Raw genomic sequence first — 60,948 nt, forward strand, 5'->3', positions numbered from 1 at the left:
TAAAAATCAAAGCACAAGACTGAATTTCAGCCTTGGAAGGTTAATCATAGAAAACTCATCTGCATGAAACACACTGCCTGGTTTACTGCTGCCTTTTTTTTTTCATAAAATAGTTTAAAGCTAGTTTTTCATTTCATTGAACTTTTCATGGGGCTGTTCATCACATTTTTACCATCGTGGCAAGTGACTAATGACCTTGAAAAAAACAAAAAGTAGCCATATGAGCATTAGCAGAATAATATATACTCCAGATAAAGGAGGGAATGTTCAGCTTTTGCTCAGTGAGGTATGCAGCTTGTTCGACAAAAAATGATTTATAGGGAAAGCAACAGAAAATCTCCTGATAGTTTTGAGATGCACAGCAGGCACAAGCAAAGCTGTGACTCAATGCAAGCAGAATCCCACCATGGAAACACAGGTAATTAATATGTGCCCCTGACTGAGCTCACCTAACCTGTACCCCCCTTATTTAATTCCTTGAACTCAAGGCCATCATGAATAAGACTCTGCTGTGTCTTCTTCCCAGGGACTGGGGAGGAATGGGAACAGTCACAGCTACACAGGACAGAACTAGAGCCTGCTATTTTCCTTCCAAATGAAGGAGGAATTATTCCACAGGGTGTAGCTGAATGTGCAAGATTCAGTGCTGCACAGACACTGGCACAGAACTCCCACTATTTAGCAATTTTTCCCCCTGGATAAGGAATATCCCAACGAGTGAGGGAGTAATCTCCCAATCTCTTTAAAAGATTCAATGCTTCTAATGCTGGTTATTTCATTCCAGGTATTCTTATTCACAAGAAGAACAATGTTCCCTTCCTGAAATCCTTGTGGTGTGCAAAGGGGGTTCTAGTAAAGGGTTCCTACAAAGATATGAGAGCTGCAAGCAGAAAAGGGAGAAAAAAGGAGGTGTGAAACCACAAAAAACCCACCAAAAGCAATGGCAGAATTGTCCTGTTTTCATTCTGTCAAGCTTCATCTCGACCACGCTTTAAATCAATTTAGGTGTTGCCCAATTTGATTCCCTATGCAGCCCCAGCAGATGATAACAAGAAAACCTGAGACACCACATGCAGCTGAAAGTGCCTGAGCACTGCCCAGACAGACCCTGGTCAGGAGAACCCAATGGTGGATTCAGGAGGGGGAAACAGACTGAAACAGAAAGAAATAGAATTTTTAAGGATGTCTCTTCTAATCTCGTTTCTATTCACTTCAATATAGGAGCAAGAACAACTTTCTCTTTTAATTTTACAAGATCTCATAGGCAGATTAAAGTTTCTCTGTAGTTATTTCCTCTGCATTTGATCTGGCTTATTTATTTTAATATCAACGGAGTTAAAAGAGGATACATGTTATCTATTTTATTGTGTTTAGTTTTTCCCAGTGCAACTTTTTACAAGAGCAATCAGCTCAAAGATAAAAGGCAACACTACAGTTCTGACCTGGGAGAATTTCCCATTTACTTAGCAATCCTAGAGGTTATTTCAGTTGCAGACTTCAGCTTCAGCCAAACTCTTGCTTTTTGGTTGCAGTCACAAAAAGGCCACATGCAAGAGGAGTCTTTCCAGGTAAAAGTGTTTTGGTGGACACACATGTAACCAGTGCACCCTGAAACACCTCTGGAAATGCAGGACACCATGCCAAGGGGTTGGGCACATATAGATTACTGAGCTGGAAAATTATTTTGGACCCAAAGTCTCTGTACTTCAATTTTATGGGTAATTAAACCTAATGTGTTGTCATTCAGAAAGCAATTAAGTCCAATATCCAGCATGCAGTGTCCCCTTCCAGTGAGTGATGGGGAGGAAGTGACAGGATTCACTGTGCTGATGGATCATTTCTGGGAACCCCCCATGACCTTCGGTCCTCTCCTGAAAGGGAAACTGAGCAAAACAGGCAGGTGGGGCAGGAGGATGCTCCTGGGGCTACACCCAGCACCCATTATCAGCTGCACACCCAGGGAAGTGCAGTGGGAGAGCCTGGAAAGGAGATTTCCCAAGCAATTAGACAGCTTTATCTGGATATTGCTCTGCTAAAGAGACAGAAATGGCCAGAGATAAGAGAGATCAGGGATGCACAACTATCTTCATTCTTTGGGAATTTCACATCAAACACACTGGGCACACTAGGGTCTTTTCACTTTTCCTGCTGGCAGGAGACACCAATTCAACTCACCAAAACCATCAATGGGAGTAACTCAGATTGCAAAATCCCTTGGCTGAGAGCCATGCTCAGCTCAGCTCTGAATTCTTACCCACCACCGATGCCCTGGGCAGCAGCACAGCCCTGCTGGTGGGGCAGGGAGCAGGTCCCAGCCCATGGCCACAGCCCCAGGTGGATGTAAACCCCAGCAGGGAGCCCCTGGACCCAGACACCCTGCTCACCCTGCTCACTGATGCTGCAGGAGCTGAACTGTCCTCTCCAAGCAGAGGTGCTCCTCCTGACCCCATAAATTGCACATGACCTGCAGTCCTTGGCCATACAAAATGCCAGCTGTCCCCAAGCTCTGAAAACCCTGAGCTGAGATCTTCAGGGGAAAAAAAAAAAAAAAAAAAGCAGGCTTATGTCAGAGTAACCATTAATACCACAACATTTGTTTTAAATTCTGTGTTTAAGTATCATTAGGTTTAATAACAATGGTGGGCTGAGATATAATTGTGATCAAAAGGTTCACCCAAGGTTAGAAAGAAAGTTGGTTGCAAAGTCACAAAACCAATCTAATCTCCTGCTGTGCAGACCTGTACTTTGGGAGGAAGATAATTGTTACTAAAGCTCACCAGTGGGTACTCGCCATAAAGAAAAACTTAATAATTTAGAGTGTGCCTAATGCCTATTTTTTCAGTGTAACTATGGAATGGGGAATTAGATTGGTAGGGAAAAACTAAAATAAATTTAGCAAACAATACCTTCACAAATCACATCTCAGAGATGCTGTTACAGTCATGCTGACCCAGCCAAAACATTGGTCTTTTTACAGGAAAAGCTAACACCACAGTGGGATTTCTTAAAACATTTTTCTCTTCCTCTGTTATTTTTTACACTATTATTTGAATGCACCAGCTTTCTGCTTCTTTCATGACTGAGCAGCTTAGTGATAAGCCAGAGTATTACAAATGTTTTCTCCATCTTTGAGAGCAGTGTGTAACATCATTAGATTTACACGGTTTGCTTTGGCAGTGACATGCTCAGTGGACAGACTGGTCCCCTCCACAGAGACAGGGTCAGCTCTGAGTAAGCAAGATAGAAGAGCAGCATTAGCAGAAACCTATTATCTCTGTTCAATTTTCCCAAAGAGCAACCAAGGCCTCTTCTGCAACACAGAATAAATGAAAATATTTATTGTCTGATAAAAATTAGTAAGCTGTTCTAACACATGCCTGTTCTGGCACATTTTCTCACTGATGACAGTACAAGGGAGCTTCAGGTGATGAGCAGAGAAGGGCTGGTGACAGCTCAGCAACACACTCCCAACACCCAAGGAGCTGGCTGGAAGAAAAAGAGGGCAAAGCTACAAACCCTGGCACTGCTACTGAAGGATTCAATAGTTAGTGTGCAACTCACATTTCCACAAACAAAACAGAAAAGCACCAGTCCTGTTCCTCTGCCTGCCTACAAGCTCACCTCCCCCTTTCGAGCTGGCAATGCCACATTGTCCCTGCCCCAATTGTTTCTGAAACACAAAGGCAGCACATCCAAAGCAACACCACCCCATCCTGGGCACTTCTGGAAGGTGAACTTTCCTGAAATGCCAGGCTTGCAGTCTGCTGTACTGCCTGGCTAATTTTATACCCTGGCCCATCCACGAGGATATGGAGAACATATGAAGTCTGTTAATGGCTCATATTTCTGCATCACATCCTCCTGAGCTGCTCCACAGGCTGGCAGTGATGTGTGACACATCAGGAATTTCCCAATTTGTTGACTGTCACAGGTTTGCTTTCACCTCCCTGGAAAATCAGTCCCAGGAGTCGAGAGCCAGATTTTCACTCTGTACTTCAATGCCTGTGTTCAGCATGTGCAGGTTAATGACGGGGTGTGATAATCAATAAACACTCCTGGCTTTCAGCTGATGGTGCATTACTGCCAGGGCGGAACAGGAAGGTGATTCTGCAATTGCTGCTCGCTGGGGAAGGCTCTCTGGGGCAAACACAACCCCTCAGAGCTCCCTTGCTTGTGCTGCTGGTGTCACTACAGCTCTGCTCAGCCTGTGCTGTCAGCACGTGTCTGTGCTCTGGAATTGGCAGGCTGACAGTGATGGCTTTAATGACGTGCAAACAGGCAGCATCTCGATGATTTCCAATAAGTGCCAGTGTAAAAGCTGCAACTTCTAACTCAGGGAGGCAGAGCCCAGCTTTGTAAGCTTTATGCTCACAAAACCCAGTGTCCACATGAATTTGGGCCAGGACCAAGCTGAGCCTGTGGCAGGAGAGCACTGCTTCACCCAGCACAGGTCTGTGGTGCTCATGCTGCAGGGTTCAGAGGTTGCTTTCTGCTTGTGGCCTGCCAACCTCATTTGACCTGCTAATAACAAAGGTTAGGAGTGAAGGAGAAATGCTTTTTGGTAAAAGAAGGAACCTCACATCAAAATAAAGCATCCTTCCATCCTCAGAAGACAGCCAAGGAAATTACTTAAGATTTCATTATGCTTTTCTTGGCCATTTCATATCTGCTCCTGATAGCAAGTGACATCTATCCACACTGTCAGACTACTTTCCATCATGCAGAAGGACAGGAGAAATCACTCACTGACACCTTGAGATTGTAAGGACAGAAAGCAAAGGGGCATCAAGGGGTTTAGCATTGAATGAGCCAAGTACCTGAACCCATTTAACTCACAACTTCCAAATGACTTCCACTTGACTCAAGCAGGGAAGCAGGGACACATTGGGTATCAAAACAAAGAGCAAAAAACTTTCAGGCTTTAGCTCTTCAAGACAGATCATCACTCAGTACCTACATAATCCATCTCATCTAGTTTATTTCCACCAGCTGTGCTCTAGAGGTGGCATGGGCACCCAACAGAGAAACCATCTGAAAAGAGCTCCCTACAAGGACAGAAGGCAGAGCCTGAGCATCCTTTGCATGAGTCAGAGATCCACCCAGACAAAGCAGCCACACCATGCTCCAGGGGTGGGTTCCAGCTCTGAAACAGGCAGGATCCTGCAGCCCCTCTTCATGAGGGCAGCCAGCAACAGCCCCCTTCAGGTGGGAGAGCAGCTCCCATCTCCTGGAAGGGGATAAGCAGCTGGGGCAGTGGAGTTTGGTTTTATTTTACACCCTCAGCCACTGAGAAGGGGTCCAGGCACCGCCAAGACTGACCAACCATTTCAGTAAGAGCAGGTGGAGCAGCAGGGTCTGCAAACCCCTCTGGATGGAACAACAGCACAAGGTCTGTGCCTGAGGATGCAGCTCCAAGACAGGCAGAGGAAACACCAGCCCACATCTGCTACTTATTTGCTTTGCATCCCAGACATTTCTACTCTTGCTGAGAATGCTTGGTCTTACTTGAAGAGCAGCACCATACTTGAAATCAGCCCTCTGCTATAAGTCAAATTGTCAATACTCAGTATGTCAGTGGGCTGAGCAGTTTTCCTTTTTTCCTTCCCTGTATCCCTTTTAATGAAAACAAATAAAAACAAACAAACCAACCAACCAAACCCAAACAGACAAACCCCACAGCACTCTGAAATCCCTGTACAAATTTACAGCTTCTGCCAAGCTTTGCAGAGCAGATGATGTGATGCAACCAGAGAAGGTGAGGGAACACAGAGGATTCCCATAGTGTTTACTCTCACACTATAAGGAACAATCACAGCAACTCAGTAGCTTAGATAAAATGAATTTCACACCTCAGGTCAGCATGGAGTGAATGGCTGCTCCCAGGTCTCTTGTGCCAGTGCCATGAACCTGGGATGAAGAGGCATTGCTGAGATACACTGAGACAAGGAGAATTTTTGTTGCAGCTTCTGCTAAAAAAAATTAGCAGAAATAGCCTGTGAACTCTACAGAATAAGGCCAACACTTCCTGCATTTATTTTACCCTCAGAAAAAATAAAAATACAATAAGTAAACAAAACAACAGCTCAACTGAAATGCATCTCAACATTTCCTCTCTTACTAAGGGAGGACTTTCTTCTCCAAACTAGATTCAGCAACTGGCATTAAGCTCATTGCAGAGCAGATAACTAATAAACCATTAACCATTAAATCAATAACAAACCATTACCCTGGAGGTGAGAAAAGCCATAGTCCATCCCAATGGGCTGTTGGATGTCCTATGCTGAACAGTCCCACAGCCATTAAAGTATGGAACACACAATATTCTCCTACAAGAGTTATGCCATGTCACGTTTCTTTAAAATACCACAGAAAGACACACCAAAAAAAAAAAAAAAAAAATGCAGACTTCATCCTTGGAGGGTAAAACAGTCAGACTGAGTCCAGGGGAGAAGCAGAGAAAGCTGCAAGCCACCTTCCTCATCTCTAATTCTTAATTAAACTTCTGTCTGTCATTTGTGGGTGTGGCTCTCCAATCCATCCAACCACCACCACTACCAGCTGCTTTTAAACAAAATGAAGAATTCAGGGGAAATATTAAATTTGTTTTAAAAAACAAGAATATGCATAGCAAGGGCTGAACTGCCCCCAGCTCCCTCAGCAGCCCCAGGGACCAGCCCTTACTCTGTACCTGCCAGGTGAGAGGGGGGCCTGGTGACTTCACTGGCTCAGCCACCAGGATCCCTTCACCCTGTGGAATTCCCCAAGCCTTTGCTGCAGCCAGAACGACCTTCCTTGGAGCCCCAGGACATGGGATTACTCAGTTTTAGGGTTCATGATTCCAGACTCAGCTCAGGAGATCCACAAGGTCTGTGTGCAGAGGGATCATGTAGTGATGTGCTGGGTAGAGAGGATTTGAATGTGACAGGACAGATGCAAGCCCTGACCTATTAATGGAGCTAAAGGGATCAACACAGGGCTCTGCAGCCCCCACTCCATGGAAAGGCTGCTCTCCAAAGGGCTTGCTGCATCCTGTGCTTTCTCCATCAGCAGAAATCCCTCCTAGCAAAGCTTCCATCTGAGGAAGACTTCTGAAAGATGGAAATGGGTCATCTTCTCTCCCAAGCACTCACATCTTCCCTGCCCTGGGGAGCCACTTAAAAGCATTAGGTGACAAATGTTTTGTTGCCAAGCACTGCAGAGGCCCCGTGGAACTTGTGTTCTGACACCTCTGCTGGTAAACCAGAGAGTGGTATAACAACATGACAAGGGATTTAAAAAATTAAGTCTCCCCAGACACTCCCTGGGGATGCTTTTCCTACAACATGCAGGCTGCCAGAACTGCTGCTTGTGAGATGCCATGTTCCTACATTTCCTTGTTTTACAAGAAATGGTTTTCTCCTCTTAGTGAAACTTTAATGTGACAAAAGGAAGGGGCGCTGCAGTAATGCTGGGATGCTTTTTTCTGGATGCCACCATGACTGTGGTAAAGCATTCACCCTTCTCCTGGACTTGCCTTTGCACAACCAATCATTCAGACCAGAAATAAAATCCCTTTCAGAAGGAATGGACAGAGTGTGAAGGTTTTGGCTGTGAATTTTTCACACTAGAAGGGGAAACAAAGTTAGAGTGGGTGGACAAGACAGGACATAGGAGCAGAATGGGACAGAACACATTTCAAACACCTGGTCTCTTCCCTCCAGGGGTTTGAGACATGGCAAGGCTGCCCAAGACATGCAGGAGCCTTCAGTGACAGCCCTCAGCTGGTCCCAGCCTGCCCCAGCCAAAGCTGTGTTATCAATGGCTGTCTCCTCACTTCCAGTACCTGCTGCTGTAAATCATAGCCCAGAGCCAGGCTTAAGAGAAAGCATCTAAATCACAAAATAAAACAGGTCAGAGCTGCAATTATGATCAGTGAAGCAGGCATCAGTATGTTGTGCATAATTAAAATGACTGTAGGACTTCTCTATAAATATCAGCCAGAAAAGTGTCTCTTTGTGTGTGGGCATAAAAATGAGATGCAGGAAACAGCCTGCTCTGATGTGACAACACGACCTTGGAACAACTTTGTTGCCTCCACAGCAGAGTAATTACACTGTTGAAACGTCTGATTGTGTCCCTCTTGCCATCAGCAGCAACCAAGCCTTTGCAGCAATAAAGTGGAGCAAGTAGCAGTTCAATAAAGATCCACAGATAGACTCGTCTTGCAGGGGCTGCTGCTCCTTGAAGCTCTCTGAAGCTGCAGTTCCAAGAGCAGAGGCTCTGGTTTTCTCCTTTAAAATCTGAACTCAGCTTGGAGATGAAATCTACTCAAGATGATAAATGGATACCATGCAAAGCTTGTCTTACACACGTCTTTAAATATTTTACTTACTGCTCATCAATCTTCCCCATCTATGCAGCATTCTTAACTACTTTGCAGTAAGAAATCCCATCCCTCCGGGGAATTTGGGAAGCAAAATACATTCCCAATCTTCTCAATGCTCTGATGACAGGAAATATGGAAATGTTAAATGGAGAGTGGTGCTAAAGCAGAGGGTTGCTCCAGACAACTTTGCTGTCACCAGACTGAGCCGTGGGGAAGGGCTGGCCCTGGCTGGACACATGGATCAGGGCAAATCCACACGGTGCATTTTGGACCTTGTGAGTCCCAATATTCACAGTTTCACTGGCAACAACTCAGAACCACAAATCAAGTGTGAAACACTGCACAGGGCAGGCTCCACAACAGAGCAGGGGAATAACATCACTGGTAATGAGCAGCACAAAAGGACTCCTTCCATTAGCGCAGAGAAAAACCAGAAGTTTGGCAAGTGACAACACACGAGGTATGTTTTTATTCAGAGCTATTTCAAAACACAGATACTTCAATCAATAATCACTCACCTCCCATTCAATACCCCAGTAATCCCCTTTTGTCCAGCATAATGCCTAGACACAATTTTATTGACCCAGCAGTATTCTCCTAGGACACACCATTCTTTGACTGCTAATGACCAAGTGGGTACATGTCTCCTGCAGCCAAGTATTTATCAGGCAGAAGGCAAATATGGGATTCATTGATGCATAAAACATTGCAGATAAATAATAATGAAAGACCTATGCATCATTCTTGTCAATGTGCTGAGATTTGCTGAATGCACGAAGGTTGGGGGGAAGAAAAAGAAATAATCAAAAGTGTTCATCTGGGAGAACAAATATTGAGGCAAAAGCTCATTCAGGGGCTGAAGGGACTCTTCCACCTAGACCAGACTATTAGCACTGGAAAATACAAAGCCTGATGTAACATCACCACATGCTCCATAAGAAATGCTCTAAACCATCTCACAACCCAAGGAATGGTTATAAAATGGATATTGAATTCGGGGGAAAATGATAGAATTTAATAAATTAATTTTTTTGGTGAAAATTTCACAAGCTGAATGAGTAAAAGAGTACTGGATAAATTAATTAATATAAATTATTTTCCATATGAAATATTAATATGCTGGACTGCAATCAAAAGTCACAAATTAAACAAAATAAAAGCCTGCAACAAAATGAACTGGAACACCGTGAAAAGCAAGGGAAATAAGCAAGGAGGAAACAGCTGTCATTGTCAAATCCCTCAAATATAGATCTTCTTTATAAAGAATAATGGTGGCTCCAAAATGGTCATTTCCTTAAAATAACCTATATAAAGTACTAAAGGAGAGGCACATAATACATGACACTGTTGCAGCTCTGTCAGGTCACCATTTCCTTTTTAAGGTGTTATACTGCTTGAGCTTCTTCTGGGTATTCTCCCTAATAAATTTCCTTTATATGTCACTTTTCAGGACTGGGATTTGAGGGATGCTTTGAAAACATTTGGAGATCCTCTGGAATAACTGCTGGTAATATTGAGCAGGCAGGAGCACACTGGGAGATCCCCACTTACAGATCTGGGCTTTTGGGGCTCATGAGCCATGGGGACACAAATGAACTGCAGGTTCAGAGGGACAGGCAGCCAGTTCCAGCACAGCCTGTGTGCAGCATCTCCACCCCACTCATGTGGGGACAGACAGAGGGGAAAACCCCCTTGCAAAGCACCAGGCCAAACCCCTGTAACCCAGTGCTGTGCTAAATAAGGTGGAACAAGTGCTCTGAAATCCCAGCCTTGGCACAGTCCACAGAGCAGTCTGGTCCAGCCTGGCAGAATTTCTGCACTTTACCAGGTCACCCACATCCTATTGTTCAAACTCAGAGAAAACTGGCACCTGTCCATTAACACTTTCCCCTGTCAGAGCCTGTTAAATGCTCATCTGCCCTTCTCCATATCCCTCACCCTTGCAGGAGACAAACTCCATTCAAGGCAAGTAACATAAAGCTCATTTCCTTTGAACTTATTTACAAGTTTTACCATTAAACTTGCCCACATTATGCAAGCAGCTTGCAATCTTCCCTAATTCTCTGACTTTAATTATATAATTGAACAACCTAAAAACTCATTTTTTCCAGGAAACATTAAACATTACCATCTTAATGAAATTCTTAATGAAACCATCCTCCCTGCATGCAAATGACTGGCACTGGATTTGCTTATCACACTGATAGACAAAAGGACAAATGCCCTTCCTTTTGTCAATCACCAGGAGTGACAGCCCTGCCTAAGGACACTCCCCCTCGATGGATGGATGGATGGATGGATGGATGGATGGATGGATGGATGGATGGATGGATGGATGGATGGATGGGGCTGACACAACCACAGACAGGAGGAAGGCATCACAGGGAAGGGTGAGGAAGCAGCCAGGAAAGGTCAGTAAGGGGGAATAAAACAACAGCAGATACAAAGACAAGGCAAACTTTATTCCTTAAGCCCAGCTGATTTCTGAGGGGCTCTGCATCAGCTGGGCTGTAACACACAGGGTGGGAAGAGCTGTAGAGGTGAGTCAGGGGTCTCAGCAGGGTCCTGTTGCAGCCATGTACTGTCCATAAGGAAAAAACTGTGGGCATTTTAGATGTTTGACTATTATAATCTGTTTCAAGACACTTGGCTCAGCCTTCCCAACCTCAAACACCCTCCTTGTGTTGCCATTGTTTCAGAGAGACTCTTGGCTCCAGCTCCAGACACAGCACACTCACCAAAAAGCAAGAACCCACCTGGGGAAGAGCCCTGCCAGTGGGGTGGCTGTGCTGGGAGCTCTTGTCCTCCCCTTGCAGCTGGGCATGTCACAGCACAGAGGGATGCTGCTGCACCAAGCACTGCAGGGACCCAAGGTACCTGCAGGGTGAAACCCCCAGGAAAAACTGCAAGAGAGCAGGAGGGAATAGAAACCAGCACTGAACTCTCATTGCCTCTCTCGCCTCACCCAACAACTTGCCAGCCCTTTTACCAAACCAGCTGCAGAGGAAAGGAGCATCTGCCCCTGCCAAGGCTGTGGAGGTGCCTTTTTGGACCCAGGTCCTCTTTTGGTGCCTGGCTGCTGCTGCTCTCCACAGCAGACTTCCCAGGCACTGGCTCAGCCATCACTCCAAACAATTTGATTTACAGGCTACAGCACTGTTTTCCCGAAGCAGACCCATTCTGCTCCCTCCCAGCCTTTTCTTGCAGGGTATTTTTACACAGCCAAGTTCCTGTGCAGTACCAAGCTCTACCCAGCTGAAGAAATTTTTGTCACGAATATTTCGGGTTCATCCTCTCCTTCACTGTCACTTTGCGACCTCCAGTTCTTGTTTTTGATACCAGTTCAAAGACACCACAAATATCTTTCATTTTTATTCCCATCAAAAACATGTGTAGTTCAAAGACACGACCTTGGTGTCTGCTTCTGCAAACAGCACTGGCCTCGGTGCTACACCCAAATCCATGTCACTGAATCAGCTTGCTCGAGCCTCCCCCAAATCTAATTCTTTCTGAATCTAATTCCCACAGATGAAGAGCAGAATAGATTTATTCAATAAGCATTAATTAGTCCTTTTTTCCTCCACTCTCCTGCCTCACTGCATTTACAGTGTTCTACCCCTCTGGCCCACAGGTACAGCTCACCCTGCTGCAGCTCCCAGATTGTCCTGATGATTTATTGACAATAAAACTCAAGCCCCAGGTGCCTTTCCCAATTTACACTCAGATCTGCAATTATGTGGTAGGTGGTCATAGCAAACTTTCAAATGAACAGAGATAGCTGCAATTAGTAATTTAGAGGGAAAGAAACAAAAAGCAATGAGGTGTCATTGTCTTGGTACTACCCAAACCAGAAGGTCTGGGAAGGAATATTGCAAGAGTTAAAGATCAAGCAGAGCTTTGGAGATGGGATCTGAACCTGACACCTGGCCTCCACTAAGGGCATTCTGCTCCTCAGATTCCTGCTGCTGTCAGCTGAATGCCTGACAGTTTTAAAGACATTAGGACAAAACCATCTTTTCCATTTCAAGTCTAAAAAATATAAATATTTTTGAGTCAGCTACAAGTATCTGACAAGCTAATTGCTTGGCATCATTAGGGGATTAAAGAATTATTTTTACTTAGGTCATGCATCTAATCCAGGTGAATTTCTTATGCTGGTTTGAAGAAAATAGTTAGAGAGCCTTGATTTGCCAAGCTCCTACCACCAGTCTTGATTTCTCAGCTAAAAAAATCTGCCAAGTTCTCCCCATAGTTGCAAATAAGTTCTATTTTCTAGCTCTTGATCTTTCCTTAAAGTACTACAGCCCTGCCAGCACCAGAACATTATCTGTGTCCAGAGCAGAAATGCATTTTAAAGCTCTGGTAGGCAAAGGGGTTCTTGATCCCATGACAGCTCATGATCCTAAACAACAACAGGAATAACCTAACTCACAATTAACTGTTGGTGCTCCAACAGTCCAGCTGAAACCAGCTCATATATCTGTCCAGCAGAGTAAGAAAACATCCACAAAGCACAGGGGATCAAAACATGGCCATTGAGGCCCAAATGAACTCATTAAAAAAAAATAAATGGGAGCAATTCTACTGGCCTCAGTGGGAATTCAATCTGGTGTACAGCTTGTAAAGCACTTTCACCAAGAGCCTTTCATTCAAGGCTCTTTACAGCAGAGGTGCATCATTATTTGCTATAACCCCAAAACCTTCCCCTGTCTGGTTTGTTTTTCACTCTGTGATTCATTCTAGTATCTCAGAGTATTCCCTAGCTGTACATTTTTGTCCCTGCCATTGTTTTTTGTCCTTAGCATCCTGAGTGCTGTATTCCTCAGCAATTATTTATAGGAGGGACTCATCCAGCCCCAGATCTGTGCCCCCAGCCTTGTGTCAGTGCAGCTCCAGCTGTTTGTCTCCCAGGAATTCAATCACCTTTCTGCTCCCAGGCTGCAGCTCAACATTCCTGACAGCTCATCCTCTCTGCAGGAGCAGAGCTCCATCTTCCCACATGGAAGATTTCCATTTAACTTCCACAACAGCCATTTGCACATGGAAGCACGAGTTATAAGTCAGAGGTCCTCAAAAATCAACTTTTTCAGCTTTTTTTGGATTTCAAGTTCAAATTGAAATCCTATTTTTACTCTGATATGAAATTTGGCTCTTAATTCATTCCAATAGAAAGCCCTCTTTTTTTTTTTATTTTTATTTTTATTTTTTTTATTTTATTTTATTTCTATATCATGGTAGCATTTGTGATGACAAAAAGAAACTCAAAGTGTTCAGATCACACATGCTTGGACATAGGAGGCCAAAACCAAAACTCTATCCCATTTGCTACACACACTTCTGTCTGAATTGGTTTTCTCTCTCACCTTTTCTCCTTCCTTTCCTTTCTTCTCTCATCTTTTTCCTTTCCTTCCCTCTCTCACCTTTTCTATTTGTAAAAGAAGAAATACTTTTGCCTTTCCAAGTGAGAAATCTGGAGTGACAGGGTGGGGGAAGGAACCCTTCAGCAGTGGGAAGGGAGGATGGCCAAGGATGCCCCAGAAGTGCTGACTCTGCTCCTGAAAATCAGGATCAGCTTCCTGGCTGTGTGCTCAGACCAGGAAGGATGCCCTTTGCACAGGAGGGATATTGATTGCAAGGAGCCATCCCACCAGCACCCCCTGGCAAAAGGTCACTGCAAAACTTCCCCTCCTCTCACTCACATCCATCTTGTTGACTCTGTGGAGATTCTGCAGATTAAAGCAGAGCAACTGAATTATTCCAGCTAATGAGAACGTAATGTTTCATCGCCGACTTCCACAGTCACTTAAATCTATCCTTATCTAATTAATTTTGCAAAACAAAAAGTGACTAGGCAAATAAACTCCACAATGTGACAGCTGTAGTGTTATGAGTTACTGTTCAGTCAGCAAACAGACCAAGAGAGTGTAAGGGGGCCAAAGAGAAAAGGAGGAAGAAATTACTCAGTGAATGATTTAAACCAGTGCAAAATTTGAGGAGGGCACAAAACCCCACAACTGACCCACTTTAGTTCTGTAGAAGTGTCACCACTGCCATCCTGCTATTGAAAGGCAGAGAGGCTTATGAGTGGCAATTGGAGCTACACAGAGCTGAGGCAGCCACAGCCCATCTCAGAAAAGCAAAATTAAACAACATTAGCAATGACCCATTTCCTCACTCAGCAGGGGCCAGCTGAGCTAATCTGGCACTGGAGGAAACACGCTGAGGGTTTGCCATGCAGAGATTGCTCTCTGCCAACACTTCCACTAATCCACCTTGCCCCAAAATGGTTGACCATTTCTGTTTAAAGAAATAAGTGGGGATTAAGAGGAGGAAGCCTGAAATCCAGCTGTATTGAAATTAAACTGGCAGGGAAGGCAAACTGCTGAGAAAGAGGGATTTGCTCTGGAAAGACATACAGAGCTGCTGTGGGATGGGGGTTGTGTCACACCCCACAGATACCCTCAATAGCACCAGGGGGAGATGTTCATTTCTGGGGGTTTATACTTGCTTTTTTCTTTTTTAAGTACTAAAAGGAATTCCCTGCCTGTTCACCTCCAAGGGAACAGGCTCAAACATAACTTTAGCCACACAGACAGACCTTTCACTTGTGCTGCAGGTAAATGTTTTCACTTAAATAATCTAAACTGCAGTGACAGCAAGGTTGGACTCAGTGATCTTAAAGGTCATTTGCAGCCTAAAAAATTTTATGATTCTATGACAGCTGCTTCCAGTGTTTGCTCCCATCATCTCCCCCTCACTCCCCCGCCACACTTTTAGTTACTTTGCTGTATCTACAGACATCTGCGTCCTCTTTGCTACCAGTTCCATTTGCCCACTTTTTCCCTTAAAAACAAAGAAGGCAGCACCTCTGTCTGGCAGAGATATCAGAGCAATCCTCATTTATTCCAGCTGAGGATCTGACCCCAGGACTTCCAGTGCTTGAGCCGCAATAAAAGGAGAATCAGACCAGGCCATTACATGTTTGGGAGAAGTCCAAGACATTTTAAGGTGCTGCAGAAAGCAGTGCCAGCAATTCTGCATTTTGTAAGGATGTTTTTTTCCTCATCTGAATCAAATAAGGATGTTCAGTGCAATGGTAGGGCTCACAGAGATCTCACCCAGGCACTCTTTTGATTATCAAACATGCCAAGATCTGCCACAAGGTTTAGTTGTAGTTTGAGGAGTCCAGGGACTGCACCAGCCCATTTTATAATCCAAGGCTTACTTACACTCCTGTTTTTTTGTTTTCAGTCCAAAAAGCAAGAGAGACCCCATAAGTCAGACAGTCTGATGTGGTAGTGCTGCAAGGGCCATGACCCCCAGTATGTGCCACTTCTGGCAAACAGAGCCATCTTCACACCCATATTGGGACAATTTAGTTACATTTGAAAGGAAGTTCAACCTACACAAAAATTCCAATCAAAACAAACAACTAGCACAAGAGACTGGTCATGTTTTATACCCAAGCATCCAAAGAGAAGTAGATTTTCATTCTCCCTTTCTTCTTTCAGATTGAATGATTTTCTCATGGCTTTTCCTGCTTCTCCACAGGAAAGATAGCCCAAGATGAGACAAAGGACAGACACCAGACACTACCAGGTCATAGCTTGAACCACCACATTTTCAACAAGACCCTGAAGGGCTGCTTTCCTCACTACACATGGTCCAGTCCACAGGAGACTACTGTACAAATCTTGGAGGAAAAAAATTAAAATCTTCCCCCATTATGCGTGGATAAGGGACAGGGCACATTCTGCTTAACCTGGAATACTAAAACACAACTACCAGCTCCTCTCTTCCTGGTGACTCTCACTAGAACAGGCCACTACTGTTTGCTTCATAAAGTGTTTTGCAAGACAAACCAAGAGCATCACAAGGTGACAGTGACACAAAACCCACCCTAAGCTGTATCAATATCACTGCACACACAGACCAGCAAAGAGCCTGACCCTGCACACACCTGCAGCACTTCTGCCTTGCAGGAGCAGAGCTCAGCCAAAGCCTGACAAATGCAATTAACAGGTGAGGAAAGACAGGTCCAAGAACAAACATGTTTATTTGTGCAGTTATTTTTACACTAGGGTGATGCATCCTGGCACAACTTGCTGTGCCCTCCATTTCTGTCCCTCTAGCACTCTGCCAGTCTCCCAGGAAGGCCAGGAATAGGAATATGGCTTTTTTTGTTGTTTTTTCTAAGCAATCTCATTTCTTTCCTGGTTTGTCTCTCTCTACTAATGTCTTGGGTTAACTAATTGAATTCAAGTCGCTTAATTGAAACATCCTGGGTTAACTAATTGAATTCAAGTTGAGACATGTTAAATGCAGTTCTTGTTTCTGATGCAGCAGGAAAGGGAAAAAATCCCAGTGTCAGAGCCCTCTGCATTTGTTGGCAGCATAGTTTTTTTTTTTACTTTGACATGGATTAGGATCATCAGAACAATATTATGGAGACTATTCAAATTTCTAGCCAAGAAGATATTCCTTTTGTACAACAACATTTCTGTAAATTTTGTTTAGCTTGCGTGGGATACAGTTAATTACAGTAATCTATCAAACTGGCACAAGGTAGTATTCACACACAAAGTTTTTCCTGCAGTCAGAATCCTTAGTTTTATATGAGACTGGTTTGTGCTAATTGAATTTTCACTTGGGTAGATAAAATCTTTAACAACTCTGGAATAACTAAGTGCTCTTTGTTCAATGATGTGGATCAGAATGATTTACAGCACCTTTCACATAATCATGCTAATTTTGCTTTCATATGATTAATTAAAACAATATGTTCTTTCTTTGTAAAATAGAATTAGTGCACCCAAGGAGACAGGTTTCATTGCAAACTTCTTTTTCTGGTAATAAAAGCAATTCTCACACACCACCTTTTTGGCAAAGCTAAATAAACATGCTTAAGTGGGCAAGGAAACTGCAGCTGGGGTCAGATCCCTCTGTGGAGTGCCACAGCAGGATTTGCAGATTGCACCAGTTCAGCCCCAGTGCTGGGAGGCAGAGCATGGCCAGCAGGAAGATTTTGGGGTCTCCAGGCCAAAGCCCCTTCCCACTGCCAGCTCCCTGTAGACCTTCTCTCTCTCATCACAGCTAGAGCCAAACTGAAGGACACTCCTGGAACAGCACAAAAACTCAAATGCTGGAATGGATGGTGCTTGTGGTCCAAGCTCTGGATCCAGCACATCCCCCTGGAACTGGATACCTGGCTGTGATGGTCACAGGGAGCCTGAACCCTGGGAAGGGTGAGAGGGAACTTTGCTCTGTGTGTTGGGTGCCAGTTTTCACTGTCCCTTCCAGGTTTTGTTACTGGCCTTGGCAGGATTGTTTAGATCTTCTCTAAATACCCCAGATGAAATACCCCAGATAATGAGAGCTGCTAGAGGAGAATAGTGAAGTGGATCCCATGGAGGACTCTGGAGGGGAGGCAGGTGCTCTGGCTGATGGCAAAAAGTGAAGAGTGAACCTCAAGAGATGCTCTAATGGCACCAAAGGGCTAATTGTGCAACCTGATCCATGAGAATGTAGATTCACAACCATCATTATAATTAATAGCAACCATGTGGGTGGCTGAACTCCCCACACAGAGCACTCAGGATTTACCTCCAAGGGCTCCCTCCTGCCTTTTTTCACTTCAAGTCTGGATCAAAGCTGGACCAGAAACATTACCCAACCCAAAGTTTCAAACACACTAAGCTCTCACAACTTTGACTGCATGCCTGGGCCTAAGCATTCTTTGCTGCATGAAATTGTGAAGGAAATCATGTAGTGCTGGGTTTTATAAACACAATAAGAAGTTTATTTTCATCTGTCAATCCAAGATCTCAAGTCACTTTGCCTGAAGCATCCATGTATACCAGCAAAAAGAAACCCCTCAACTGTCAAATGTCACATTTCAAGTAGTTAACCCACCAACCAAACCATACAGAGAAACCAGCTTAGAGGCTTATATACAAGGAGCATGAAGATCAGTCAAGGTAATCACTTGTGTACAAAAAAAAAAAAAAAATCAACACTGTACAGATCAAAATAGAATATAACCAGTACTTGAATCTAATCCCAATGCTAAAATGTGCTGGGCAGAAAGCAGAATACCTTTAGGAAAGCAAGTGTGAAAAATTTAGGTACCAAATAGAGACAACCCATCAGCAGGTAAAGGAACTCTAGAAATCAATCAAGTTTAGGACAAGCTGAGTGTAGATGCAACAAGCACATCCACTGGAGCAAGGAAAAATGAGCACTCCAAAGAGCCTAGAACAGGCACCTCTCAGAAGAGCAGTGCAGTTGATAGGGACTGAAATGGAGATACTTAAACCCAGCCCTGACTCCTAGAAAAGACTGATTCAGAACAAGCCAGGAAAAAGAAATAAAAGGAAAAAAATTTGCATCTATGTTTTTCTGATCCTATCAAAGAGTTTCTAAGGGCTGTCTGATTAAAGGACCTTCACTACACCCTCTGCTCTTTCTCCAGCAGGCTGGAAGGTGTGTGGTTGTTGGGAAAATTCCTGCTGCTGCAAATATCTCCTTGTGCACACACTCCTCCAGGGCAGGGGATGAGCAAACCAGCAAACTGCATGTGACAGGCCACTTACTGCACTTCATGGCAATGCCCAGGATGTGGTTTGACTGCAGTCCTACCAGGCTCTAATTTAGGTGTCATGACTGCTTCTCTTCAGTGCCTGATGCACAAAGAGGAGCCCTGGCTTGCTCCTGGTCTGACCTCTCCCTGCAACTTATGGGATACAGCAGCTGTGGCAGCCAAGGGAGCTGCCCTTTGGTCATGTATCGTCAGTGCTGGTGTAGAAAATAAAAATTCCATCTAGAAAAGCAAGGAGAGAACAGACTAAGGGGTACTCCTGGCTCAGGGTGGTCTGGACACCACAGTGGTCAGTGTGGTCAGTCTGTCCATCCTCTCACTGCATCCATCAGTCCTGCTGGAGCCTGAGCAGGTGGGAGCCACACTCTGCTGCCTCCTTCTCTGGTGATTGGCATTGCCTGCTTCTGTAAAATTAATTTGATGGCTGAATTAAACTAATAATTGTTTCATTTACAAATACAGTCTCTGAGTGCTTTTGACTTAGAGCATGATTCTCTTGGGAGGTGCCAGGGAGATCCAGTTGTATTACTTATGGAATCTGGGCTAATTTAATTACTTTTTGATGGAAAGTGCATGATTTTGCAGACGGTAGCTGTCTGCAGGGCCACACACAGTTGCTGATATCTTTTCACTTTCCCCTGTGATGCAAGAGATGATAAAGGGCCCAATTAATAAAGTCACCTTGAGAAGGAGACCTTCTGTTAGTGGGAGAACCAGGAGTGATTCACCATTTGGGCAAATTCTGATTTCCTTATTTCCATCCTATCAAACACTCACCCACTCACAATATGCCTCTTGAAAACAACTGAATGCTAAGGGAGTCCATATGTCCACACTTTCACAAAGTCTTTCAAAGCAAGGTAACAATCAGAAACATATTTATCAATGACATCCTGAATTTGTGCCCTTTCCCTCTATCACCTCCAGTTCCCTGTGCTCCCACTGGACCCCGCCAGCCCCACACAAGGGTTCTCATGCCATGGCAAAAGTTCGGGAACTTGAGTGCTGACAATGCAGAAATAGCACCAGAGTAAATGATAAGAAACAGTTGTTTCAAAAGTAACCTGTGCTCTTCATGCAATTAAATCCCATTTTCCACTCATCCCCAGGGAAGGGAAGGGAAGAGTCACAGACCTCCACCCAAGAGCACCATGTGCTTCTTCTGCTGCCACCAACATCCAGAGCAGCCTCAAAGTCATTGCTAGAGCTTCCTGCAAGCTCCTAGGGAGGGCTGCTCCTCTCCACTCTCTGCCTTAAATTCCCCATGGAAAAGGGAAAATATTTTTGTTTCTTGCCCTTCATTTTGGCTGCCCAGATCACTTCTTCCTACAGGTCCAACCACTGCTCGCTGTAAGTACACACAGAATCCAGTCCTGCAAAAGGAACAGGGTCTCTGGTTCCACAGGGATTGAGATGCCAACGTGACACAAGCAAAACAAAACAGAGTCAGTCAGCATTTCATGGTAAGTGCCCTGTCAGCAGGCAGAAGAGAGGTGGAGAGTATCAACTCATCCCCAGAGCTCACAGGAAATCCTGACAGGCACCTCAGGCTGCAGAGCATGAAACACAGTGGCAAAGATGCATCTTGGAATTTGGGGTTTACTCTCAAGGGCAAAGTGTTTGAGTTCTGCTGAACCATGCCCAGCTTTAAACACAGAGAATAAGGAGCATCAGCTCAGCTGCTTTTTCCAGAAAACATTCACAAGACCTAGGTCATCATCTGTCAGCAGTGAGGAGGAAACTTCCCCAGAGAAAATTAGCCAGAAGAGGAGGGAGTTTGCAAGTGAAGGTAGAATAGTTTTGAAAAAAATGAAAAAGTAAGAAAAAGCTCTCCAGAGCTCTGAATCATACTATAGATAAAGAAAATGGTGGATTTTAGTGGTACTGAGAGATGCTGAGTGGTCTTAACCCCACTCCTAACTGTGGATCATTTCCTATCACAACTTACAAAACTATTATTTCCATTTAAATATCTATTCTACAGGGGCCAAACCACAATTTGCAAGGTTTTATCCCTCAAACTCTCTCAAAGCACTGAAGGAAGGAATAGACAGACAGCAAATGGCACACACAGAACCATGCCTTGAAAACCCAGGTGTCCTCTCCTGAGCACTGTGATCTGCCAAGGACAGCACACACCTCAGCAGAGGGAGCTGGGGACCTCTCCATGGGATTTTGTACTTTCACAGCAGAGGCTGCCACCATGAAACCCTGGAAATGACAGATTATTTTTACACACAGTTCTTTCTTATTTATTACAGAGTCACAGAATAGTTTGGGTAGGAAGGGACCTTTAAAAGCCATCCAGTTCAACCCCTCCCCACACTCAGATTCTAGAGATGAGCTTTCACTCTGGAAATTCATTTCTATTAATGAGGCTCAGAGACTGAAAAACCCAAAGCCAGCAGAGTGAACACACAGCAGCAGCCAGGCTGGCAGCTCGTGACTCCCCCTGGGACAGAGGAGGGCTCCAAAGAGAAATCCTCGATCCGGCAGCGCTGACGTTACAAGGCCTCCAGTACAATATTCAATTAGAGCCTTGGCAGCCCCTCTAGGACCACACACTTCTATTTGTAATACAGCTGAGCTACACTTAAAATGAGGACTTGTAAAAGGAATAGACTACTGTAAAAAGAATTAATTTTCTGTACTCCAGATCAGAGCTGTAGCACTGAAGTGAGGCCTTTGGAAACAAATGACCAAAAAGCAATAAACCTATTAAAAATAAACTTTTGCTACACAAAAGGGTGAAATAGGGACCTGTCAAAGGGATGGTGCAGTTTATTTTCTGTTTTGCAAATCAAAGCTAATTTCCCTGAGAAATGGATCTTTTTTGAACAAACATTTCTTTTAGGATTGGGAATGTTGAACTGCAGCTTGACTTTACAACATGGCTGTGAATTAAGCAGACTTTTACTACAGAAAAGAAGTTACGATGTAGTTAGCCAGGGGAAAATTAAAAGATGATTGTCAGAATAGTTGGGCTTTAAAGACCTTGAGAGAGACTGCCTGGCATGGAAAGTGCTGTGGAGCTGCAGCTTTCAGTGCACGGTGATGACCATGGGCACTGACCCGCTCAGAGGTGATGTCCCTCTTCCCAGTGACTCTGGCTCCAGTCTGTCCTGTGCCAGTGGCAGCTGTGGTTTGCACCTCTGGTATGTCACAGCAGGGGCACATCCAGTTTATTCCAACCTCTGACCCCATTCCCTGAATCTCATGGCACAGACCAACAGCTTCCCTCCTGTCACAGGGACCTCCACCAGGTTACATGGGTCCTGTGCATCACCTCTTCTCAGCCCTATTGCTCCAAAATATGTGTGCTTTGATAAAAGTCCTAGGGTTTAATGACAAAAAAGGTTTGGCTTTTCTCCCAGCCTGATGCACACAGGTCAGAGATTCACAATACACCTATGCAGATGATGGTGAGAGTTTTGTACCTTCGAACACAAACAAATCAGATGTTTTTAGGAGCTGCAGTTCTTCAGAAAAACATCAGGCAAGGACTTAAAATTAAAATGGCAGAACCAGCAATTGTTATGTGTACCCAAAACACATCCATAATAGTGAGGGGGAAACTGCCTCACACTCAGGCCTTGGAAAAATTCATCCAGTCCCTGCAGTTTTCCAAAGTGACAAGGTTTTATTTACCTAAAAGAGATGTATCCAGACTTTGATGAGCTCTTGCTGCTTTTTAATCTATCATTCAGGGAGCTGCTCTTGCAGGGAGCACTTGACACTGAGTGAGAGGCAGCAGTGCCTGGCAAAACCTGACTTGCCTGTTGTTTGGGAGGCTGTGTTTGAGCATCCATCAGGTGTGCTGTGCACACAGCCCAGCCAGACTCTGCTCTCTGGCAAGTTTGGCAGACATCACAGCACTGTCTCTCACTCAGAGAGAGTGTTTTTTTCTTCTCTCACTGCACAGATGAAGGAGAAACTCGAGGAGACAGTCATCCTTCCTCCTCACACTGCCTTTGCACTTCACAGTAACAGCATTGCTGAGCTCTACAAAGTCTCCATCTTTTTCTTGCTCTGAATGTGGTAAGAGGCAGCAATTTTATTCCACCTTTAATAACACAGAAACTGGCATTTAATTTTTAATGCTGGCTTAAAACCCAGGAGGTTGCTGGGCTTTACAGGAGAAATCAATCTCCTCTTGGGTCATTTAGAGAGTTCAGGAGTCCAACACCACTGCTAGCAACTAATCCCTTCTTCCTCCTCTTCCCCACCTCTCTCAAACACCCTTTGAATTTTGCTGGACTAAAGGGAGGGGTAAGGTCAGATGGCTGGCCATGCTCCTGGGGTACTGCAGGAGCCATAAAGCAACAGGAATTAAAGCAGAATATACATGCCAGATTATTGAGCCCATTTCCTGGCCAGTGCAGTTTAGTGGCCCTCAACACATTCCCTTGTGCTTTATCTGCAGTTCTTGAACAGAACTTGCTGCTGTTCCTTTCTGGTCACTTGGACTCTGCAGCTCTTAGGATGACCTGCAGGTTTGATCCTACCTTCTTGTCTAAGAAGCAAAAAAGAAAGTCCAATGTATAAAGGAACAGATAAGAACATATTCCTGCAGAGATGAGTCCCTGAGGTTTTAGGGTTTCATGAACTACCAGCAAGTTCACCAGACTTGTGACATGGGTCCATACAACCAGTGTTTTAAAACCTACTTTAGAGAACAGACTGCTTTTTCTATTCTTTGGATTTTCTAAAGGGTAAGATCAAGAGACTAGAATGGAAGAGGGGAGGGGGGAAAAAGCCACAAATAGGATCAGTTCCAAGAATATCAGCTACTTGTCAGTTCTGCAAAATAGCTGTTAATTTATAGAGGAGAAGTGTGCAGGTTCCTTCAGAGCCATACGTCAAAGCTTTCTCTCTGTGATACCTGACTTTATTTGGCCTTCATATATGGACCAAAATGGATTTCTCTGGTTCTGGATAAACTGCATAAGGGGATGTACACTGTGATTTATTGCTGCAAGTGCTTAAAACGCTTCCCACTGAATTTGTAGTGACCTTATCACACTATTAAAACCTGAAGTAAATAAGTGCACCAAGTAAAGGTTAACAACACCTCAAATAAAACAAACAGCAAACAGAGGGGATAGGAGATTCTCAATCCCATCACTGGCACAATCCAGGGAATGAAATTGCTGGATGTCCTGGCAGCACCAGGGGAGAGGCCAGGGGATGCAGGGCCATGTAGAGATAAGGAATGTGGTTTAACCCCAGCCCAGCAGCATGGCAGCTTTGCTGTGACAGGTTTTCACCTCGGGAAGCCCCTGGATGAGGATCCATAATGAGCCCAGGCTGGGCAAACACAGCAGCACAGAGGCTCACAGATCCCTCATGCAGAGAGCATCAAAGCCCAAAAACCACTGAGAAGGACAGAGCAGGAAGCAATGGCTCTGCAGCCACAAGGAGATCCTTCTGAGAAATAAAAATAAAAAATAAATTTAAAGAAATAAATAAAGCTTTACACTGTGGTCTGAAGAGAGAGATTCATCACCAAATCCATCTCAGAGTTTTAATCTAGAGCTGAGTATTTTCCTTATAGTAATTGGTTTACATTTATTTTCTAAAAGACCATGCCCAGGTCATACCTTCTTTAGTTTCTGACAAAGATTATTCAGCAGATATATGAATAAAATTAGTATCAGGGAGTAGGGGAGCACTTGGAGAAACATGAACAAAGTGAACAAATGCAGACACTGATCCAGAGAATGAAAAAGAAACTTTTAAGCCACTGATTTGAACAGATTCCTTACTGGTTTGTAGAGGCAGATATTCTCATCTCCAGGTGCTCATTGTTACAGCCAGATAACAACAAAGTTTTCTGCAGCTCAGAGCATCAGAATACACCTTGCCCACATCAGAACTCTGATAAAAAGCAAAATTTATGGAGGGAAAAGCATTTTTCACTAGCAATCCCCCCTAAAATTGTTTTAAGTCCTTAAGACAAAAGGAAAAGAAAGTGAACCAATCTCTTAATGAAAGCTGAAGCAGGTTTTGTCCATTTGGCCTCTGCAGTTGGAAATGTTATTTTGATTCCAAAATAAATATTCATTTCCCATTTCACCTAAGTGTGAAGTTCTGAAAGTTTCTCTCCAAACATTAAACTGCTTGAATATAACATTTAGTACTCCCAGCCTCATTTTCTCTCTGATACATCAGCAAAGGTGAGTCAGGTCATTAGAATCTCCTTCCTTTTCATTCCAACAGCAGTTGTGATCATAAATTCATTATTTTCATAATTGCTCCATTATAATTTAGTAATAGATTCACATTAATTTCAAAAGTTCTAGTACAAAGCATTATCCAAACAAAATAAGAAACAATTAAAATTATATTTATCTAAAATCCTATTTAGAAGGCATTATCCAAACAAAATAAGAAATACATAGCATGAAATTTATCTAACATCCCATTAAAAATGATAACTTTGAGGCCAAAGAAAATATTTCACATAAAAGCACACAAGATAATTGACTTTTTCTGCTGTGCTCTTGAAACAAGAGCTGATAGGCAGTACCAGTGCTAAACCAAAAAGAAATGCTGGGCAGCCACAGGGGTTTCACACCCCCAGAGCTGACCCCAGCAGCCCAGCCAAGACCCCTCCCCAATAATTTCCCTTTAGGAATTCAAAATTTACAACACCAGTAAGAAACTCACTTTTGCCAGGACTACTTGGGGAGCTTTTCCTGCTGCCTTCAAGTCTCCACGTTAAGGAATTCCTCCTCAGGAGCTGCAGAGCACTTCACCACCAACCCTTTTCACCTGCTTTCACCTGGGTCACTCAGGTGCAGAATGTTTCAGGGAGGAAAGGCTTTTAAACCAAAGCAGCTGCTGCTCCTGCCTGCTTTGTCCAGTGTTCCTGCATCTCCTTGCAGAAAGTCACAGCAATTATTGTTTGTCCCCTAAGGCCCCCAGATATTTGTCTCACCATCTACTATCTTGAATCATAAATTGTTTTATTGTTTGCCACTTCAGGAGCAGCACATAGCTGAGCCCTGCCTTGGGCTGCTCTTTCCAATGTCCCTCCATTGGGTTGTAGCCACTTTTAATTTAAAACCCTCATGATTTTTTTTTTTTGTTTGTTTGTTTTTTGGTTTTTTTTTTGTTTTTGTTTTTGTTTTAAGCATGTGTTGAACTGTTCTGGCTGGAGAGATGTGTTTTCTCAGCAGTAATGGAACTTGTATTGATGTAAAGCAGCCTTCTGTATAACGAATTCGTGGTAACCTTAACATGTTTCTCTGTGTCTCAATAACTAGGTCATGTTCAGCACTAAGAAAAGATGCTGCAGATCAGGTTGCTGTCTGCTATGCCCCACAAGCAGAACTCACAGCATCATTTTATAGCATTAACTTGATCTCAGTGTCCAGTTTTACATTTCAGAATGTATGTCCATGGTCAGAAACACATTAAAGCAAACACTTAACTCCACCCACCAGTTAGTTCCTGTCTCAGCCTTCCTGAAATGAGTCATTAGCTGTATTTCATCTCTTCAGTTGCAAAATCCTCAAATTCAGCTGCAAAAATGGAACCTCTTTGATCTTAGATTGCCACTAATTCATAATTGATAACCCAGACTGGAAGGAAAGGAAAAAAATTCGTCCCCATTAGTTGTTCCACTTAATATGTTCTGGTGCTTCAATTATGCAAAACCCAACTCTCAGGGCCTGACTGCTTTCCAAAATGTGAGTCAATGGGGGTAAGAGAAAAACCCAGATCGAATTATTCCAGCTGTAAATCTTTGTAATAGCATAGATGTCACAAGAGCAATACTCAACACTGAACAATCCTGTTTGTTTTCCAAGCTGCTCCTTTGTAGAATTCCCAAGGCATCCATAAATGACTCCAGAGAGCTCAGTGAAGGACTCAGGACTTGTTCTCCCTCACTTACATTTTTTTGGCCAGGCCATTAGGCTGTGAGTTGTAATGACCCTTTTTGGCCCTAGGCACTAAAAGCCTTGGAGTAATATACGACCTGGTAAGTGAATAAGTGAGGAGGAATAATTAACACAAGTCATTATGCTCTTTATTTTGAAAAAGAGAAACTGTCACTTCTTTCTGAAGACCTCTGAATTATAAATGCTCAGAATATGAGCACCGTGAAGAAAACATCACTGGGCCAAAGAGTGTTTTTCTACTAGAGACTGACAGAAGCAGGACTGCACAGCAGGGAGCTCAGCTGAAAAGGCACAGATGCCTGCAGCACCTCATGAATAACCAGCAATCAAAGATATGGATATGAATGTACCTGTGTTCTGTCACCCAGCGGGTTTTGGGCTTAAAGAAGAATCTTTGGACTTGCATTTCTCTCAGACAAAACTGTACAACCATGCAGCAGACTCCCAGGAATCAGGGGAAATTAAAGCCTGCAGTGGCACAGCTGCTGGTCAAGATCAGGAGGATCACCTGTTCAGGACATTTTGGTTCCATAATTCTCCAGAATTCACCCACATTAGTAAAAAAATAAAAAAAGAAAAAGAAAAAGAAAAAATATAGTTTGATTTTCTATTGGCTTGTGTCAAGAGACTGTTGGACTTGATGCTTTAGGAAGGTGGGAACTCCAGGTGGTGATTTTCATGAAGTAGGGCCAGGATAAGGTCTTCTCTTTTCTGGAAGTCATCACAACTTTTCTTTTTCTTGTACTTACAGGATCTCCCCTTTTCCTGTCACTGCTTTTCTGTAAACTTCAATTTCTTCCACACTTCTCCTCAAACCTGGTCAACAGTTCCTGACACTGCAGGGAGGCCTGGGAGACAGTGGGTACAAAGACAAGAGCTTCTTTCCTGGAGTAAACTGTGCTAAAGAAAAACACAATTATTTTACAACAGAAATTCACATCTGCTCTTTTTTCTTATGTACACTGAGTTTCCTAGAGTGGCAGGGTAAAGTCAAAGGCTTAAGGCAAATGGATGGAACATCTTCACATTGCATTTATTGCCAGAATGTGTCAAAGTCATCACATAAACCTCCTTGCATTTTCTGGTACATTTTAAGGGCTAAGCCATTAACCTCTTACAAGAATAAATCTATCGAGTTCTCCAGGCTTCCCTTGCTCTGTTATTACCTCCAAGTCTAAATCCTTTTGGTACTTGGAAATTGAGGTGTACACTGTGCCTTTTACAGACAGATGCCACTTGTCCTCACAGACCACCCCCTTCTCCTCCTTTCTTTGTCATGTGCTGCAACACACCTGCTGTTACCTTTGCACTTCTGCTATTCTCATTCCCACCCAAATTTCCTCTTGTTTCTCAAGAGAAATATATGCCTCAGCCTTTCCCAAGTCTATGAGAGCAGGAAACCCTCAGCTGGCTTCCCTGGGCAGTGCAGACCCTTCCCCACCCTGTCCTGCAGGTGACAGAGCTCTGCCTTTGCTGGCAGACTGGGGATGCTGTCTCATGTCCAGCAGGACTGGGACCACTGATCCAGGGCAGTTCTTGCCTTACATTTTGTCTCTCCTGCTGTGTGTTTTCCTGTTGTTTTTATTTTTCCCAGACACCTGGCAAAAGAAAAACAACCCTGCACCTCACAGACATTTTAATAATTCATATTCACCTTCAGTCACTGGAAGTTTAATAAACAAGTACTTATTAGAATACAATCACTTCTTCTTAAAGCAGGCAGTTTTTAGGAATGAAATCACAATAATTACCTGTAAGAATATGTATGAATAACAAATATTCAGTCCTCCTGTTTTCATTGTTTCGTTCATTTGCATGAAAGACTTCCCCAATGTTCCCCTTGCCTCTTTTTTAGCAAAGACTTTGCTTTTAATTGGACTGAATATTCAGCTGGGTTCAAACCCAAATTTGTATGTAAAAAAGCTACACATAGCAACCAGCTCATCCTGGAATCCATTAAAAATAACAAGAGGGATTGGAATGTGATTGTTTCAAGAGCTCTCTTGCATTCACAGGAAAACAGATTTATTGCACTTGCAGGGAAGCTCTCCCAGGCAAGGGAGATGCAGGTGATAACACTGAGTCCTCTTGGTTTTTCCTCTTTTCTTTGTCCACAAAGCAGAACCATGAGGATTTCTGAGCTAATTTCATCCCTGAAAATCAGCTTGCCATGTGCTGAGAGCCTGTTATCAACACTGCCTGTTCCTGCAGCCTCCTTCCTTCAGCCCTCCCTCGGGATGCATCGCAGGGCCCTGTGAAATTCAACCTGGCACTAAAAGGAAGCAATGGAGAATACTGTACAAAACTAAAATAAACCAGATGCTGCTAAGTGGCAACTGCAATAAAAACACCTGCAAGAGCCAGGAAAGCAGATGGAAAGCTGACTGACACCCAGGTGAGCCCAGCAGCCTCAGCATTGTGCTGAAACAGGGGAGTGAGCAAATCCTGACCACCCACCCTCAACCCAGTCACCCTCTCACAGGGCTCCAGTGAGATTTGGGCTCACCAAATAAAAACCAGCATGCTGCCCTAAGAGCAGAGCACAGTGCCAAATTGCAGCCTGCCACCTCAGCTGCCACCCCTCTGGGAGGATGCAGGCTGTGTTTTCATTCCAAGGGAGGGTTTTTATTTCTCTCACTTAAAAAATAGCTGTTTTCATAAAAAGCACCTTTCCTGCACTCCCACTCACAGCAAGAAAATGGAAAGTGATCCAGAGACTTTAGGTTTCTCCTTCTAGCTCCTGACAGGGGAGATTTTCAGGAAGAAAAAGAAACCCTGCTTTAACAAGATAATTGTTTTAGGGCACATGTGTTGTGGAACTCTTGAATGGAAGAGAATGTGGGGGTAGGAAAATTTTGACTTTCTCAACAGGAAAAATAATACCTTTGTAAATCAGAGGTACACACAGCCTGAGGCTGTAGCTGAATCTTTGAAGGGCAAGTTCTCTACTAAGACTTTCCTCACTGGCTGCCCTGCAGTGACCCCATGCAGCAGCCCCTGTAGAAGCCTTGAAGCCACCATCTCCAAAGGCACAGGCTGGGATGTGCCTCCTGAGGAGGATGCATATTTAACTCCAGGGCTACAAACAGGTGAAGGAGCAGCATGTTCTCCTGTGCCAGGTAACACATGGCCTTTCAAGCTGCTCTTCAAAGCAGAACATCTTCCTTTGGACCATAGAGCCACAGGCAGCTCCAGCTTAGGGTTCTGGGGAAAGGATTGTGATAGAGGAGCCCTGATTAGAAGCCAAGTGAAACAAGGTAAATCTGTAGAGGTTTTAAGAATGAGTTTTACTAACTGCCATGCACCCTTAATCACTGAAAGTCTGCTGATCCCAAAGGTCTGGGCTGCTAAACAAAAGTCACAGGAGGCAAAAAGGTTTTCTTTGGAGTCTTGCTTCTAGTTGCTTACAACTTTCAGTTCTCAAAGTAAATGAGCTGCAGTTTGGCTCTCTGTAGATAAAGGTGTCACATTTGCACTATACCAAAAGAGCTCCCAGAGCTCAGCCATTGCTCTGAACCTCACAGTGCAGGCTCCTGCAGTTCATCACTGTAAAGCACAGTGGAGTCTTCTGGTGAAAGGCACTAAGCCCCACTTTTCCTGCAGATCCCACATCTCAAGTTTGTTGTTTAATTGTTTTTTTCCTAAGAGCAAACTAAAATGAACTGAACATTAGTGTGGCTCAGTTCTGTAGCAGATCTTTACTGATATAAATTAACTGTGACCCATTTTCCAATTCACACTTCTTGCCAACCCAGGAATGGGAAGAAGTGAAACACAACCAGGAGGAATACAGTTAACAATAAGGGCCTTGGCTTCAACAAGGTCAGTCTTTCAACTTCATTTTGATAACCCTTATGCCAAAACCAGAAGAGGAAAGAGGCATTTATTTCATTGTCCTGGAGTTCATTCACTCTGGGTTTTATAAGAGCCTGTAACTTTGTGATTTCTGCCAAGTCATTTTCTCTTGTGCACTGGCAGAGAAGCATGCAGGGCAAACACAAACATCCCAACAGAAATACTGACCATGTTTGGATCTAACCTACTTTGGGAGTCTCTGGGATGCACAGGAGGTTGAACTGGCTACCCAGTTCCAGCTGTGTAAGAGTGCCCTGGCTTCTTTTTAAGCTTATTTATGTACAGATCAAACAAACAGACTTCCAAGCGCTTTCATTTAACTTTGATGCCAAACTTTGATGTCTTCACCATTTACAGTAATCATTTTTATATGCATTTAATATTATTTTTTTAGTCCAAAATACTATACATAAAAAGACCAACTTCATTTAAAATATGCAGCATTTTTGCTATTTGAAAAACTCTGCATTCTTAATTTGTTTCTTATCAGCAGAGTACTTCTGGGGTAAGGAGAACATCAAGTTTTTAATGCCTTTCAGTTGATTTAAATTAATATTTTATGTTTTTATTCAAAAGAGTTGGCTGATAGAAGGGTGCTGACTTTTTTTTTCTTCCACACTCTTTCTCTGGCATGCTATATGCAATGTAATGGTTAGTTCTTAAATGTTTGGTGCTTTATTCCATGATGAGTACCCAGAAGATGATATTTCCACACAGTTTAATGCACTTGGATCACTGCTTAAATGCCCAGGCTGGGTAGGAAAGGGTCCCCAGTCTCTCAAGGTTAAGATTGTATCTTAATATATCAAACATTTGTTTTAGAGGCAAACATTACCTTTGTGTGCTTAAAAGCCCCATCCCCTCAAAACAACAAAGCAGGGAAGTGTTTCCCTCCCTGGCTCTGTGTCTCTGCTGAGCTCTTTTCAAAAAACATAGAAAACCAGAGAGAAAAGAGTGAAACTTTTAGTCAAAAGGGGCCTGAATGATTTCTATTGCATTTAATAACCACTTCATCATTGTCTCTAGATGAAAGTGCTGTATTTGATTCCACAGCTGACAGGAGTGGTGAGGCAAAGAACAGTCTTCAATTGGGAAGCTGCACCCCTCTCCTTTAAAAATCCATGGAGGAGGAGTATCTGAAGTTACCTTTTCACTGCTGAATGCTTCCCCTCCCTTACCCCAGGTAGTTCAGAGCTGGTAGAAATCTGGTACCTGCAGGATAAAGCTCAGAGAAGAGTCACTGGGGATGCAAACTCAGACTATCCCTGCCACAGCTCCCACAGTCACAGACAGGATCTAGAAATGTCTGGAAAATGGGAGGAACTTAGAGGAGAGCTGTAATCACAGAGCCAAATCCCACCCAGCACAGGCTACTGCAGTATTAACACCACGTTTTTACAGAAAGAAAATATTATTGCCATTATCCATGAGGGCAAAGTACAGGGGAGAAAGTTTTCCTCTCTAGGGCAGATGGAGGAGGAGGAGAGCAGTGAGAAGAAATCATTAGTAAAATAATTGGCTGCCTGCTTTGCACAGTTGCCACAAAATGTTTATGCTGCCAGTGCCATGAGGATGTTGAGTTGCCAAAGTCAGAGTTGTGCCAAGGAACTGTCAACCACAGGGGCTGCTGTTGCTTTTCACCTTGTGGGTATATGCAGCACCCCAGGGTCATCACCTCCATTGCCCTGCTTTCCCAGGAAACATATCAGAAATATTTATTATCAGCCTCCTTCTGAAACCGAGGATTTTGGCCCCCATGATTGCTATCAGGAACAAACATAATATCTGAAAATATCTCTGAAAAATAAAGACAGGATGCTGTGTGATAAAGGATCTGAATTAAGTTTGTGGAGGATTTTTTTAAAGTGAGTAATAAGTTGGAAGCTTCTGTGTCAGAGAACAAAAGACCTGTTGTTTTTCTCTGCTGTAGATAGAAAGAAATGTTAATATCTTACATTCAGGCAAAATGATACTGAGTTTATTCCAGGACTGTGCTGGAGTGGGGCAGAAATGTCACTTTATCAATGCAATTTTGTTTGCTTCTCCACCTCATTTTCCAACTAACTTTAACAAAACACAGCTTGAAGAAGGAAGGATGTCTTTGTTTTGTATCAAAGCAGATGGATGTAAAAAAGAACTCCTAAGATACCCAAAAGTGGTTACTGAGCACAGGCAGTCATTGCAAAAAATTCCAACAAGAAGCCTTACTTATCAGCAAGAAATCATATTAAAGAAAGGCATGATCTGGGAAGGAAAGACATGCACCATACAGCAACTTATTCATATATTACATGTGTAAAGAAAGCTTCTAAGGGCAGAATCCTGAGAGCAGCTGCAGCTCCCTGCAAGTCCCTGCTGCTCTGGGGGTGGTGAGCACACTCAGCACACGGCTGGATTTACCTCTCATGGCTATCTCAGCCCAAAGCCAAACTGTTAAACGAATAAAATCCCTGCAATCTAGATCAGGACAAGAGATAATTGCCTGTGTTGCTGAGAGATTATCAAGTGAATAAATCTAGCATGTGATAGATAAAACAAATACCCATTAAAAATACAAATCTCCCAGCACAGACTCTGAAAGCCTTCAAAAAGATAGGCATATCCAGCATCAGAACAGATGGAGAAGATGAACAATAATCACTTTCCAAGCATCTATCCCCACAAAAGCAGTGAGTACAGGCCCCCTAAAGAGACAGATAATAAGAGCAAAAGAAAAATGAAGAGTATCTCTGAAACACCTTGGACTTGATGAGAACAGCTGGGAATTTTTGCTTTGAAGTGTGACATACTAGAGACAAACAGACACTTCTGGTTACTCAGCCAATAGTTCAGTTGGTATTGCCTTGATCTCAGAAATTTTTACTGACTTTTGGAAGTAAGAGAAGTGTAACTGCACCAGACTTCTGATTCTTGCTTTTGACTCCAGTCAGCCCAAAGTAAATCCAAGTTTCAAATAATTTTGCCCCTTCCCTTTGCTCACTTTGGAATCCACCTTCCCCTCCTAAGGGCATCTCTGTTCTGGTTGTTTCACACTCAAATTTCTCTAGATACACCTTGTTCTAGAAGATGAAAATTGTCTTGCCTCATTCACCTGTCAAGAGAGAGGGTAGCATAAATAATAATTATTATTAATTATTTAATCAGCCATTTGTGGGGTTTCTGGGCTCATGCCAGCTCTATGTTCAGAGGTTTTGGACAAACACAGGGTGAGGGGAAGGACTCCTGTGCACTCTCCCAATCTGTTCCATTACACTTGATTTATAGCATGACACTACTTGTTCTAGCCCATAACCTTGAGCCTGTAAACTACACAGGGGAAAATTTACTAACTACTGAGTTCATCTTAATGCACTGTTGGGAATCTTAAGTGGGGAAAAAGGAGGACAAGGAATTGGGCATCTAGAGGAGCTGGTTTTGAGCAGCACTCCTGTACTGGCCCAGTGCATCTCACTCTGCTTTCATTTAAATAAAGTTTTAATTTACACAGCCAGCATACAGTTAGGACCCATGTTTGTCTTGCTCTGAAGGTGATAATCAATAGGAGAGTTGTAGACACATTTCCCAGCTTATTAGCTGCACACATGGATGGAGCTTCCCACAACATGTACAAATGCCTTTACTCCACTCTGAGCTGGCATCAGGGTTTGATTAATAACAGAAGACAGAAAACTGGTTCCCAACTTTTCTATTAGGATAGAAAATTGTCACCCACATAGCAGACAAATTCCTAGCAGTAAAAGAGTCCTCATCAGTGTAAACAGAAAAGCACTGAGAGCTGGAACATGGGTGCCACAGGTCCTTTACCACACAAAGCTTGATGGCTGCACTGCTGTGCAATACACACAAGCACCACCCACAGATACAGCAGTTATTCTGATACTTTGCCCCACATTTTGTCATTGTTTTCAAGTGTATTACACAGACTTTAAAGGTTAATTTCCTCAGCTAATACTCTCGAGGTAAATGTCTAATTTGCCCAAGGTAGTTAGGCTCTCCTTGGCTCGTTCCCTTCAATGGCAGCCTGCCCTCTGTACTAATGTACAACTTCCTTGAAACAAGCAGAGAGTGCTGATGTTACAGAGTAAATACAAAATGAGCTCTGTATTCATTGACTATCCCCAAGAGATATCTTGCTCCTCACTTCAGCCTAAGTACTCAAAAGTCAGTCCCTGAAACTTTCACCTCGTTATTTTCACCATGTAAAGCTCCAGCAAACAGCAACTTGTGTGATTATTTCTGCCATTACAGTCTCTTATTTTATTCAGCTTTTAATTATTTTAAATTACATGGCTGAAGTGCTGCTGGATAGATGTCATTCAGCAATAAAGGCTTGTTATTTGAAGAGCCTGAACTAGGGGCCTTTTCAGCAGGACTGTGGCTCATATGCTGGGGAATGTCACACTCTGTTTCTGTGGTTCACTGAAGACATTAGGAGTAACCTTATTTCTATTCAAAGCAGAATTGTGTTTGCAAATTACTTTCCAGCATCCCAGCAGTGGATTTCCATAGGGGCTGGCAGGAAGCAGTGATTCCTATTGTTCCTTCACTCCAGTGACTGAAGGATTTCCCAAGTGAAAGCACAGTGCAGAGGAGACAGGAATGTCACACAGCTCCTATTTGTGCCAACAGGGAATCACAGGATTTGTGAAGCAGTGGCCAGAACACACCTGGCAGTGCCCAGGTACCAGCTGAGCCCTAAGGCAACCCACCTCACAGCAGCTCCCAGCACAGACCTGGCCAGAACCCAGCTGTCCTGTCACTGACTCTCACACTCTCGTTTATCTTCCATGTTTAAAAATGGGTGATGAACATTTTATAACTACAATCATGAGCCTTTCTTACTCTACCTTTGATGAACCACATCATTAATAACTGCCCAGAAATCTTAAAAAGGAAAAAACAACCAACCAACCAATCACACACATCCATAAAGATATCAGGCTGCCTGACTAAAGTACTTCTACTCTCTCACTGGATACTTCAAAATGTTTATGAACAACAGGTTTACAAGTTTCTCCCCAGTTAAATCTCACACTGCTGAGCAGAGCTCACAGTTCTGCACTCTTCAGATTTCCCTGAAACCTCACTACACTTTCACAAAGTACTTGCTCCTTCTCCTGTTTCTGTACCACCAGGACAAACACACACCAGTGGTGAGTTTACAGTGCCCCCAGATGTTACTCCTGAAATCAGCACCAAGTAGAGGCCTGACTGCCTCTCCATCCCTTCTGGTGACAGCTCATTTTAAAGCATTCTTTTATAATAAATGATCTGATAAAGGCTTATTGCAGTTAGCATGGAATTTTGTGTCTGAGTCTGTACCAAACACCTACCTGAGCTGCAGAAGTACTAATTACCATGAAAGCACAGTGGAATCAAACCTCTAAAATTTATAAATACACATTTATATATAGGACTTGCCAGTATAAAGCTGTGTCACTAGATCTTACTGAATTGGAAAAGATTCAGGTTCCCAGCATTCTGATGGACTTGCCATAGAAACCGCTCCAGACATTCTTATCATCCTACCAGGGAAAGGCAGGGACCAAGGCAGTTCCTCACCTCACCCTATCTCCCACCACTCCTGTCACAGACACAGCTGTGGAGCTTCCTCAGCCAGCACCATAAAGATCAGCTCTGGGTTATGAATGTTTAAGACACAAGAAAATTCTACCAAGGAACATAAGAATACTAAAAACATGCTGAAAATTCATTTTCCCACTTACTGTCTTGAGGAAGAAAACAAGAACAAGCAAAACCTTGCTTTTTAACTGAAAAATTTTTAAAGCCCAGATCTGTTTGTTTAAAGGATTTTCAGGGCAACCTGCAAATCATAAAGATGGAAAATACATCAGTCACATTCTCATTTCTCTCTGTCTGTGGATTCATAACCAGAGTACTGGTATCTCTAAGGATACAGCCTTCTCTGAAGGTCCAGAAAGGACCTGAAGTAAAATCTACAGCATGCAGGAGAAATAGGTATTGGAATAAAATTCCTAAAAGCCAGGTTTTAGATATTTAGATGTGTCTAAGCATAATATATGTGACTGCTTCTTAAATTTGGATTATTTTGCAATTCTTTAGTCTTCTCCCAGATTACTGATCCCCAAAAAGGTTATAAACAATTCAAGTTTGCTACAACTTGTAAGAGATTGACTCTGACAGAGGAGTTTAAGGGCAGCTGGCAGAGCCCAGCACAGCTGTTTATCACAGTACAACAGAAACAGTTCTTCAAACACACATCAGGGACTGCAGAGATAGAGAGTTTTATCAGAACACACCTTTCAGGCAAGTTACTAAATTGTGGCTTTACAGCAAGAAATGTGTTTGAAAGCACACTGCAGAAAACCAGAGTGCAAATAAGCCCCTATTAATGGTACTGAGCTCTCAATGTGCTTCTTGTGTAACTTCACCATCCCCTAATACTCTTTAACATCATGAGACCCTTTCTTTGGTAGCCCAAAGAAATCACTCTGTACCAACCTTTTTTAAGACAATAAAAATAATTTGTTTCCTTACAGGAACTGTCCCTTTGCCACCATCCAAGTACTGATCAAACACAGGTATGAAAAGCTACCACGAGCTGTCAAGGTAAAAATACCCAAATGAGGTAAGCAATCCATCTCCCACTCTAATATTCCCAGAATGGAAAATGAAGGTCCAAATATCAGACATTTGCATGTACAAGCAGCTGCTCATTCTGTTTTTATGCTGATGTTCATCAAATCTGGCCATCTTGATTTGAAAATCTGACTGAGTGAAATGAGATTCCCCTTATCAATCTCAAGTCTTTTCCTCTTCAAAGAAATTAATGATAAAAATGGGATTGCTTTCAGAGAACTGAAAGCCTTTTTTGTATATGCAACAAGCCATTCCATATTAAATCTATGGAGTTTTTCACTTTCCTCGATGTAACAAAAGCAATTTATTTCCAGACAATCAGAATTAGTTCACTCTTCACCAAGAAAGACTTTTCTCCATATTTTTCCTGTTACCCACAATGAATTTCCAGAGAGAACAGCCTGAAATCCATGCCTGTATCAGATTATTAATGCCATGGGCAAAATCCAAAATAGTTTGACCATTTTGAAAGTTTTCACTGTCACTTCCTCTCTGGCAAACTAAATATTGCCACCTACTGCCAAAGCCTGAGCTTCCAAGCACTTTTTATTTCCCACTCCTAGACACAATGCCCAAGACACACAACAAAGACTGTTACAGCCAAGATAAACCAAAAATTGATGTCTGATATTCTCAAATATTGTTGTTACTTGGTTTTGTCCACTGTTACTTGTTTTTTTCCAATCCAAACTACTTTATCAAATTTTAGTTTGAGGCTTGATCTTGCAACATGTCTGTCAAGCACACAGTTTTATAATAAAAGTACATACATAACAGAGACAGCAAGCTTTATAAAAGTACCATATGTTTTAGATTTGACAGTCCAGGGTTGAGCTTGAATGCTGTGGTCCAAGTAACTCAGAAAAAGTAACATCTGCTGTTCCAAGATTTTTCCATACCCGTGACTTGACAAATAAGAAAAAACCCCATGATCTGTCTCACATTATCCAGCTCCAGCAGCACCAAAGATATAACTAAGCCATGACTTTAATTATTCCTTTCCACAATTACACTGCCCAACAAGAGATACCGATACAGCCACTGAAGTGTGTCACAGTGTGTGAACAAGGGTTCTGTTTCTCAGCTGCTGCACGTATTCCTTTGCTTGGTCAAAGCCAGTCTTTGGTGGCTCTGGGGGAGGAGGAGGACCTTCCACCAGCTTCACAAAGTAGTGGCACCTGCTGATTTTCATCATGCCAAACATGCCCTTGCCGTGGCACCGCACCCGCTTCACGTAGCGGCCCCTGCCCGTCTGCGACTCCGCTGAAGGAAAAACGAGGGAGAGATGATTCAGTCAGGAACAAACTGCTACAGCTGCAATAAAACACCTCTCTTGCCAGGGTATTTTTCATGGCTGCTTCTAGGAAGTTAATTCTGCTTGGGATTCTCCCCTCCATCTTTCTTCTGTTACATTTAGCAGATCGCTGCTACAGAGGAAGCCGTGAGCTGCATTAACGCTCTTCAGGAGCACCAGAAAGGTGAATTTAGAAAGCAGGCACACAAAGATAAGTGTGTGGTGAAGGACACTGAGCACTTACTAGATTATACAGCTCTTCTGAAGGTGGTATTTGTTTCACTGCCTTTCAGTAGTTTGTCTCATGAATTCCTGTAAGGTCTTACAGACTTCATTTTCCCTCCTTTCTCCCTTTATTGCATTCATCACAGGAATTTCATTACCTGCACATCCAGTCCTGCACTACAGCTGAGCCTTCTTGTGGCAGAGTCCTGCAAGGCTCCAAAGAATTCTAATCAAATCTCTCTATAGACCAGGGGACTTTAAGCTTATGAGGTCAGTTTAATAAAATTTATCCCCTATTAGACAAAATGGGATTTTTTGCTTTGGGCCTCAAAACACCTAAGAGTAAACATTTCTCTAACATCTCTCTAGGCTAAAAAGCACTTTAGTTATTTCAAGCTTATCCTGCAAATCATCTACAGACAAGTCTTTATATTAAGAATTTTACTGTCATTACCCATTTACTTTTATACTGTGTCTGATGGAAGTTTAACTTGGATCCTGCAAATCAAGTTGTACCAGCCACAGACAAAGCTTCCAGCATCTCTGACTGGCAACATTAAAAACTAGAAACCATTTGCTTCTTGTTGTCCAGTTTTCACATTTGTGTCAAGTATCTTCCTCCTCAGGACTTTCTGTTCAAGAGAGAGCAGAAATTCCACTCTCAGATGGATATATCCATCTTAAAAATGCTGCAAACATGTGCCTTTCGTGTTTTGGTAAAGTTAAGTTTAGCAGAAACTGTCCTCTATTCACTTCTGGTGATTTTAAGCATTAAAATCTTATTAAATATAACACATTTTCATAGGGTAGGATAAAGTAGGATGACATTTTTTTAATGCACTAAATTTTAAAAATGTACCTATGTGTAAATTTGATTTGAATTCCACATTGTGCTTTCTTACAGCCATTTCCTGTGCTTCTAACAGAACCTGTAACAAAAGAAAAAGAAATGGAAATACTGAGGAGGAATTAAAGTAATGCTACTTCTTATCTCTAGATAACATGAAAGAAGTTGAAAGTTTAAGTCAGTTATAGAAAAAGTATTTTATAGAGATAAAAACTGTTAAAAGACAAGCATCTCTTACATAAGGATGTTGCCTGCATAGAATGAAAAAGCCTCAGAACAATTTTATTACATTTCTGGGGAGGAAAGGGAGGCATGATTTCCACCAGCATTTGTCAGCCTTCCATTCCACTTTATGGAATTAGACATCTGACTAGTAATAAATTCCAAGGTGGGCAAAATGAACGTGGTCCATTCAATATTTTCAGCTAATTCAGGAGATTTCTTTGCCATAATTATACCAGAAATTAACACTTCAGCCAAGAAAATGAGTAATTTGAGAATCCAAACTACTTCAGTGCATTCAAAACAGGCTTACTTGAAACACAAAAACCCACAGAAGTAGGAACACCTCCAAACTTCTGGTGACAGGTACTGATTTTGAAGTTTTCTGGAAACCAAGAGTGTTAAACAGCTATTTACCTCTTTGATCACCTTTGCTCCCTTTTTGTCACTGAATTCCAGCTGAGCAAGAGCCTGATCAATGGACATTCCTTTTATCTGCAATCAAAGCATTAAAATTAACTTCTGCATTTACAAATATTTCCTTTCTCCTATTCAGAAGACATTATTCAAATTATGCTACTATTATAAAAACAAAAATACTGTCATTTCCTTAATTACCATTTTTTCAATGTAATACTTTACAACTAAACTAAACTATAAACAGCTATTCCCTGTCCAGATCCATGCTCATCCCCAGGACTCTGCTATAAAGATGCTGATTGAACTGTGATTAAATGAGGCTGTTAAGGCAAATACAGCAATTAAATTTTGCATTCTCTCAAGCATAGTACAAAGCACTCTTTGCTTACCAGTTTTGCCAGATACCACATCTTATCTTTGCTGTATTTTATTTCCCTCCGACAGTGATATATTTCCTAGGGGCAAAACAAAGAAGGATGAGTCATTTTGATGTGAAAACAGGAATGGAGCATCCATGGCTGCTCCACAATCTATGTTCTTACTAGGAATAAAATAAGAATGGCTCTGCCTACTATGAGAACAGCACATCAGGCATAGCTTTGATATTTGAAACGAAAAGCACTAAAAAAAGGTGCTGGCACACAGGAAATTTTAATACAATCTTATGACAGTTTATAAACAGAAGTCTCTGTAAAAGGATAATCAGAAAATTTAGCACCATCTTTTCCTCTCATTCTCCTCACTTTAGAAGCAAAGACTGACATGCCCATTCAGCCTTAAAAATATTACCTTGCTGTCAATTCAACTTACTGGGAGAGCAAATAAACAATATTATCAGAATGAACTTAATTAGCTCTTCAGAACTGAAGAGGGTTTCAAGTTTGATTGGCATGAAGAGCTGCCTCCACAGACCCATTTAACATTATTGCTAACAGGGACCAGCACCAGTCAGAAGAATCTAACATCAATACAAATTTGAAAGAGATGGCACTCTTGATAAACAGGCAAAACCTGATTTAATAAATGAGTCTGTCAATAGCTGCACTTTCACACAACCTGCATCAGTCAGCAGTCCACAGAAGGGATTTCTATATCCTAGGCCACAATGTTCACAAGAGCAATCAATAAATGCTCATGGCCCACAAAATACATGCCTAAAAAAACCCCATTTCTTTTGAAATACAAATACTTCTTCTATACTGAGCAGTGTGTCTAACAGAAGCCAGAACACATCAACTCCTAATGAAGAAAAATTCTAACAATGAAATTCCAGAATATCAGATCTTGACAGTGCAATTTCTATCTCCTTGTAGTTCACAGACTTCTATAGAGGATGGGCCCCTTACAGCTTGAACCACACATTGAGTAAGTGACCCACTGCCAGCAACTCAAGGATCCAATAAAATTTAGAGATTTAGAGATTAGGAAAGCATTTCAAGTGATGTTAATTTCTACAATTCAGCCACACTGAATAAAATCCTAAATAATGAGCAAATAAGCTTTCAAACTAGTGTCTTGTGCAGTCACCCTGTGCAGACAGTGACACTCTGTTCAGAAATTGCTAACATTCTGAGGTAAGGACATTCACAGGAGCATCCTTACAGCTGGTCTGCGAGGCTCTCCAGGCAGCTGGGGAGGATAAACAATCCTGTTCTTCTTCTCCCACTTCCCAATTTTCCCAATTCTCTGCAGAGATGTGCTTGTGTGGATGCATGACAGAGGAAAAAGGCTACCAGATGCCAGCCACCTGCAAGGCAAGACCACAACATCAGCTGCTGAACACAAGTTCTTTGTCCTTGCCCAGTTTAATGGGAAAATTATGAACTTGCAGTCTTGAAAAAGGGAGCCAGCACATTCGTGTACTCAAAAAACCAAACTATCAAAATCCTTTATAGTTTATGATGAAAGGGCTTTTTAATTCAGCAAGACTCAAGCTTCTTAAACCATGAATATTGGTATGAGATTCCACATTACATGTGCTCAGATTGTCACACAAAGTCACAGTCACACCTGTTCTGACGTTCCTGTGGGGTTCAGGACTCAGACAAACCATTTGTACCTTTCCCAAGGTACTTTCCATACCTATTTAACTTTTACCAACGACATACTTAGCAGTGAAAATTCCTAGTTTTCCAAGGGGCTGAGTATCTCAGAGCATTAGAAGTTTATAAACATCATGAAATTTGAAAAGAGAGGTGTTCTAAACTACTTCCAAAACACAATCAAGTTAGTACAAAAAGCAGACTGCTGATAGCAATAAATTTAGTTTTCAGGCAGTTTGCTCACCTCAGATTCTAAAAAACCAAGCTACATTTTGCCCCCTGCTGCCTGGATAAAGGAGCAGTGGGCAGCCACTTGTGACTACAAAAAACAGATGAGTTCAAGACCAAATACTGTGAGTTTTACTGAGCCTTGAATGTCTTTTTGTGTGTGGCCAACCCACACAAAGCACCTTAAAAAAGGCAAACACAGCATGCTGATTAGGGCACTGTATACCACTGTTCATATCCCATATGCAAAGATCAGCACAATACACATATTTCAATGTCATTGAGAATTTTTTCATATTTTTGCAGGGATACAGCTAGCAGGTCCAGTGTTCCTACAGCAGAACTATGGGATTCCTCCAGAAAGAGGGGAATCTTCAGCCAAGGAAGGAAAGCAGTGACTGGGGACAGCATAGATTCCACACATTGCTGTACCTGAACTATAAAGTCAGAGAAAACGTGGATGTCCAATAGAAAGAAACAATAAGAGAGATACCTCCAGCTATCATGGCACAAGCTCTGAATAAACAGAAAGACACCACAGGTGTAGAAAGTGAGCTGTTCCCTACAGCTCCAGGGCTGGGTGAGCCAACCCCAGCCCCCAGCCCCAGGCAGCCAAGCAGGGCAATGCCTGTCCCAGTGCCCAGGGCACCGGGGGATGGGTGACAGAGCCAGACTCACCTCTCTGGCCGAGCCCAGCTGAGGAGACCCCGCGCCCAGGCAGCACCTGAAGGGAAGGGAAAGTGAGGCATGAACAGAATCATAAAATCACAGAATGCGTTGGGTTGGAAGGGACCATCCAGTCCCACCCCTCGCTACGGGCCGGGACACCTTCCACTACCCCAGTTTGCTCCGAGCCCCACCCAGCCTGGCCTTGAACGTTTCCAGGGATGGAGCAACCACAGATTCTCTGGGCACCTTGTGCCAGGGCTTCACCACCCTCACAGGAAATAATTTTTTCATAATATCTAATCTAAACCTACTCGCTGCCAGTCTAAAGCAGCCCTTTATCCTGTCACTCCAGGCGCTTGTAAATGCTCTCACTACATCATCCCTTCAGACTCTGGAAAGCTGCAACTTGCTCACCCCGAAGCCTCCTTCTCCAGGCTGAACAACCCCAATTCCCTCAGCCTTTCCTCATACAAGAGCTGCTCCATCCCTCCGATCATCCCTCCTCTCAAGCGAGACCCTCCCAAACCAGCGCCGCGTCCCCTCAGCCTCACCCGCGCTCAGCGCCCAGCGCGCCGCCATCTTCCCGGCCTCGCTTTGCGGCAGCGCTCCGGGCGGGCGCACGGGCAGGGGCGCGGTTTGCGACAGTTTGCGGCGGCGTGCGCGGCGCTGGGCGGCAGCGCCCGGGGCACGTGGGGCGGCGCGGGGGGAGCGGGGCGATGGCGGCGGGGACGGGGATGGAGACGGGAGCGGGGACGGGTTCGGGGATGGGCGTGCGGGCGCTGCCCGCCTCCCCCAACTGGTACAGCAGCCGCTGCAGCGACGCCAGCAGCGACGGCCACCTCTTCGGCTTCGCGGCGAGGCACCGCATCTGCCTGCTGGATGTCGCCGCCGCCGCCCCCACGTTTTACGGTACGGTCACAACCTTCCCCGGCCCCCGCACTGTACAGGGGGGCTGCGGGGCCTCCCCGCCACCGGGAGCCCGGGCAGGGCACATGGGAGGCGGGGATTTTGGGGTGCGGGGGTTTCGGAAGGCTGCGGTGCCCCGTGACGATTTGTCGGTGTCGCGGCAGGGGAGCTCATCGGGCACACGGACAGGATCTCCGGCTTCGCCTTCTGCCACTGCCCCGGGCAGAGCAGCCTCTGCGCCAGCAGCTCGGACGACGGGAGCGTCAAGATCTGGGACAGCGGGACTCTGTCGGCGGTGCTGGAGTACAGCCTGCACCAGGTGGGAGCCGGGCACGGGGACCCGCGGGGTTTGGGGCTCGCACACAAGCACGGTGGGGCAGCTTTGCCCAAAAGTGAATTTCAGAGCCGGTGGAATTAAGTGCGTTGGACGCTCCTGGCCCGCTCTTTGTTCTTAGCCTGCAGCGCTGTTCATCACCGTAATTAGCTGCTGGTTGTCATCAGAGCCGCACTGAAGTGGTTTTGACTCATTACTGCTTAACCCAGCTCGCCTAAAATGATCTCTGCAGGTTGCTGTGGCCCACAGGACAGACTGAATGTGTATTTTAAGAGTTACTGTTGCCCATCAGCAGCTCCATCCTCTAAAGCCTGAAAGAACTGAGACACTCTGGGACAAACCGAGCTGATGCTGGGCACAGATAATCTTTTCACAGATTATTTCCTGCCTGTTGTTCTGGATTACATGCCAGTAAAACAGCTCTAAACGTTTCCAATGCTCTTTCCTCAGAACCCGATCTCGGCGCTGCACTGGTCACCTCTTGTGAAAGACCTGATTGTGTCTGGTGATGAGAAAGGTGTCATTGTTTGCTACTGGCACAACAGAAGTGACAGCCAGCAGTTCTTCCCAGAGCCCCGGACAGTTTTCTGCCTCACCTGTTCTCCTCATAATGAAAACCTGGTAGCCATTGGGTAAATGCTCATTAGTTATTATTCCTTATGTTTTGTTTTCCACTCTTTAATTGGGAAGTTTTGCTGTGTCGTTGAAAGTTAATTTTTAAGAGGTCTCGATGGCTGTTCTTTTAGTTTTGGAGTAAAACAAATTAGAAATAACATTTTGATTTGGTAAACCTGCAAAGGCAAAGAAATCTAAAAGTGTAATGGTTCAGGCTGCCTTCTCTGTACTAGGGTGATAACGACCCTGGAAAGAGCCTGTAAATCACCTTGGATATTATTCCACAAGGATCCAAGAATCTCTTGATTAATTTAAATCTCTGCTTTCAGCTACAAGGATGGCATGGTGGTGGTAATTGATATCAGCAGGAAGAAAGAAGTTGTGCACCGGCTGAGAGGCCATGAGGATGAAATCCATTGTCTGGCCTGGTGCCCTGTGCCTGGGGAGGAAAGGTTACCTGCTTGGCAGGATGAGCTCCAGGGTATGTAGACATGATTAACAGTTTGTGGAGTAGTTTTTAGTTCATAGAAATGTCCTTCTACAAGACTGAATTTTTTACAGAAGGTTAGTAACTAGCTAAGCAACTGCTAAGTTCAACAAAATATGTTCAGACACAAATCAGTATAATTTTCAGCTCATTTTTATGAAGTTTTGAATTTTAAAGCGTAATAATATGACTTCAATGGTATTCAGCAGCTCCTTCAGAAGAAGGCAAGGTTCCAAACGGGGAGCTGACACAGGACACAGCCACGAAGAAAGGTTGTTACCTGGCCTCTGGAAGCAAGGATCAAACCATCCGAATATGGAGCTGTACCAGAGGCAGGAGTAAGTAAGAGATAAACAGCAGCAAGGTGTGGAGCAGCTCTTGAACTGCAGCCTTTGTGTGCTAAAGCATGGGGAATGCCATTAAAGCTGCAGATTCCCAGGACTCCTGTATCTTTGGGAGTGTGTGAGGTGCAGTAATACCTCCTGGTTGTGCAGGTGTGATGACTCTGAAGCTGCCGCCCACCAAGAGGAGAGGAGGAGCCGTGGATCCCGCGGTCAAGGAGCGCATCTGGCTCACTGTCCTCTGGCCTGCTGGCCACCCCAGTGACATTGTGTCCAGTGGCTTTGGGTGAGTGGGACACTCAGCAGCAGCTGCACATTCCTTTGTTCCTGCTGGGGGAAGTGCTGAGTACAAAAGACACCCCTTTCTTCCTTCCTTTGCAGGCTGAGCGTTAGAGTTCAGACATTGAGAAAATTACTATTTGTCCCATAATATAACTGAATATTGACTGCTAATAGCATTAATTGTGGTTTTGCTCATCTACTGGGAAAAAGTGTCAGTTTTTAGGTGGAGTTTGTGTGTGTAGCTTTGTACAAGCACTGGATGTCTGCAGAACTCTGGTACTCCTGACTTGCAGTATATTTGTCATATAGTCTGTATAGGGCCTGTGTTGTTCTTCTGAAGTGAAAAATTTGTATAAATTTCAATTTTGTAGAGGAGAACTGCTCCTTTGGAATTTGACCCAGCCTGGCAAACGCAAGTGGACTCTTCTGGGATCTTCAGAAGGACAAAACCACTCCAGAATTGTGTTCAATCTGAGTTCTGTGAAGGACCAAGACAGAGAGCTCCTTTTTTCCATTTCAATGGACAGAGATGTAAGAACCATTTAAAAATTAGCATAGGAATACCTCTACAATGCCATTTGACTGAGTAAGATTCACCCTTTCAGGCCACAGTTTTTCCCTTGAAGTGGGTTTATTTTAGCATTTTATAACATCCCTTACTAAGAGTTGTAACACAACACAGGTTGTGCATGTTTCTGTTAGTTTATAAGCTCAACCTCTTAGCATGGTGGGGTGAATGCTTATGACTCTGGACTTAAACAGTAAGCATTTAATGAAAGGTGTTTTTCACTTCTTTTCCTCTATGTTTCACTTTTAAAAGGCCTGATTTTCCTTCTTAAAATCATTTAATTGTACAAACTAATGCATCTATATTTTAATCAGCCTTTCTTTTCAATCTTTGGTCTTTTACTGGTAGCAGAGTGTTTCCTGTTTTGAAACTGGAAGAGAAATTTAGTAAAATGAATTCATTGTATCTATTCCAGTCTTGCAGCTACTGCATCCCTGTCTGACATGGAATCCTCTGGATGCAGATCACATCCTATCAAGCCTTGCATTTTGACCCTTTGATTCTTCGTTTCACTTCTGCTTTGATTTTTCTTGTCCTGTCAGTCACTCTGTGTTTAACCATTCCTTGGTCCTTAAATATTCTTCAGGTGAAATGCTGGGATCTGTCAACTCTGGATTGCAGCTGGACCATGCCCTCCCTTGGAGGATTTGTCTATAGCCTTGCCTTCTCCCCTGTGGACACAGGCTGCCTTGCCATAGGGGTTGGGGACAGCATGATCCGAGTGTGGAACACTTTGTCTGTGAACAACGTTTATGATGTTAAAACCTTCTGGCAAAGCATAAAGTCCAAGGTTACAGCAGTAAGTGTGCTTTGGATTCCTTTTTTTTCTTCCCTTTTTTTCTTCCCTTATCTCTTGTTTTCACTTAAATTTTTTCAAGTATGGTTTTTTCTCTGTTTCACTCTGAATGTTTGTCCCAGCTAAAATGAAGCAAAGCCAAATTGTTCATTTTATACTCTATTCTCTCTGTATACAATCCACTTTAGAATCTGGCAACAAGTTTTTAGACCTATTTACAATCATAGAAGCTTGCTTTTTCATCTGAAATAAGATGAATCAGAAATAAGTTGAAGTCCAGCTGGCTGTTATGTTACTTTTTCACTTTTAAGCTCCTTCATGATTCTTCCATGCTTCATCCATAGTTTCCCTTGCTCTGCTAGGAAATTTGACAGGTACAAAAAGCCAGTACAGCCAACACAGGCGTCTTCAGTTGGGGTTTAACCACTGGTTGGTCAAAAGCTACTGCCTGGTAAAATAGCTGGCAGCTATTTCTGTTTTGTAATTTAGCTATCAAATAGCATTTTAATGATTTTAGTCCCTTGCATCTTACCCCATCAGAATTGGAAGGGGGAAAGCCTTTGATACTCAGAGCAGAGTGATCAGATCAAGTGGCTGTGGTTGGAAGGGTGGGTATAAGGTCCTTGCTCATCAGTTTCAGAATTTTTCTTTTGTTTATTATTTAGCAATAAGGTCTTTGTACCTTAGGTCATTTTGTGCCTCTGTATTTTTCTTGCAGTTATCCTGGCATCCAACTAAGGAAGGCTCCTTGGCTTTTGGAACAGATGATGGGAAAGTTGGCATATTTGACACTTTGTCCAGCAGGTGAAAAAGTGGCTTTCAAATTCATCAGTGTCAGATCCTGTTGGTGTGTTACCACTCAGAGGTGGTGTGGTCTTTCCTGAGGGATACCTTTGCTGTTAGATGAGTGAGATTAAATTAAAATTAGTCAAAGTTCAGGAATACTTTACCCAGAAAGACATTTTCAGGGAAAGAGGAGCAGCAAGGAGGGGGAGGTCACCAGGACAATTGTGTTACCATTTTAGTATCTACAGCAGATGTTAAAGAAAACTTGGTTGAGCCATGGCTTTAGAATGTTAGAGCACCTGGTGTCTCAAGTACGTTGCTTTGATTTTATCTTTTTTTCATTTCCATTTGCTGAAATCTGACTGCCCCTGCTTCCTTATCTTCCTGCCCAGTGCTAAGAATAAGCCACCTCAGATCTCTAGCACTTACCACAAGAAGACAGTGTACACATTAGCCTGGGGTCCTCCAACTCCTCCTCTGATTTCTGGTGAGTCTTCCAATACCCTGTGACAGTAGAATGTCCATGCAGAGCACACATATGTCATGAAGCTGCTCTTCCCACCCTTCTTAGGAGAAGGAGCCCCATTTGCTTGGTGGCAATCCTTTGAAGCAGCTAAGAATGTGTTCTGTAACTGTTAACAGTTTTGCAGGGGTGCAAACTCTTGTAGTTTGTGAATTCTGGTACCTTCAGGAAATAGGTTTGAGTAGTGCCCCACACTTCTGGGCTTGCTTCAGGGTGTTAGAGACCAGGAAAACAGGCTTCCTGCAGCAATTGCATCAAATCAAATACAGGTTTCAGAGTTTCTGCTGTTTGAAATTTAGCCCTTCTTGCACAACTTGGATTTTCTTTTAAGGACCAAAATTTAAAAGGGAATTTTGCTGTTTGCAGTGATTGTGCTATGAGGGATCTGTTGGTAGAAATGGGAGCTCCTTTTAGAGGGTTGTACTGTGAGAATTTCCTGCTGCTGGACTACAGGCAATTGAAGGATGTATATTGCTTTCTGAAATAATGCTTTGATTTATAGTGGGAGAGATTCTGTAAAGACTGATGAAGAACAGAGTGTAACTAGCTCTTTTTCTCTGTTGGATAGGAGAAGAAAGTGAACAGCCCTCTGTAACTTTATATAGTTGTGCTGGAGAAGGAATTGTTTTTCAACACAATCCCTGGAAACTTAATGGAGAAGCAAATGACATCAACAAAGTCATCAGAGACACCAATTCAATCAAAGTGAGTATGAATTTGAGGGGTTTTTATGGATTTACAGTAACCACACCAGAATTTCCATGGCCCTGTTGTTAAGTTTCTGATTTTGCCTTTTCGATGTATCTGTAACAAAAAACTTGAACCCCTCAGTCTCCACAGATCAACTTCAGTGACACTAACTGACTTAAACTATTTAAAGAGTTTATGGATTTGTGTCTGAAGAGGGTGGTTGGTATTTTTTTCTCCTAGTGTGAACATGGCACATCTTATGGTGTCAGTTGCTTAATTTTCTAACACTGTGATTTACTTGGGAAAGGTGAATGGGGGTAGAGTTTGGGTTTAAAACAGTGTGTGGCTGTTTAAAATAGTAGATTTCCAGTTTCAAAGCACTTGAAGTGATATCCTGAATTATATCCTGGCTTAGACCACATGGTGAGCATGCATGAGTTACTTACCTCAATTCCTTTAGTTCCCTTGCTTCAGCCATGAACTTTTAAAAATTTTTCATTAAGAACAGTAATGATTTTGCAGGAGGCTGTTTCCATTTATGCTGCAGCCAGTGCAGAGTGGTTGGTGATCACTGAGTATCTTCTCAAGTGTGATCAATCATTTCTTAGTTGAAAGTATAAAACAAGTGAAGTGGGTTGGATCTTCAGTTCTTTTAAGTCAGCTGGAGTCTGTCCAAGGGTATTGATTTGTATCAGCTGGATTTTATCTTCTTCCTTGAGTTAAGACTCTCTGAGAGTTAAGAGTAATGCCAGAGGCATTGAAACTATCATATTTAGGCATCTAAATTGTAAATTGTAAGTAGCTTTTGTCTGAATTCAAATGAGTAGGGATAATTAAAAGTAAACTTTGGTTTCTTTTGAAGTGTGAAATAATTTGCTTGCAAAGTCTGTTGCTTTCCAAGGTGTGTAGTGTTGTGAAACATCAAGGTCCTACTGGAATCAAGACAAAATTTCAAAATATTTCTCAGAACTAAACAACACTGAAAACCAGTTGGTTCTTGCATCAGTTATTTCAGTCTTAATTGCTCAGGTTTATGTTACTACTACAAAAGCAATGAACACTTTTATGACTTTTCATTTTGCAGACTAATTGCAGCTCTGTCCAGTTGCCAGCCTTGCTGTGTTGGATGTGTGTGAGAGAGATTTGGGGGGGTTTTGGCAATAATTGTGTCTTTTTTCTGCAGCACAAGCTGCCTGCACGTACAGAGGTCAGCTGGAAACCAGATGGCAAACTCCTGGCTCTTGGCAATGAGGATGGGTATGTCCAGCTTGTGGGTTAAGGTGGTGTCTGTGCTGATCTTGACTGCAGTCACTGGGGTGAAGCAAAAGTGCTTTTTGTTGCCCCGGTTTGTCTCTGTTCTTTCACTGCTGATGTATTAGAATCACGGTAGTACAGCATTCCCTGCTGTTACTTGTAGCTGCTTTTGGCATGGAGGATCCTCATTATCACATTAAATTCTATTTCAAGGATCCACTCATGGTTGAAATGTACTTTTGTTGACCAGTGAAACCAGAGTTTAAGTTGAATCCAGAAAGCACAAACTCAGTTACTCTAATTCATGTGCTTCAATTCTACTTATGCAAGATAACAAAAATGTTCCCATTTTCACCAGCTACTGAAATTCTTACACTGTTGTTCTTACATTTCAGCTCAATTGAAATATTTCAGGCACCAAACCTGAAGTTGCTCTGCACTATCCAGCAGCATCACAAACTGATCAATGCCATTCGTTGGCATCATGAGCACGGGACCCAGCCAGAGCTGAGTTACTTGATAGCCTCAGGCTCCATCAATGCCACCATTTATGTGCATAATCTGAAGAATGTTGTAGGTAACAGTTTGCAGATTATATTCCAAATCTTGGCATCTTTATTGTTTATTTCTCTTTTGTCTTTCTGGCCATATTAAATAATGTTTCTTTTTTCTTTCAGAGAACTCTTCAGAAAATCCTTTGACTATAACAGAGCCTTTTCGAACTCTGGCTGGGCACACAGCTAAAATCACAAGTCTTTCTTGGAGCCCCCACCATGAGGGGAGATTGGTGTCTGCTTGCTATGATGGCACTGCTCAGGTATTGCCCAAAGCATTTCAGATTTGTACTTCAAATCGCCCGTTCCACAGCTGAACAAAAAGCAAAATCTGTTTTTGTGAGATAAACTATTGAAGTACTGCAAGTTTATCTGCTGGTTCTGGATACCTGATACACAGATTATTTTGTGATTTGTAAATTGATTTGTAAGTCCAGTCATTTAGGTGCTCATATTATCACTTTTGGATCTTTAGTAAAGAAAGATGTTGTGCAGCTGTATCAGTGCAAACAAAGGAAATCTGCATTTTCTCCATTTGCATGTTGGTGTTTGAAGTACCCCTGCAAAATCCCAAAAGAGAAGTTCCTATCTGTGCAAATCATGGGAAAATGCAGAGTATTAGGTGAAGTGACTTTCTGAGTAATTGGATTTCTTCTTTGTTGCCAAGGTGTGGGATGTGATGAAGGAAGAGCCACTCTGCAATTACCGAGGGCACCAGGGCCGCCTGCTGAGTGTCCAGTGGTCCCCAGTGGATGCAGATTGTGTTTATACAGGAGCAGATGATTTTTCTGTTCACAAATGGCACATCTCCAAGCAGGAACACACACGGCCTCCTCAGGGTGAGTGTATTCAAACAGAAAATCTTTCCTGAAGGTGATGTTGGAGCTGAGAAATGGAAAGTTGCCATATTGAAATGATGCAAGTTCTTGTGCTGAATTTCAAATCTTCCTCTTCAGGAATAAACTGTGTCTAGGTTTAAATTGAGTGTACTTATTTGGGAACTAAATGTTGATCCTAAGATCAGTTAATACACTAAAATTTGCACTTTTACAGGCAAAAAGAGTATAGAGTTAGAGAAGAAAAGAAGTATACAGCCAAAAGTCAAAGCCAAGAAGAAGAAAAAGCCTGTAGGCAAGAGTCCAGGCAAGCAGGATGCAAATGATGCCATGAATGGAGATGACAGCATGAAGGAAATGCTGCTGGAGGAAAATGGAGTGTCAGACCACGAAGGAGAAAAAGAAGCTCAGGAGGCAGAGTTGGCTGATAAAGTCTCTGTGACTGGTAATAAATCAAATCATCTTAGTTCAGTGTTTCTCAGACTGTTCAGCCCTCTAAGTATCATCAAGTTTAATTTTCATGTAGATTTTCTCATTGCATGGTTTCGAATTGAAATCGTCCACTTGAAGGAAAAAGGCTCTGGAATGCCTTTTATAATTTTCTAAACTAGTTTGGGACTAATTGTCTTTAGATAAAGAGATTCTGGCCTCATGAACAGAGTTACTGTCTTTGGCTTGAAACAATGCCATTTTTGATCAGCATTGATAAATCTTATAATGCTGGTGGATTTTCATTGGTGTCTCTTGACATCATTTAGCCTTTAACAGTTTTCTGTTTTCTTGATATTTCCTTTCCCTATAAAGCTGTTAAGTCTATGGCAAAGCAAAGCTTGGTTTCTGTCTATTTCAAAATTAATGTAACAGAGTGTGACTATGTGAATTATTCTGTGTGCATTTCCATTCATTGCTTTTCCTATTTTAAATCACTTGACTCCACAGTGTCCAAGGATACATCTTCATCTGCATGTGATGATTCTTCATTCAGCTTTTCAAAGCCTTCTGTGACCCAGAAAGCTGCTCCTGTGAAAAAGGATCCACCTAAAGAGAGACCAAGTTAGTACCTTCAGGGATTTTTAACAGTCCTGTATCAAGGCAGAGTTCCCCATTCTAGACTTGTTTGACTGCAGCTTCCCTTCCTATTTGACACCAAATAAGTGCCAGAGAAAGAAAAGAGTGCTTTTGAAATAAACTGAGAAGTTCTGCTGTAACTGCAGCAGCAGTGACTAAAGTGTTTTTGATTTTTAAGCTCCTGATGCCTCTCTGAAGAAGAGGAAGCCTCGTTCCATTCTGCCCTTTAGCACATTAATGGATCACAGATCAAAAGAAGAATTGCATCAGGACTGCTTGAGGTTGGCTGCATGTCTGAAAACTAAAGGTATCAGTATAAAATTTAAAGTACTTAAGAGGGTAGATGCTCTTAAATACTCAAAATCAAGTGTCCAGGGACTTGACTTAAATGACAGGACATTATTTTTTTAAATTCTCACCTTTATCAGAGAATGTGACTTGATGTGATATCAAACTTAGATCTGAGTGTTGACCAGCAAATTATTAAATCTGCTGTACAGGAAAGAAAGTAGAAGACAGAAGTATTTGCCACCACTTGAGTGGTGTACAATGATACAGTGACTTGGCACATTCTTAGTTCTTTGTTAAATCCTAAATATTAATTATTCTTATCTGGTTTAGATAATAATGATGTGTCCCCTGACCTCAAGGACTGTATCCACTTGGGGCTGTTCACAGACAGGGATTCTCTGCACAAGATGATTGATATGGAAGGTAAGTGGCATAAGAGTATGTCCACTGTAACTTTTATATTCAAGTAGAAAACAAATTGGGAAAAATGCTCGAGTTTTCTTTACTGTAGATTACAGTCTGGGATTTAGAATGTGTGAGAAGAATATACATCTTTCTCCCAGATAGTTTTTACATATTTCAGATGTAAACCTGCCTTATGTTGAGCTTGAGTGATTTTTCTTTTGCCAAGCAATTTTACTGTGACAAATGATGCTGTTGCACTCATGCTGATGGGAAGTATGTTTGCTTCCAACAGGAAAACACCACTTGGAGAATGGGCATGCAGAGCTCTTCCAGCAGCTCATGCTGTGGAAAGGAGACATGAAGGGTGTCCTCCAGGCAGCTGCTGAGAGGGGGGAGCTGACAGACCAGCTGGTAGCCATGTCACCCATGGGTATGTTTGCTCTAGCACCACATAAACTGGTGGAATTGGATGCCAAGAGCCCCCTCATTCTGGTGGTTCTGGACAGAAGCTCAGGAATTAGTTCTTTGTGATAAGATTAGCAGTCCTTACAGCTTGCTGCTGGTTTAAATATGCTTTTAAGTTATTTTACTGGCAGTGAAGTCCTGCAGTTATGTTCAGTTAGTTTTGCCCCACTTCACTGACTTGTGTTATGGGCAGAGCAGAGGTACATATTGAAGAAAACAGTGATGGTAACTCACAGGAATTCTTCCAGTTATAAAACTGCCTCCAATGGTGTTGCCTCCTCTTTTGCAGTTGGCTACCAGGCCTGGGTTTGGACAGTGGAAGCCTTTGCCAAGCAGCTGTGTTTTCAGGAGCAGTATGTGAAGGCTGCCTCCCATCTCCTGTCCATCCATAAAGTCTATGAGGCTATCGAGCTCCTGAAAGTGAACAACTTTTACAGGTTGCTGTATATTTATGTTTAGCACTTCATCTTGTTGTTTTGTTGGTTTTTTTTAGTGGGGTAGACTGAGCATTTTGATTCACTCTTTGCACACAGTTTAACTTTCCTGTCTGGTTTCCCTTATGTGCATCAGGGAAGCAATTGTAATGGCTAAGGCCAGGCTGCGCCCAGAAGATCCAGTTCTGAAGGATCTCTACACCAGCTGGGCAGCTCTGCTGGAGAAAGATGGTCATTATTCCATGGCTGCCAAATGGTGAGTCTTACTGGGGAGAAGACAGAATTGTTTCCATGAATTAAAGTTCTTGGTTTTGTATCAGTTGAAATCTGTTAACAGGTTTGGTCACTGCTTGTCTTACGTGCTTTCTGAGCCTGATCTCACTAAATTTCCTCCAATGTAAGTGGGAAGTGAAGCTCCAGAGAGCAGTTCAGAGCAGAAAGTCCAAATACCCTTTACAGTAGAGCCATCTCTTTCCACAGACATTCCTGGAAGTTTTTGAAAAGCAGTCTAGCAAGACTAAGATTAGGTTGTCCACAAGAAGCTTATGTGAGATTTCCAGCCTTTCCACTGGAAACATGCAGTGCAGCAGTTCATCTTGAGTTTCTTGGAGCCTTAGCTAATATCCTGGTCATTGGGTTATCCTGCTCCAACTGGAGTGTTTAAACTTCTTGACTACCAAAATTACTAATACCCCTTGAAATATTTTTACTGGAGTAGTGTCCTCTGCTTGGTGCTGATTTCAGTTCTGGCATTTTTGTGGGTGTCACGCTTGTGAAAGGGTTTGCATGAAATCCAGAGAAATGCAGTAGGGACAAACAGCTGCATATACCCTTTGTCTTCTGAATCTTTTTAGTTTTATTGCTCATCCAAGCCATGTGTGGTGTGCAGACCACCAGAGATTTCAGTCCTGACTTTAAGGCTGTGTGACTTCCCCTTTGTGGCTTTTCATCAGATTGTTCACCATATGTCTATAGCAAACTTTAATAAGAAAAAGCAGTGAGAGCTCTGAGAACTGTGGAAAATCCAGAGTCATCTCATTTGTATATTTGTGCTACTGTGTTGCAATCCAATTTAAAAACTATTTTAGTACCAATCAACTTGTTTTGTTTTTATCTTTTTCAGTTATTTGGGAGCTTCCTCACCCTATGATGCTGTTAAAGTGTTGTCGAAAAAGGGGGATGTGACATCTCTTAAAACTGCTGCTGAGCTTGCTCTAATATCTGGGGAGGAGGAGTTGTCAGCAACTTTGTCTTTGAGATGTGCCCAAGACCTGCTGTTATCCAGGAACTGGGTGGGAGCTCAGGAAGTCCTTCAGCAGCATAAAACTTTATTTGTGAGTGTGGTCCTTTCCTTTCCACCTTCTTCAGTATTATCTCTCTCCAGTTGACAAACTTGCCACCACTTCCCATATGTTAATAGTCCATAAGTGGTCCTTTGGGCTGGTTTTGCTTCAAAAAATATTTTTCTAGGAGAATATTGGAACGAGCCTGTGGAATGGTCGTGGTGGGGAGGTGTGTAGACTCTGCTTATTGTTATATGAGAGGTTGTAGAGAAAAGTGGGATTCTTACTTTAAGTGTAGTACCAATCATGAGAAGTAAGAAGTTAAGTATTTGCTGTTTACATTAAAGGAACTAATGAACCAACTGGAAGTGCAGCTGCTGGAGGCTTTAATTTGAAATCTTTTTGTGGACTGAGAAACAAGGGCTACCTTGGCTTGCTCTGAAGTTTCTTCTGACTTCCCTTAGGCTCTGTCACCAAGAAGCTGCTACCAGGCATGATGTTCTTAAATCACTCTACCTGCTGTGGTCAGCAAGGGATTGCTTTTCTTGTTGCAACAGCTCAGTGCTTTTTTTTTTTTTTTTTTTTTTTTTTTTTTTTTTTTTTTCCCTCCTTTTTAAAGGGACAAAGACTTGTTTTCTGCCTGAATGAACTGCTCTGCAGGTGCCTCAGTGAAAGGAACCCCTGTGAGCGAAAGAGTCCTGTGCCCCCCTGTTACCACAGCTGGGAGCTGAACAGAGAGGCTTCATTTTTTGTCATGGTGACAGAAGTGTGGCAGAATGTGCTGGGCATGGACACAACAGAACAAGCCACATGTGCACAGGAGCAGCTTCGCAGGATTGAGCATCCTCCCTCAACCAGCAACACACACCCAAAGCAGGTAAGTGGATTTTGATCTGTGCAGGCACAAATCCTCACTTGGGCATGGGCAGTAAATCCAGCCACTCTGTGGTGTTGCAGCAGCCATTCCCAGGGAACTGATGTCTGCACCCTGCTGCAGGGTGGGGTTTTAGTCTGGGAGAGAGATGATCAGCAGCTGGTAGCCAGCAGTTGTTTCTGCATTTGTTTCTGTGCAGGATAAGAGCTGGCATAGGGTGTTGGGGGTGAGCACTGAGGTCACTGAGATGTGCTGGCTGGGAGTGATTGACAGAGCTGAGTAGTCTCAGCACCGATTCAGGGACTCTTAGGGGAGGTAAGGCTGCTTGTTGTCAAAATAGTTTGCAAGGTCTGTCCATAGACTGCTGCTCCTGCAGCTCTTCTCTGTGACCACAGTGAGTCACTGCTCCCACTTCTCATCTGCTTCCTAAGACACAGGCAAGCACAGTGGCTGATTTTACAGCTCCAAGTGATGTAAAAATGCTCTATCTCCTGCATGAAGGAGACTGCAAATTGCATTGTCACTAAAACTGCTTTTGGTCAAGTCATGTGCTTCTGGGCTCTTCCACAGTTGTCATAAGCTCATACTTTGCAGTAAAACTGTTAACTGTAATCTCTGGTGCTTCCTGTAGGTGCTTTTCCATATCTCCCATGATCTGGCCCTCGCAGCCCTGAGCTGTCACTTGGGTATGTGGGATGAGGCAGTGAAAAGTATTCTTGGAGCTGTGACCCGCAGTTTTGATGCTGGGAATTTCACTCTGATGCAAGAGATTTGCAACATCATCCTTCCTGAGGGTAAGTCTCTCTTTGTGTCTCTTCTGGCACTGACAGGGCTCTTTCCTGCCTGCACAGCTGTGTCCATTACTGTTCCTAGGCTAAATAATGTTTGGAAGCAGCAAGACTTAGCCATATCTGTGGAAACTTGTGGAATTTGGCTAGTGCAAGGACCACTGGGCAATGAAAATTCCTGACTGTGGAAGGAAGCTCAGCTGTGTCACCTGGTGTGAGTGATGTAGGAAACTGAGTGAATTCTCTTCTGTGAGGGAGCTGGGGGACATTAGAATGCTGTGTTCATTTCATAGCAACACATACTCCAACTTGTCCTCCATTTGTTTTAGGGTATGCAGTGTATTTAGTTTGTGGGTTGTTATTATGTGACTCAAGTTTTGCAGCTTGAGACCAAGGAAATTTGTTGTAGCTGATGAGAACTTTTTAGCTAGAACCAGAGTATTGTGTTCACAAAGATACCAAAGATGCTTTTGCTCTCGTACTTCGTGTGCTGCTCTGCCAGCATCTGAGTAAATCCCTGATACAGGTTTCCAGGGTTTCCTGGTTCATTTACGAGATATGCTCATTGTCTTTGGAAAGTTCTATGAACTGTTTGTAATCCTTTTCTCATTATTAGGCTGTGATGACCTGAGAGACAAACTGGACAGCACAAACTCTCAGAGCATGGATGCCTGCAGGAGTCTGGAGGGCTTTGTGGCTTACAGATGGCTCTATGAGCTGTGGTGGAACCCACCCAAAGACTCCCTGGGCCTGCAGAAGGCTGTGCTGGGCCCTGTGCCATGTCCCAGTGAGCAGACAGCTCTTGAGAAGAGCTGTATTTCAGGTGACCCATCCCCTGAGGAAACGGTTCAAACTGCAGCTGAGATGGGTGAAAATCTCTGCAGCACAACTGAAGTTCCCAAGTGTGAGACACAGAGTGACTCCAGAACTGACTTTGTTGATGTAGACAGACAGTCAAAACTGAAGGGTTGCCAAGTGCTCCTTTCAGAAGAGATGGCTGCCTTGCAGAACACCCAGAGGGACATAGCTGAAGTCCAGGAGACTTTAGCAGAAATGATCCGCCAGCATCAGCAGCAGAGGAACAATCTCCAGGAAAACACAAATGGAAACACCCAGGGAAGCAACCTGGAACAGAGTTCAGAGACTGAATCAGACAAACCATGCTCTAACACCAACCAGATAAATTGGTAAGACTCAGCACAGGAATGAGTGGGTTGAAAAGTTTCTTTTTTGTGTTTGTGCAGCAAATTTCTTGTTTTGCCTAGACTGCCTCTAATCTCCAGCCCATTACCCAGGAACATTTGAATATACAGCTCAGAAATCTTGCATTTCCCCTGGACTGAACCACCATGTGCATAAACTCAGTGTAGTGTGATGCATGAGGTGGTGGTACAGTGAATAAACAGGGCAGCTTGAAAAAGGGAGGAAAATGAAAAGGCTAAGCATGATCTAAGAGTTCTGTTTCTTTGTTGAACATTGGTTTGGGACTAACAAGAACGAGCTAGAGCATAAAACACTTGGCCAGTTCTCTCCTGTTCTCCTTATCCAGGAGGGAGGCTACACTCACCTAACATACTCATGACACCTGCTCTTTTCTTGACAGCAATGATGAACCAAGGCAACCGGTTACACTCCCTGAGCTCACAAAGCAGCTTCTGAAAGCAAAGCAGAAATTAGCTGAATTCCCAGACAACTTAAAGGTAAGTTTTCAGAAGAGCTGTTGCAGTTCTGGAAAAAGTCAATCTGGCAAGGGCCACAGAATCACAGAATACCTTTACAGAAGGGAACAGTGATGTTCTTGTGATACTGTGGAGTTTTGAGTGGAAACTGACACATGGCATCAGGGTGGTATTTTTCTTTCAAGGGTAATTTCCCCATGCAGTTGGAAAGCATAGCTAAAGCTCCTGTGTGGGAGAATTCAATGAGATACCATGTATGGATCATCCTATGCATTTTAAGAGTAATCCCTTGATACTTACGTACAAAAAAAAAAATTATAAACAATGAAATCAAACATTTTAACTATAAAATGGCCTTTATAGATTAGGAACTGTAGAAAGTACACATCACACATTTGAAAACAGGTAACCATGGTGATTGGGCAAGAGGGGGAAAACCTGGATAAATGTGAAGAGAAAATGCATCTGACTCCTGGCTGTTTTGAGAGTGCTACAAAGCAGTGTCTTTAGAGAGCTGCCTGATTATGTTGAATGACTGTAATACAAACTGTAGACATCACCTCATGTTCCTTTTTTTGCAGGCCTTCCCATTCCCTGACGTGCTGGAGTGCTGCCTTGTGCTCCTTCACCTTGGATCCCAGTGTCCTCCTGAGCTGCAGGAAGAGGCTCTGGCTCTCCTTAGGAAACACGGTGATGCTGGTGTTCACAGAAAGGCTGGCAGGAGCTTCTTGACGTGACATTTGGAGACCAAACTGTCTCCTGTGAGCTGCCTCCAGCTGCTTAACACTAAGGCTGCTCTTTCTTCAAGTTTTCTCTTTCTGATGGCTGCGGCTGTTACTGATACAAAATGTCAGGTTTATACACATCCACTTGTGCTCATCCACTGATACTTATTTAAGGAAACTGTTAGAAAACTGAAAAGCAGTAGAGTGCGGGCTTGAACTGTTATAATGGATTTTTGTACTGTTTTTTTATTTGTTGGACACTATGCTAATTAAAGATTTTGCTGTTTACATGCAAGAGAAAGTTTTGAATGCATTGTAGTTTTTCAGCAGAGGAGGAAGAGTAGCTGCCCTCAGGAAAATCAGTGGTTTCTGTAAACTGACCCTTAGGCCAGTATTGTTCTTAGAAGCATTGTGAGTTTATTTTCTCTCCTTTAAATAAAGTCTTCTACCACCATGAATTGGTATTTAATTTGATGTACAGAAGTAAGTTCTCTAGAATGGTGCTGTTCTAGAAAGTGCCAAAACCAATCCTGGATTTGGCAGCCTTGAACATGCAGTATTTTGACCAGTTTTACAGCTTACTTAAAGGCTTTGTCTGTCTTGTTAGAAAAACTAACTTCTATGAAAAGCACAAGGGTTAACAAGCCTTCTTAGTAATTTTTAGAAGCAAGG

General features: G+C 43.0%; 2 protein-coding genes across 3 annotated transcripts; one reads left to right on the forward strand and one right to left on the reverse strand.

Moving 5' to 3' along the window:
* Positions 1-37,872: 37,872 nt before the first annotated feature.
* Positions 37,873-43,921, reverse strand: MRPL22 (mitochondrial ribosomal protein L22). Its single transcript, XM_056502443.1, has 7 exons — positions 43,844-43,921; positions 43,302-43,347; positions 41,956-42,100; positions 40,743-40,808; positions 40,351-40,428; positions 39,724-39,793; positions 37,873-38,608 (listed from the first exon to the last, which is right to left on the reverse strand). Exons 1-7 carry the CDS (start codon positions 43,869-43,871, stop codon positions 38,397-38,399), a joined length of 645 nt encoding a protein of 214 aa, XP_056358418.1. The 5' UTR covers positions 43,872-43,921; the 3' UTR covers positions 37,873-38,396.
* A 73-nt stretch (positions 43,922-43,994) lies between these two features.
* Positions 43,995-60,734, forward strand: GEMIN5 (gem nuclear organelle associated protein 5). Of its 2 annotated transcripts, none has more exons than XM_056502719.1 (28): positions 43,995-44,201; positions 44,363-44,517; positions 44,983-45,164; positions 45,477-45,628; positions 45,841-45,972; positions 46,129-46,261; positions 46,629-46,788; positions 47,412-47,624; positions 48,340-48,425; positions 48,800-48,894; positions 49,499-49,635; positions 50,804-50,877; positions 51,270-51,451; positions 51,552-51,691; positions 52,096-52,267; positions 52,482-52,709; positions 53,204-53,317; positions 53,511-53,639; positions 53,954-54,046; positions 54,321-54,458; positions 54,783-54,930; positions 55,064-55,183; positions 56,051-56,261; positions 56,830-57,087; positions 57,716-57,878; positions 58,489-59,059; positions 59,476-59,572; positions 60,133-60,734. In XM_056502719.1, exons 1-28 carry the CDS (start codon positions 44,009-44,011, stop codon positions 60,286-60,288), a joined length of 4,632 nt encoding a protein of 1,543 aa, XP_056358694.1. In that variant the 5' UTR covers positions 43,995-44,008; the 3' UTR covers positions 60,289-60,734. The 2 variants fall into 2 exon arrangements, with proteins under 2 accessions (XP_056358694.1, XP_056358695.1); XM_056502720.1 differs by having other exon boundaries at positions 45,844-45,972.
* Positions 60,735-60,948: the final 214 nt, after the last annotated feature.

Source organism: Oenanthe melanoleuca, chromosome 13 (genome assembly GCF_029582105.1).
Source record: "Oenanthe melanoleuca isolate GR-GAL-2019-014 chromosome 13, OMel1.0, whole genome shotgun sequence".
Taxonomy (NCBI): domain Eukaryota; kingdom Metazoa; phylum Chordata; class Aves; order Passeriformes; family Muscicapidae; genus Oenanthe; species Oenanthe melanoleuca.

Excerpts from the sequence above, each read along its gene's own strand:
- MRPL22 (XM_056502443.1), bottom strand. The coding sequence starts at position 43,871 with ATGGCGGCGCGCTGGGCGCTGAGCGCGG. Across the intron at positions 43,348-43,843 it reads GCGCTGGGCGCTGAGCGCGG|GTGCTGCCTGGGCGCGGGGT; the intron begins GTGAGGCTGAGG and ends CCTTCCCTTCAG. Across the intron at positions 39,794-40,350 it reads GAGCAAAGGTGATCAAAGAG|GTTCTGTTAGAAGCACAGGA; the intron begins GTAAATAGCTGT and ends CTTTTGTTACAG.
- GEMIN5 (XM_056502719.1), top strand. The coding sequence starts at position 44,009 with ATGGCGGCGGGGACGGGGATGGAGACGGGAGCGGGGACGGGTTCGGGG. Across the intron at positions 49,636-50,803 it reads GAGACACCAATTCAATCAAA|CACAAGCTGCCTGCACGTAC; the intron begins GTGAGTATGAAT and ends TTTTTTCTGCAG. Across the intron at positions 57,088-57,715 it reads GCAACACACACCCAAAGCAG|GTGCTTTTCCATATCTCCCA; the intron begins GTAAGTGGATTT and ends TGCTTCCTGTAG.